General features: G+C 52.7%; 1 long non-coding RNA gene across 1 annotated transcript; it reads right to left on the bottom strand.

The window, feature by feature from the left end:
* Positions 1 to 48029: 48029 nt before the first annotated feature.
* LOC103679026 lies at positions 48030 to 57853 on the bottom strand. Its single transcript, XR_572803.2, has 3 exons — positions 57361 to 57853; positions 53091 to 53249; positions 48030 to 50952 (listed from the first exon to the last, which is right to left on the bottom strand). It is a non-coding gene; the product is annotated as an uncharacterized LOC103679026 (long non-coding RNA).
* Positions 57854 to 71201: the final 13348 nt, after the last annotated feature.

Raw genomic sequence — 71201 nt, 5'->3', positions numbered from 1 at the left:
TGGTGCTGCTGCCCTCACTGTGGGGAGGGGAGGGTGGAACAGGCCAAGGCCAGCCAAACCTCGAATGCAGGCTGCCCCAGCTGCCTCCCAGACCCGCGGTTAGGACACGGAACCAGAAAAGGCCAGGCTAAGAGAAGGGAAGGCTACAGCCTGCCAGTCCACTGCAGCCTAAACCATAGGGTGGCAAAGCCAGGAAAGGCTCTGTGAGACTCCCAGTTGGGGGCAGGGATGTGCAAGCAGGTTCTGGCTGGACCAGTATCTAGTCCTCTCTCGGGGATGGCAAACAGCCTGCAACTTACAGGTCGACACCAATCAGCTGGTAGTGGCTCCCCGGAGAATTCAATGATGATGGGGAAGTCACATCCTGGCCGAAGCAGGGAAGAGTTCTGTGATTGATTAGCAATGTCTGCTGCAGGTGCAGCAGCGGCATAGGTGACTACGTGATTATAGCTTGTAGCCATCCTTGTTAGCTCCATCGGATTTGCATTAAGCTCCCCCTCCCCGTAAGGCCACAGCCTCATCTCCCGCTCCCCTCCCCGTCCCGCTCACCTCGAGCCACTGCCCCACCCACGGTTAAGGTTCTCTGACCACATTTCTGAAGATAGTGCATTAACATATGCTTCAGGCAGCCTTCATAACATCGTGTTCCCACTGCTTCCAAAGCCCCTCCTTCCCCACTTGTCTGATGAACTCATTTTCCCCCTCCGAAACTCATCTACCTGTCATTGCCCCTGATCCCTACCTTGACGAGGTTCTCACTTTCTCCTCCGCACATTATAATCAACAGAAGTAACGTTGCTGAGTCATTCCCAGGCCCAACACGGGACCAAATTCATGGCATACATCACCCTCATACCTATTTAGACACTCTGCGTTATGTTCCAAAATGATCCCATTTTACAGGTAAGGACCTGACACCGAGCGATGGTAGGAACACAGCAGGGCTGTGATGGGACCGAGCTCTGATGCCACATCGTCATCATCATGCTGTGATCCGGCGATCACCTTCTCTCACTGTGACACACCGAGATGTCGTTTCTTACGACCTGTGCCTGCCTTTCTGGACAGTTACTTCCTCTAGGGGTGGCAGTGGCCATTTCTCGCCTATCCTCAGCGTGGAGTCCAGGGCTCAGCACGCAGGAGGCACTCAATAAATGTTGGCTGAACTGGATTTGATGCAGGGTGGAAAGATTACTTGTCCTGTCGCCTTGTCTCACATCTGTCCCAGGCCTCCCCTCCCAGGACTTCCCTCAGCCCTGCCGATCTGATCGGGGCTGTCCAAGTTTAATTGCCCTACGGGGGCAGAGCCTTTGTGGCCTCTCAGGCTCTGCAGGGGCAGGAGTTTTTTCTAGATGAGTGGTTCATCTCCCCAAAGGGGTTTTAAACTCACAGTGAAAGAAGACAAAGTATACATTTTCTATTTTATTTGAATTATATTATAGTTTTTATTTTATTTTATTTTATTTTATTTTATTTTATTTTATTTTATTTTATTTCACACCTTGCTTTTGCTTCTTATTTATTGAGGCTTGCATTGTATCAGGCATGGACTGGGTCCAAGGGAACAGGTCCCCCTCCTAACACAGTGTTATTATAGTGGGCTCTGTGGACAATCCACTGCTTTAAAACACAGATTCCTGGACTCCCTCAACCCTCCAGACTCCAATCCTATAGGACAGGGAAGGAGCTCCGGATTGCCCAACTTTAATGGGACACTTCTGATGCAAATCCATCCACAGTAACCATGCTGTGGAAGTCCCCAGGTTGGCATCCCAGCCATCAGCTATGCTGGAGGTCTGGCTGCATGGGGAAGGGGGCACATGGGGTTTTCTGACCCTCCTGTTGCCCACAAGGGCACCAAGGATCCTAATTCCAGCTGTTCCTCCTTCAGACTTAATTTAAATTCTCTTCCCCGGGAGGTGCTCTCTGCTTCCTCAGGCTGGGTTCAATGCACCCTCATTCATCCTACACATGCCCCACGGTGATGGCCTGGTTATTTGTCTCATACCCATCCCAGACTGTGAGCTCCTTGAGGGGAGAACCTCTGGCTAACTGGTATACCATGTCTAGCCTATGATACATTTTTGCTGAATTAAATAAAGCATGTTAGCCTGCTGAGTCCAGCCTGGCTTAAAAGCACAGGGGCTGCCTATCTATGGGTTCTAGAGGCAGACAGGTCAGGGTGGGGGTCAGAGAAGAGGAGGAGAGGCTGGTACCAGCCCCCCAGCAGGTGTGGACAGGGAAGCCTGGCAGAGCCCCTCCCATGGGACCACTGGATATGAGCGCAGACATGCTATGAGCCTCAAATGCTGCCTCAGAGAATCCTGAGCTGACAAGGACTAAAGGGACCTCTGGAAGTCCGCACCGTGAGCCCCTGTCATGCTCTTCTCCCGATGAACTCCAAGTGGTAGCTGCTTTTGTCCACCCAGAGGTGGCTGAATCACCGCTTGGCTCTCCCGTGCTCATGACTAAGAGATGCTGCTAACTGGTGGCTTCATTAGCGAGCGCATCTGGCACGAGCAGCCACGCGCAGGTCTCCCAGCAGCAGCGGCAGTAACAGAGGCTCGGGTCTCACTACTGGCGGTGTGACTTGGATGCTCAGTGCCTCTCTGGCCTTCATTTCTCTCCCTGCAAGAAGGAAGCAACTACAGCTGTGCCTCACAAGGCTGTATGCAGACAAATCAATGATAAAGCTCCCCAGAGGGCCTGGGATTCTCCTTCCCGGCCCAGCCGTGACCATGTCCCACCCCTTCCCCTGGGAGCTTCCCGGTACTGGCCGTCTGCCTGCCTCAATGTCCCCTTCCCGCAGCGTCTTCCTTGATCAAGCCAACCTGCCACTGCCAGGCCCCTGGGGAGAGCAGAGGTCTTCTGTCCGTGTTGCTTAGATGACTCATAATTTTTTCAGGGCTGAAACAGGCCTTTTCTAAGTTGCGGGAAGTATAAGATATGACTCCCCCCCTCCCTCCCCGGAGAAGTCCTGAGCTCCACAGGCATGCACTGGGCTCAGGGACACCTCTGCAACCTGGTCACATTCCCAGGGATGCCCCCCACACACCCCCAATGGGCCTCAGGAGAGGGGTGTCTTCTGTTCAGCATTTCTAGGGGAAGCTCAGAACCTTCAGGCCAGGGAAACCCCCAGGACAATTGCCACCACTGGGGGAAGAGGCACCTTCCGTTGCTGACTCACACACCTTTGATGAGTCGTGTGGGCTCCTCCCACACGTGGGCACAGCAAAGGCCCCATGGTGGCCAAGGGAGACGGTCCCTCCACCACCAGTACAGAGCTGCCATGGGCAGAGCAGACAACACGGCAAAGTGAGATGCAGAGAATTCAGAGTGCGGCTCTGGAAAGGATTTGTAGAGAGGACCTAATACGCTGTGAATGCCTCCCGTGGGCCAGGCACTGGGCGAAGGCTGTTTACAGACATCGTTGTCTCATTGACCCCCCTGTGCATCCTACGAGGTAAATGCTGCCTTTAGCCCCACGGCACAACCGAGAACACTGAGGCATAGAGAATGTAAGTTACTTGAACCTGGCATGTGTTAAGTTCGAGAACAGCCAAGATCCAAACCCCCCACGTTTGACCCCAAAACCTTCTCCCAAAGCACAGAGGAAGCACTGGGGACTTCTGGGCTGCAATGTGGTTCACCAGCTGCTTCCCTGACAAGCTCCATCCCACCTGCCCCTGACTAGGTCCCACCCAGATCCAAGTGAGGAGAGTCTGAGCCCCCAAGCGAGCAGGCCAGGAGCCCGCGTTTTCCAAACTTGACCTCATCACCCAGAGGCTGTCAGCAGTGCTGCCCCCTTAGGAAGCCACGTACGTGGTACTGACCTCAGCTCAGGTCTTCGTGGCTTACGAACTCACGTCTGAGACCCACGTCTGCCAGCCTCCAGCTGGGTGACTTTAAGCAAGTCACTTCACCTCTCTGAATATTGATTTCCCCACCTGTGAAATTAGGGGAATAAATCCTTAGCTCACAGGGTTATGGTGCAAATAAAATGAGATCCAGACTATATGCAGTGTCTGGCACGCAGTCCGTGTTCAATCAATGCTGATTAATCACGAGTTCCCCATAAGGTAACACGCCCCCAACAGAACGAATCATCCCGCCGTCAGCTGCTTCTGTTTTCCTCCAGTGCCTTATCTCTTGCCAGGAAGGAGATAACTAACTATCTCCGGGCAAGAGAGAGGAACTAACTAGGTAGGACCCGACTGCCTCTGCACATTCGTTTAAATTTTTATGAAATGAGGAAATTCTTTCTCCCACTTCAAGGTTCCTGGCCTTAATGAACCCAGTCCTTGAGGAAAACACTCACTGCTCCTCTCCAGCGAGCAGGGGCGGGGCGGGAAAAGCAGGTGGTTCCGGTGCCTACCACTTCCAGGCCAGCGGGAGAAGAGGGGGTCCCGTCTCCTCCCCCATGCCAGGGTAAGAGGTGAAAATATCTTGAATTTTCTTGCACGGGGGCGCACAACAGAACATACTTCTGGGCTGTAGGAACATCCAGGATTTGAAAAGCCAAACATACAGAGCAATTCTATGAGGAGACAGGGAGGTACCAGCCCACGAATAGAAGGAAGAGGAGCCAAGAGCATGCGTATAAATGCTTGGAGATCCCCCACACGTCAGAGGCAATGGCAGCCTGCTTTAAATCTCCTTGTGACCAGTCATCAGGCCAAACGTCCTGATAATGCGCATCGGAGTCTAGAATCTCACACACTCAGCCTATGCGGAGGGAGCTTTTGAGGTCAAAACAAACAGCTTTTTACAGGAACTTGCAAGACACAATACCTAGTCTGGGGTCAGCAGATGACTGAACGCACACGATGTCTTGAGCAGAGGGCAGGAGCAGGTGCTACATGGCAGACTCCCTTTGCCAAGATCCCGTTCCCTCCCCTGGACAGGCCATTCGGAGTCCTCATCATGACTCAGTGTGTCTAGGGTCGGGGGTGTAGGCAGGAGCAGGAGAAGGACCATCACCTGCGGATTCTCCAAATATCCAGGATCTCACACAGCCCAGCCCCACCAAACCCCTTCCCCAACGGGGTGCTTGGGCCTGGCTCTGGAGCCAGACTGGTTTGAGATCCCAGCTCTGCCACTGGCTGTGTGACTTCGAGCAAGTCACTTAACCTCTCTGACCCTCAGTTTCCTTTTCAGGCAAATGAGAGCAATAAAACGACCTCACTAGTTGTTGTTGGATGGAGTGAAGAATAACGAGTGTGCCTGAGATATTGTTTGAGATCCCTGTATGGAATCTATTCTTTATGTTAACCCTTCTGATCAAGGAGAAGGGCTTGGGCTGCCCTCCACTTCCTCCCTCAAGATCCACAGTTGCTGTCAGTGTACCTTCCCGGGGCTCCCTCCCCATCACAGCTGCCCTGACCCACCAGCCACTTCCCCTGGGTACCACCTGCATCCTCTGTCATTCCTCACATTCGGAAAGCACGTGCCATGTCACAGCACAAGCCTAGCGTGCAGGAGGAAAGACTCGGGTCTCGTGCAGAGACCAAGGGGGGCTCTAGGAGAAGTACAGCTAACCTGGAAGACACTCGGGGCACATGGCCCCCAGTCCCCACTCTGCCATCCACCCGCTGAGTGACCTTGGACAAACCCCTCTGCACTCGGGGCCTGGCTCTCTTTTGTTATGAAACAAGGGGGTTGGACCAGAGCTGTGGATTTCAAACTGCACTGTTCGGGGACCCCTCCCCACCCATCTATGGGCCCAAGGGGGCAAGGCTGAGATGGTGCAGCTCTCTCTGGCCTGTTTTATACCTTGGGGCTCCATGGGTATTTTCTTCCTTTTTTTTTTTTTTTTTTGAAGATTTTATTTATTTATTTGACAGAAAGAGAGAGAGAACATAAGCAGGGGGAGTGGGAGAGGGGGAAGCAGGCTCCCTGCTGAGCCGGGAGCCCAATGTGGGGCTTGATCCAAGGACCCTTAGATCATGACCTGAGCCAAAGGCAGATCCTTAACCGGCTGAGCCACCCAGGCGCCCCTCCATGAGTATTTTCACCTGAGAAAAACCATCTCTTGCAAACCATGCAACGGACCATCCTGGGCTAAGAAGGAGGAGGCCAGTTAAGTTACTGAATGAATGAAGGGGAAAAGAGAGCCCCAGAGACAGGAAGAGCCAGGCCTGACAGAAGGGCAGGGCAAAAGGGAAAAAAGAAAAAAGAAAAACTGGTAAGCAAGGGGCAGGGGAAGCATCTCTAAGAAGAGGAGGATTAAAGGCTGGGGTAGAGGTTTCCAGGCCCCCGCGCACTGGCACGCACATCAGCCTCAAGAAGGGCTGGCTCACCTGGAGGCCAGGAGGGGCTGCTCTCTCTTGCCTGGCAGCTCTACCATCTTCTGCTCTGAATATTTGATGGCCCCACAGGAAAGAGAGCGCTTCCCGGGTCGGGAGCAGGGAGCGGTGGAGGCAGAGCCAGTAATGAGCCCCCCTGGGTCCCCTTGTGCGGTAGTCATGCCTGCATCTGGAAACCAGGTGGGCCCTCCCTCCTCAACCCCACCCCCTCCACCCAAGCGCTGCTTGTTTATTCCAATTGAAGCCCAGTACAGGAGCCTCGGGCCTCACATGGCTAGTGGCCAGGGCTGGAGTGCCAGGCCGAGTGCCCCAATGGGCTGGCCTGGCCTTCATCCCACCTGTGCACCTGCTGGACCCTCAGGCCACGACCAAGTCTACCCAGCATCCTTCTCCAGGCAGAAGAACCAGAGGAGAGGTCTCAATGCTCAGCAGTGACAGGCGCTGGCCCCTGCCACTTCCATCACCTGGGAAAGAGCAGACCCATGTTACAGATGAGGAAAATAAGGCCCAGAGAGAGCGACTTGCCCACATCCACGCAGCGAGCTACTTGAGCCCTGGTCTTCAGATCCTCAAACCAGTGCTCCTTCCAGCTGCAGCCATACCTCCCTACCGGTCATGTCCTGTTCGTGTCTGTCGTTCATTTCCTCACAAGGTGAAAACGGAAGAAGCCCGAACAAGGGAAATACAGGAAGGCTTGAGATCATGGATTCTCAGTGTCAAGTCAGAGGAGAGCAGGGCCAGTTTATTTGTCACACTTTCTACCCTTTGGGGCAGGCCATTTAGATTCTTGGTTTACAGATGACCAACTTGAGGCTCAAGGAGGATAAAGAACTCGCCCCCGGATTTCATTGCAGAAGCCCCACCGGCGTCCAGCAGATGTGCTCATTCCCCTCCCCACTCGGCCTCCCAGGGCTTCCCAGGGCACCACTGGCGACCCTGCTAGGCTCTCTGCTAAAGAGACACCAGAGGCAGAGATCTCGAGGTTCCTGACCTCGAGTTGCTGACGGTATTAAAGAGGGGGTAGAAGAATGTCACCTCCAGCAGGAAGAGGCCCTGATTGGCCCAGCCTGGGCTAGGACTTAGTTCTACACTCTCCTGGTACCCTATGCTTTTCCTTCATGGCACGGGCCACAGGCGTCATTACATGCTGGTGGAATTATCCACTGGAAGACTCTCTCCCTTTTCTAGAGTGCAGAGACCGGATCTGCTTGGTCCAGAATGAAGCCTGGCACTTGGAGATGCTCACAAACACTTCTCCAGTGAGGGAGTGCATGGACGGACGGACAGATGGATGGACAGATGGACAAATGGGTATGGCAGCAAGCAGTTCTGTGGGAGGTCAGAGCATAGAGAAAGGAGTACAAACTCAAGCCCGAGAGAGCGTATAAAAGAAACTTTCCGTGTGTGTGTGGGTGGGGGAAAACAGAAAAGTGGCAACTGATATCTATAGCAGAGCTTTCTGGAGAGAGATGAACCCAGGGTCACATGGAAAGAATGGTCAGGAGACCAGGGTCGGTTTCCACCTTGTTCCCAACTTGCTGGTGACCTTGCTAGGGGCCCTGACCCCTCTGTGCCTCAGTCATTTTTGCTGTAAACCAAGGGCGTGGGGGGGGCTGACCAGAAGCCCCAACCTCTGGATCTCTGAACCCCTGGCAGGGCTGACCATGAAGTAGCCCTGTGGCTGCAGAAGTGTGTGCGACTTCCCCTAAATCACCCCAAGCCCACTTGGGGCTGCTGGGCCCAGCTGTCTTGCAGCCCTGCTCTGCTGCATCTGGAACAAGTCACCATCAGTCCCAGGGCTCCCATCTGTGACGCAGGAGAGGGGCTTAGCACTGCCCCCCGTCCCCCCAGCATGAAGTCCCTGGGAGCTCCAGGAGAATCCGGTTTGTGTAAGAACTTGGTATCAGTGAAGTTCTGCCTGCAAAGACGTCAGGATGGAGAAATTTCTAGCTGTCCTTCCCTCCCAGGCCCCCTCTGGCTCCCATAAATGTCCCACGTTCGTCCTCGGGTCCCTCCTCTTAAATGATCCTAGTGTCAGTGACACCAGCTTAGGTGTTACTGCTTTCCGGGGGGTGAAGGAGGGGTTCTTCTAAAGGCCAAATACAGGCTCTCTCGTGGGCAACTTTCCTGTCTGGAATGAGGAAGCTGGCAGGACAAGGAGCTGCCCACTTAACCTGCTCGTAAGGTCCTGCACCCAAGTGTCCCATGGGACCCCTAGGAGCTCCCGCCAAAATGCCACTGCCTGAACCCGGGTGGGACTGCGCTGTGGGGAAGGAGGGGCAGAGCTAAGATGTCAGGCTATACCCTCAGGGCACCCCTCACTGCACAGACAGGACCTCAAGAAGGGCCGAGAGCCGCCCAGCGTGACCTGGCGCGTCAGCCCCAGGCCCCCGCCTTCCCAAGGTGCTCAGGGGCCGCTCCGTGAGCCGTGGTGGTGTGGGATGTGAGTGTGGCGGGGCCTGACCCGGCGCTCCCCGCCCCAGGGGAGCTCAGGGGATCCCGTGCCTCTGTTAGGAAGGCTGGGATTTGGAAGCCAAATTCCAGCTTGGCTGCCAAAGAATTTCTGGCCAGAGGCGAACACCTCCATCCCTAACAGAGTGTCAGCCACTTCGCTTTCCAGCTCCCAGCCTCCCCCCAAACCCAGGAGCTGCCCTTCAGTTTGGCCCTCACGCCAAAACAGTGACCCCTGCCGGTGGCCAGGTGTTTGTGTCACCGGGCTGTGACCCTGACTTCTTCCGGCAGCCTGGACAGCAAGCTGGCCGGAGGCACGGCCCAGAGGGAGCCGAATGGCCATTTGTACTTCACCCAGGGAGCAAAGGCCCAGAGGAAGACCCCCTTGAGTTTCCAGTCTCCTGGGGCCTTCTGGAGGCGCCCAGACCTGCCCTTCCCAGAGCACGTCCATCTGCTCAAACGAGGCCTTCTGATGCCAAGGGCAGCTCTCTTCTCGCCCGTTATACTCTGCTCCTTGTGTGGATTGACACAGAGCTGGGAAGTCTGAAAGGCAGAGGGATTCAGGCACTGCCTCTACTTTGACCAAAAGCCCTTCCCTTGGGGGTGCTAATGGGGCCAGCGATCCGACTGAAGTAATTCACACACAGGTGTGGCTGACTAATAGCACTAAGGTGGGGAGTGGGGAGAGGTGGTGGGGATTACTTCTTGGGTGTCTGGCCAACCCCACATAGAGGGGGAAATCTCAGACAGCTGCCCAGTCCCCGAAACCAGCCCCAAAGGCAGTGAGAGTGAAGAGTCAAGGGGTCTGTCAGGGAGTTCCCTGACGTCCCTGCCTGGGGAAAGGCCTCCACAGTCCATTATGCATTTGAGAGACTGCATCGACCACAGAATCACAGCCCCAGAGTCAGAAGGGCCTTCCGGGCCAGCCGGACCCTAGGGGGATGCAAATTAACGTAGACTAACATGGCGGGGGAAGGACGCCTTCCCCCAGTGCGGTCACCGCTGAGGGAGTTCTGTGGAGCACAGCGCCCCTGATGGCCAGAGCCCAGAGTGCCATCCGATGATCTCCTACCGGAAATGCCCAAGGGGGCCTTGGAGAAACTCCAGAGAATACAGAGCGATTGGCCTGCCGAACCTGGCCTTGGTAGACCAGCAGTTCCACCTCAGCCAGCAGAGAAGCGCCAGGGAAAAGGAAGCACGGGAGAGAGGGGCCCAGGAGAGAGGTGCGTGAGCAGTGGCCTGTGGGGGCCAAGCCTGTGTGGTTTGTAAAAGTGAACCCAGAAGCCCATGTGAAGCCAACTACAGGGGAAGGGCCCCAACCCAAGTCTCCCGCCCTCTGCCCACCTGCTAATGGTCCTCGATCCCAACAGAGGCCACGCAGAGAGGCAAGTCAGGGGCGAAGGGCTGGCGCTCCCGCCACGCCCAAATGTCCCCTGCCATCATCCCCTCTGCCACGGCCACTCTGGCCAGGCTCCTGTGGCGAGCACCACAGGGCCCCCGGCTGTGACTGCAGCAGGGTGTTTCCCCCAGAAGAGGCTGGCGCAGCCACACGCACAACCCTGAGTCAGGTCAGAGCTCAGACTTGGGCCTTCAGATGCCAAGGACGGCACTCCGGACCGGGCTGTCCTCGATCGTTGGCGCAGACAGCCCAGCGCTGAGGATCAGTCCTGCCCGGCAGGGCCCGCCCACGGCGCGGCGCTCGCACTGAAGAACCCTGCCAGGCCAGGCTCTGAGAGGTGGATGTGAGCAGAGGGGTAGGAGGACTGATATTTATTTAGCCTGTGGTGGGGGTCAGGCATTCATTTATTCCCAGTGGCCTTACGAGGTAGGGATATAGCATCTCCAACGTTCCGTCGAAGATCTAAGGTTCAAAAAGGCTAAGTGACCCACCAAAGCCACACGGCTAGAAATTGGTAGGACCTCCAAGCCTTCAGAGAAGCCAAGGGAAGTGGAGGGGGCTGAGGTTAGAGTGGGTGGTTTCAGAGGTAGCACGCTACCGGCTGCCCCGCCCCCAGGGCCGTTCTGGCCACTCCCACTCCAGCTCCCACACTCCTCCCTCCCATCCCCCCAACGTGCACACACAAGTCATAGTGCAGAGCGAATCTGGCCCACGGGGGCGAGTGGCAGGTTTGAACACCCTGCCCCCGAGGGTTAGGGGAGGGGGAATCAGGTCCTTACAGACCCCCGCCACCCCTCCCTCCCCTCTCCAGGCAGAGGCAGCAGCTGCCTCCCCAGCGTCAGCATCAAAGATTCATCAAAGCTGAGGCCCTGCAAAGCGTGTGTTTCACATCTCTAAATGTGCTTCTTCCCAATGAAAAATTCAATGGAAAACGCAGGGAGTAAAAGGGGGGGGAAACAGGTTCAGGAAGGAAGGAGGGAGGGAAGGAAAAGAAAGGAAAGCTATCTCTGGGTTGTGGTTCTGCTGAGTCCACGCACATTTATTGAGCATCTGCCTCACTTAGGACCCTGAGTCAGGCACAAAAGCAAGGCCAAAGGATACAGTGGCACAGGTCGTGCACTGCACAACTCCAGAGGCTCCATTCCTAGAGACAACAGAGGTGGTTCTGCAAAGGGAGGAGGCTGGTTGCTGTCCACATGGTGTGGGAATCCAAGGCCTGGGTCTCCTCCCCCACTCCTTAGTCATCTAACATCCTTGAGTCTTAGATTGCTTATGTCCAAACAGTGTGGGGGAGGGAATGGGGCAGTTTACAGCATTCACCCTTCTCATCCCCAGAGGCCCAAGGAAGATGTGCACTTTGTAAACTTCGTGATAAAGAGAGAGAAAGCAGATAAGTGGTCCTATAGAAAAGCCCAAACAAAGGGTTCAGAGAAAAAGAGGAGGAAGGTGTGGCCACCTGGGTGGCTCAGTCAGTTAAGCATCTGCCTTTGGCTCAGGTCACGACGCCAGAGTCCTGGGATCCAGTCTCACATCGGACTCCCTGCTCAGCGGGGAGCCTGCTTCTCTGCCCCTCACCCTGCTCGTTCTCTCTCTCAAATAAATAAATAAAATCTTAAAAAACAAAACAAAACAGGAGGAAGGGACACTGCTGGGTAGTCTCCAGCTGGGGAGATGGGGGAGGCTTCCTGGAGGAGGTGATATTTGATCCAGGCTGTAAAGGATGCGGAGGAGTTCTTCTATAGGCAAGCCAGGGGGACAGACGAGCAGCCACTGCAGGGCCAGGCAAAGAGAGTGTCGGCAAAGGCCTGGCAGCAGGAATGAACAACCTGGTAGCCTCGGAGGAGGGGAGAAGGGAGGGGGATGGACTTAGTCTGTAATACGATGGGAAAAGACCCCAGGGTCATTGCTTAGGAAGGTCCTGTGGTATGATGAGGGCTCAGGAGCCAGTTCATCTCTGCCCCTCACTTTACATGAGTCACAGCTCCCCTCAAACCTCAGTTCCCTCATCCAAAATATGCAGATACCAGACAAAGTGATCTACAAGTTCCTCTTTGGGTTCGTTTCATCTGTACTCCTAGTTCTAAGACGTTGGTTCTGTTGGGCATGGGGCATCACAGGCAGCTGAGACTGACAAGACCCGCCCTGGTTTCCCCAGGCCCCTTCCTACCCCACAGCCCCATTTTGAAACAGTCGCCTGTTCCTGTGTCCCATGGATGGGAGCCTCGGGTCGATGGACATGGGCTTTCCTGGGGTGAATCTGTGACTTCCTCCTTGCTGGAGACATGACTCAGCATGACCCCCAGCCCACCCCAAAGATGAGTGGGGAGCACCCACGCCTGGAGTGATTCCTGAGCCAGCAACAGCCCTCACAGCCCTGGGGTCATGCCCAGGGTGAGCAGCCACACACCCCACCCCCATGAGATACCCTGCACCCCAGCATTGCCATCAGATCGAACCTGAAGATAAGCCTTTACTTCCTGGTCAGGCCCGAGGGCTATCTCCAGAAAGCAGAGTGACACCTGTCACAAGGCAGGGTCCTGAGCCACTGACCTATGGTGGGGCCAGCGGGGCCTCCTGCTGCTGTGCCCAGACCTTCCCCTCCCCTGTGAGAAGTGAGCTGCTCTCTCAGTCCAGCTCTGGGGCCACCCGGAGAAGTGGCTCCTGGCGTGGGCTTCGGGGTGAGTGGTGTGAGTTGGGTTTCTCAGCTCCTTTCCTTGCTGGCCGGATGATCTTGACCTTGAATGACTTCCTGATCCTTCCTAAGTCTCTGCTCCCTCCGCGAAATAGGAATTACGATACCTTTCTTATAGGGCTATTGCGAGGATTAAATACGATCAGCTTTTTAAGGTGCCCTACCCAGGTGCCTGAAGGCCTTGCACATCATAGGGGTTCAGTAATGTGGTGGAATTTGCTGGTGAGGCACCTTGGACCAAGCAGAGGATTGGCAACAAACCGGGTGGATCATCCAAGGTGAATCCTTCAAGGTGTGGTTGGGGGTGGGGCGCGGGCCGGGGGCGGGGCGGAGTTTCAAGGGCTTGGTGCTTGACTCCACAGCACCCTCTTCCGGCCAAGCCAGGCCACTACCACGGCTCCCGCCGCGCAGAGACCCCAGCGCCCCCGTGGCACGAGGGCAAGGGCAGCCACGGCAGAGGCCCCACAGCGGAGCTCTGAAGACTTTTCCTGGACACGGCAGCAGAGGGCCCTTTCTCAGGCCACATAAAGACAAAGCGGCTCCATAGCGATACCCAACAAGCTTCTGGAAGCTCACACTCTCCCAAATTAAAAGGGATCAAGTGTCTCCAGTGGGCATATATTCGTTAGGTGAGAAAACGAAGAAAGAAGATAAGTGTTGGGGCGCCTGGGTGGCACAGCGGTTAATCGTCTGCCTTCGGCTCAGGGCGTGATCCCGGCATTACAGGATCGAGTCCCACATCAGGCTCTTCCGCTATGAGCCTGCTTCTTCCTCTACGAGCCTGCTTCTCCCTCTCCCACTCCCCCTGCTTGGGGGCGTTGGGGTGGGAAAGAGAAAAAGTCGGCTTTCCGCCAGCCTCGCTGCAAGGGTGAAGTGAAATGGAGAATGAGGAAATTCAGGTGCCCAGAACCACTCCTGTATACCTTGCCTAAAAAATAAGGTTGGCAGAAGAAAGTCCAGCTGAGACAGAGAACTGCAAACCATGATGGGACAGCAGCCTGCGGGCTCTCATAGGAGCAGGTGGGACCCCAGGCAGAAAGCCCCCTTTCCAGCCCGTGCTCCTGGGATCTCGGTCACCTCTGTCTGCTGGCTGTATGGTTCAGGGCCCTCCCTTTGGCCATGGCAGAAAGTGTCTTCAAATTGAGGGTTTCGGCGCAACTCCCAAATGCCCAGGTGAGGAGGACTGAGCATCCACTGTGGAATGAGAACAGACAGGGGCACACTCAGCCCGAGGGCCATTACACGTAACCCCCATGCCTCCAGGTCACCTTTCCTTTAAGAACCCACTAACTGCTGTCCCAGCAAGCATCTCAAGTGCAGTGGGGGGCTGGTGTTTCCTGGGACTCCCCTTCAAGGATTTCTGACCATGTTCGTGGGATACTCTGGTTACTTCCGATGACTCAGCCCCCTCCCCCAGCTGTTTGGCTACTACATGGGGGATCCCTGCCTGCCTTCCCATAATCCAATTCTCCGGGCCGCTGCACCTGACACCCCCACATCCCCGTGAGTGTTGCCTCTCAACCCTGGACGCAAGCCGGTGTCTCCAACCTCAGACTCCGCGAAGACTGAGTTGGAGTTTCCACACGATTTTATTGAAGGTTGAGGAATAATGAATGTGCAACACGGAGATCAATTTACAGCTGCTGCTGGAAGTTGCTAGTCTTAAAATCCGTAGTCCAAAGCCTGGCCGCACCATGTCTGCCTACCTGTTAGCAGGACTCCATGTGGAGGGGAACGGCTTCGTTCCCAGGAGCCCCAGGAATCTTCAGGAGTCTCCCCGCCTCACACTCCACTCCTTGGGCCCCAGAGAGAGGAGAAAACCCTCCCCTCCCCAGTGGAAGGCCTGCATCCTTTCCTGCCCAAGACACCCCTTTCCTTCGGGACGGCTCCCAGGCCCCACGGGTGTGGTCTGAGCAGCAGGGCCCAGTCCCGACCATCAAAATGCTCCCGGGGTAGGGTGCTGTCCTATCCGGTGAGGGAAGTACCGGAGGCACGCATGCCCAGTTCCACGCACGGTCACCCCTGTTTGAAGGAAACAGGTGGGGCTCGCACACCTCATCCTGCATGGTTCAGGCTCAGCTCTGGGCGTGTCAGGAGATGAGAGGACACGAACAACCCGGCACAAGAGTTTTGTAAATCCAGATGTTGCCTGGGGGAGTAGGGTGCAAGTAGGACCCGGGACCGGGCTCTCCTGGCCCACCGGGTACATTCGGAACAAGACACCAGACATCTCGGGCTGCGGCCTCTGCCCTGGGGGCACCTCACGCATGTCTCAGAGATCCCTCAAGAAAAACCGGCAGGTGCTTGCAGCCCTGACCAAAGGCCTCAGCAAAGGGTTCACTGCCAGAACTTCCCAGAGGGGCATTCCAATCTCCTTCCTAGACTGCTTCAAATCTTCACCGCCCCCCAGAGGTGGTGTTTCACCTCCAGCTTTATTTTAAAACCCAGTCTCTACCAGACACCCCATTAAATACATGCGGGATTGAGAAACCCTTGGTCCCACGTAGGGAGAGGAGAAGTGTTCCAATCAAGATTCTTTTGTTCTTGATCATCTGGTTCTTTCCATCCAGGATGCTCCTCTGGATCCCGTTCTATCCATCTGTCTGTCTGTCCATCTGTCTATCTATCTATCTATCTATCTATCTATCTATCTATCCATCTATCCACCCATTATCCATGCCAACGTTTGCTGAAATAGTCACGTCGTACATTAAAGAGTCCGCAGACTCTGTCTGCAGCCGCCTGCGGGTTAGACTTGAACTTCGGAGTCTCCTGCAGTGGTTCCTATAGCACTAGCCACCTCTGTCCCTGTCACTCCACAGACTAAGTCAACATCCAGAACTGGGATGATTTGCTTTCTTTCAAAGTGTGCCTTCGGCAAAATACCTGTGTCTTTGGGGCGCCTGGGTGGCTCAGTCAGCTAAGCATCTGCCTTCGGCTCAGGTCATGATCTCAGGGTCCTGGGATCAAGCCCCGAGGTGGGCTCCCTGCTCAGAGGGGAGTCTGCTTCTCCCCTGCCACTACCCACCTCCCAGCTTGTGCTCATTCTCTCTCAAACAAATAAATAAAATCTTTAAAAAAAAAAATACCTGTGCCATCTTCTTTATTTGCATCACTTTATTGAATGTAGAATTTTTCATTTTGAAAAATTTGAGAAACACAGAAAAAAATACTAGCTAGAAAAGAAAGGCATCCTATTCCCAACACGCAGAATTGAAAACACTGTTAACTCCTTGGCATAATTATTTTCGGGGTTTTCTACTTTACCACGACTAACAGGGAAAAAAAATTTTTTTCAAAAAATCTATATGTTCGGGGCGCCTGGGTGGCTCAGTCATTAAGCATCTGCCTTCGGTTCAGGGCGTGTTCCTGGCGTTCTGGGATCGAGCCCCACGTCAGGCTCTTCCGCTGGGAGCCTGCTTCTTCCTCTCCCACTCCCCCTGCCTGTGTTCCCTCTCTCGCTGGCTGTCTCTCTCTCTGTCGAATGAATAAATAAAATCTTTAAAAAAAAATCTATATGTTCGTTATAAGGAATTTAAGCAATGCAGAAAACTATAAAATCAAAGTGAACTGTCACCCAGAAATAACTATTATTAACATTAGGTAAACACCACTGCAGGTAACTGTCTCTGCATTTATAAGAGGAGGAAGCCAAATAATCGGGTACTTATGTAGAGAGAAAGTCAGAAATACTTTAATAAAAATGGGATAATACCATATATGCTAGTTTCATAAAAAGTATTAAATTTACTTTTACATGAATTTATCAGAAGAAGATGGGGCGCCTGGGTGGCTCAGTCGTTAAGCGTCTGCCTTCGGCTCAGGGCGTGATCCCGGAGTCCTGGGATCAAGCCCCACATCGGGCTCCTCAGCTGGGAGCCTGCTTCTTCCTCTCCCAGTCCCCCTGCTTGTGTTCCCTCTCTCGCTGGCTGTCTCTCTCTCTGTCAAATAAATAAATAAAATCTTAAAAGGAAGAAGAAGAAGAAGAAGAAGAAGAAGAAGAAGAAGAAGAAGAAGAAGAAGAAGAAGAAGAAGAAGAAGAAGAAAGAAGCGAAACAGAAGGAACTGTTGAACTAGAAATATTTACTTACCCCCCCAACACACACACTCACTCACACAAGCAAATTTGTTAACAATTCCCGTCAAGTTAACCAAAGAGATGATGAAAAGCTTCATATCTTGTGATCACTATTTTCTGAAAGTACGTTTGTATTATACACAGTATCAATTGATGCCCCACTCCATGTGATGGCATCTTTTATTTTCTCGTTTTTTATTAGCTATTGTTTTAATAAGGTTTATAATGTTCATATTTGACCACCGTAACTCTCACAGTTGTATGCAATTCTATTTTTGAGTGGATTCTGTGATCCCCATCAGTTGTTCTGAATTCCTCAATTCTTTGCTTTTATCCATCACTTATTTGGCTCTCTGTCCCTACCTAAGGGCTCCTGGGTGATGCGCTCACAGGTTCTTTTAGGTTTGGAAATACACGTCCTCCTCTTGATATTCAAAGATATTGGGGTTTCTGGTTTTGTTTTTATCCTGGAAGCTCCATAGCCTACCTAGGCTACATTCAGCAATGAATATTTATAACCACCTTTTCTTGGAACACAGTATGCTCTTTTCATCTGCAGGATTCTTTCTTTCTTCGTTTCAGGGAAACTGTCTGCTACATCTTTGAGTACATCTTCTTTACCCTTCGTTGGGCTCTTGAGTTCAGGCAACACTACACCTATGATGCTCCTACTGGAGCACCTGTCTCCTTTGGATATCTTGTCCCCCCTGTCATCCCCTTGTCCTTTCGACGACCTCATCCGGACTTTTCTCCATGGCGCTAATTTCAGCATCATCTGTGCTCCTCTTTGTCAATTCCTTCTCGGCTCCTTCTAATTCATTTAGCATAGGTGAAAGTCTGGGCCCTCAGTTTACTTTTCTAGCCCTGCCATCTCTATCCCATTCTGTGATTTTTCTCCTGTAACTCAGAGCTAGGCTTTACGAGGTTGTTCTGTATATGAGGCGGTAGTGAAGGGTCTCCTTCTGTTCCGTGAGTATCTTTTCTTCTAGGTTGGGTCCTTCTTTCAGCTGTAGTGCATCTGGGTAGCTGCTCTGTGGTTTCTGTTTATTTTTCTTTTGTCTAAATAGTTCTGGACTTCCTGTTTGCACTGAGTTAGTGAGGGTGCCACTCGAATCTTTGGCCACACCTGAGACCAGTTTGTTGGAGTGCTGAGCTCCTGGCTGAGGCCTGGGAAAAGCATTTCTGCCCACTTTCCTTCAGCCTGAGGGATGGGGGAGGGTGCAGGGTGGGGAGGAGCTCAAAGAAGGTATTCGGAGCTCTTGGTTAGAGTAAATGGGCTGGCTCGACCTTTTCATCCAAAGCTTGTCAGATGGCCCGTGCCAAGGTTTATTCTACCTGCTTTGAGGATGTCATTTGTCACCATGGGGAATACCCTGAGCTAGGGATCTTTACCCTAATCAGGAGTGTAGCCCTGAAACCTTGCTTTCTGTTAGAGGGGATGGCTTCATGGTCCATCGTCTCTCCTTTCCATCTCCCCTGTAGCCTGCCCACTAGACCTAGAAAGAAGAGGAAGCAGGGACAGGAATCCAGTCATTTTGCATTTCTAAAGACTTAAGAGTCTTCCTGGGGCGCCTGGGTGGCTCAATCAGTTAAGCATCTGCCTTTGACTCAGGTACTGATCTTAGGGTCCTGGGATCAAGCCCGGCATCAGGCTCCTTGCTCAGCGGGGAGCCTGCTTCTCCCTCTGCCTGCCACTCTCCCGGCTTGTACTCTCTCTCTGTGTCAAATAAATAAATAAAATCTTAAAAAAAAAAAAAAAAGACTTAGGAGTCTTCTTGAAAAAAAGATGTTTTATCTACTTAAAAAGGATCCTTGCTGGGCTACATCTTTCCACCCCATTCCAGACCCTTCTATTTCTTCTCCTAGCCATCAATGTTAACACTTATGGGACCGGGGCAAGCCCCTCCTATTGGGGTTGCTGTCGATGATTGCTTGCTTATTGGAGTTTCCAATTTTTAAATTCATTTTCTTAAGTCTTGCGGGAGGGCAATTCTGAGATTGGGTTTCCACATCCCCTATTCCCGAATCCTTCGAACAGCTTTGGTAGCTGTATTAGCTTTAATAATAAGAATCAACATTTATCAAGTGTTTGTCATGTTCGAGGCACCATACTAAGCCCTTTGATAATTACTGCCTCAGCAAATTCTTCAAACAGGGCTTTAAGGAGGGTATTATTCATGAGTCCCATTTTAAAGATGAAAACACGAAAGCCTAGAAAGTTTAAATAATTTACTCAAAACCACCAGCTGGCCACAAGTGTGTGCCTTACTTCTCAGGTTTCTAACTGGACATCAGGGCCTTCAAGGTGCCGTGAGGGCACAACAGTGCCCCCAACAGTGACCTCCAGCTGCAGAGAGGTTGGAGCCCGGAAGCCTCTCCTTGGGGTTCAGATCCCGGTGGCCCCACATCTAACCCAGAGTTACCCAGACTTCTCCTGCCAAGCAAGTCTTAGATGGGCCACCACGTAACTGAAGGGCCCCTTCTCATTGTGAAAGACCTCCGGATTTTCGTTTGAAAAATTCATGGGAATTTTGCTTTCTGATATGTTTGATTTAATATTAAAATCTTCCAGCAGAGTGAGCCTTCCAGGAAGATCCACTACACTTATCCTGTGGGTCTGCTTCCCCAGCACGCCGCCTTTCGTGGGAGGGTGACAGTGAGTCTCCCCCTGCACAACTGTCTCAGTGACCATGGGTCGTTACCGCTTCTCAGTTCAGTATAGGAGAAGACAAATAAATGGTTCTTCAGCGACTCGTGGGCACAGGAGCGGGCCCCTGGCCTGGAAGGTTCTCCCTGGATCACCAGCCCCGGTTCATTGTCTGGACACACCAGCCAGGCCACATGCAGGGGAGGCCACTTTTCCTTTTTCTTTTCTTTTGTTTAAAAGATTTTATTTATTCATTTTAGAGGAAGAGAGAGCGCACTCAAGTGAGGGGTGTGGAGCAGAGGGAGAGAGAGAGAATCTCAAGCAATCTCCGTGCTGAGTTCAGAGCCCGACCTGGGGCTTGATCTCACTACCCTGAGATCATGACCTGAGCCAAAACCAAGAGTCAGGCACTCAACAGACTGAGCCACCCAGGCGCCCCTGAAGCTGCTTTTTCTAAATGCATCTCCAGGCCATCCCATCAGAGTAGACGGTTTTCACGGTGTAGCCCAGTCTCCTGAGACGTGTTCACCATGCCCAAAGGAGCCAGCAAAAGCCTGCTGCCAGGCAGGGTGCCAAGGACCCAGACACAGGGCTCCCCAAGGCCTCACCAGTTACTCATGGTCCCCTCCAAACCCTTCCAAACTCCAGAACCACACCCTCCCGCTCTAAGTCTTTAGATCATTCCAATTCACTGAGCAAGGACGCACTACGGGGTGTGAGGTGCTCTGAATTCATTGCCTTGAATCTTCTCAAACACCCTGCAAAATAGGTGTTTTTGTGCCCATTTTGCTGAGTCGAAAACTGAGATTAAGAAGCTTGCTTTCAGCCACACAGTCAGTCAGGGACACAGCAAGATTCTAAGGCAGGAGAGCAGCTTCCTGATAGTCTTATCTCCCCAGTGGGGATCCCCAACCCCGTGGGCCAGAGGCGTGGCTTTTCCTTCTCTCAGTCCGAGAAGTGGACAGTGGGAGGTACACTTAAAATCACCCCATTGGCTCTGAGCAGGGTCATACCTAAGCGCTTCCCTCCTCTTTCCCCTAGGGTGCGATCTTTGCCCTGAGGCCTTTTCAGTCTTCTCGCAGATAGACCTGCAACGGCCGGATACCTCGGCTCTGCAGGGCAACCCTCTTCATGTGGTCCTGCCCAGGATGGATGGGGACCCACCGGGCAGCAGGGTCCTTTTCCATCAGTGAGTCCTTACCTGTGCCCTATACAGGGTTCCACTTTCCTCTGCCGCCTGCAGTCACCCTGGACTCCTAACCACCCTTTTATACCACTAAATGCTGTGCTGGCTCTGCAAAATGACCCCTGAAGGAGGCAGCATTGGAGCCCACAGAACCTAGCTACAAAGCGCACACCCACACCCACACACACACACTGTGAGAAGTTGAACAACACTAGGGGTATCAATTGGCACTCTGTGCTCAGAGCCTTGTACATGATACAGGGAAAGAAACAGGCAAAAGATAACACTTACCTGGGGTGGGGCTAATCAGGGAAGGCTTCCAGGACGAGGTGAAATTAGAATGGAGCCTGAGTTTTCTCCGTCTTATAGCAAAAAAGTGAGAGGAGATCGTGGTAAGCAGCGGTACAGAGCAGTGAAGATGCTTGAAACTGCATCTTCTGGTTAGAGAAGAGGGCAAGGGGGTGATGCCAGGCAGGGGGAGGTCAGGCTTGCATCTAGGGCTGCTGCTCCCATTCTCTGCATGGTTCTCCTTACCCCCTGCCTCGCTCCAGACACTAGGGGGCAGCACAGTGGGCACCAGTGGGGTGACTGCTTCAGGACTCCCATTCTCCGTGATCAGCCTTTGATGGAAGCAAGAGTGGATTCCAGGGTCATGAGGATCTTCCAAGACCCTTCCCTGGGCAAGGAGGACAACCCCAACTCCCCCAGCTTGGCCAATCAGACTCTCTGCCCTAGATTTAAAAAGAAACTGGGAGGGGTGCCTGGGTGGCTCAGTTGGTTAAGGGTCTGCCTTCAGCTCAGGTCATGATCCCAGGGTTCTGGGATCAGGCTCCGAGTTGGGCTCTCTGCTCAAGGGGAGCCTGCTTCTCCCTCTCCTCCCCCTTGCTTGTGCTCTCTCTCTCTCTCTCTCAAATAAATAAGTAAAATCTTTAAGAAGAAGAAGAAGGGAAAGAAAAAGGAGAAAAAGAAGAAAAGAAACTGGGCGATACAAGGTGGTCAGGGGATGGTCAGGCAGAGCCAAGGCCTACCGTTCAGCAGCTACAGGGTCCAGGAACTGCCTGGCTCCTGCCCTGCTCAAGGCAGGAGTCTTCCAGCGAAATTTCTTATTTTGCGTGAACCCACTAAGATTGGTTTCTGTTGTCTGCAATAAAAATAAGCTGGGGCCACCTGGGTGGCTCAGTCAGTTGAGCTCTGACTCCTGATTTAGGCTCAAGTCATGATCTCAGGGTCATGAGATCAAGCCCTGTGTCAGGCTACATGCTCTCTGCTTGAGATTCTCTCCCTCTGCCCCTCCCCCCGCTCGCTCTCTCTCTCAAACAAATAAATAAACCTTTTTTAAATAATAGCCTTCGTCAATACAGAAAAGAAGGTGGGCGACTTTCCCATTGAGCTAGGAAAATTAACCCTGTCTTCTCTCTTCATCTTCCCCATAACCACATAGGGATAGGTATAATTATTCCTATTTTACTGATAAGGAAACTGAAGCTGGGCTCCTGAAGCCAGACCTGCCATGCCCAGTGCACCCAGGTCGGAAGGAGTGGAGCTGGCAAGCTCACTCTGGTCTGTCCAGTTGCAAAGGCTGTTGTCTTTCTACTCTTCCATCTTCCTCGAATCTTCCCACACCTACTGCTCTAGGCCTGATGTTGATATCATCTTGGAGTCAAACCTATTTCCCTTTGGAGAAACCAACATGGCTTTTTCATTATTCTTATTTTCAGGGTAAAATGGACATAATTGATCATTACTGACATCTAGCACATTCACCATGCTGCGTGTCACTCTGAGTGACCATCACCACTCTCTAGCCAACTACCCAAAACATTGTCATCACCCCAAAAGGAAACCCATACTCATTAAGCAGTCACTTCCCACTTCCCCCTTCTCCCAATGCAACCTGGCAACCACTAACCTACATTCAGTCTCTATGGGTTGGCTGACTCTGGACATTTCAAATAAATGGAGTCAATAATACAATACATGGCTTTCTGTGCCTGGCTTCTTTCACTTAGAACAATATTTTGGAGGTCTATCCATGTTGTAGCGTGTGTCAGTCCTTTGTCCCTTTTCATGGCTGAATAATATTCCACTGTATGGACATACCACTTTCTGTTTATCCATTGAACCGCGATGGATGTGTGGATCGCTTCCACCTTCAGGCTATTGTGGATGATGTTGCTCTAAACATTCCCATACAGATTTTTGTTTCAACACCTGTTTCCAATTCTTTGGGATCTATACCAGGAGCAGAATTGCTGAGGCATATAGGAATTCTATGCTTCACTTAATAAGGAAATGACATCCTTTCATGTCCTTCTTTTCTTGAACATTTCCCTAGCCTCCCCGACATCAAGACACGGTGGCCAAGGACAAAGAAAGACAATGTTCAGAGACAAGAAAGAAATCCCTTATAAAATTTTAAAAAATGAACAACTATTTCTACGAGGGGCTGAAGGTTTACCATGGACAGGCACAAGGTTGACCACCTTGCACCAACTTTCTCCAGTACCCAGAATGACAGGACCCAAAGAAACTGTGTTCCCCCAACCACCCTGGGACGAAGGGGGCTGCTGGGAGGGTGCCCCGGCCTGGGCGAGTGGCAGCTATATTAATCTGGCTCCCGCCACCCCAGCAGAGCATAAGGGGAGAGGGTTGTGTGTAATTGCAAATTTGCATTTCAATTCCCAAATACAAATTCAACCCAAAGTTGTCATCAAAGGCAAGATGAAGATGAGGATCAAAGCGAACCCACACTCCCGGAAAAGAAGAGATTAAAGAAAGTGAATCGAACACAATCTTAAAGAGGTTTAAAAGGTGTTAATGCAGGCTAATGCACTGAATGAAGGTTAGAAACACAAGTGACTCCTCAATTAGCATTTTCAGCTGGAAGAAGAGGAGCTTTTTGCACCTTCCCTCATATCAAAGCCTGGATTTTTCCTCTTCTGAAAAGACAGCCTCGATTATTTTAAAAGGAAGAAGAGATTAAAAATAGATTGATGATAATTGCTTCACCCATAATAGTAACAATTTATTTCTCTGCTCCCCAAACTAAGCCTCATAATATATGACGTATTTGGCTGCCCCCAAGCAGTCTTTGAACCAACATGGTGGGGGTGGGGTTGAGTTTTGTAAAACCAACAATTAAGACCAAGGGTCCGACGTCCTGCCAGGTGCTCCTGTTCTCCTGACACGGTAGAGAGAAAAGGAAGCCTAGGTGGACCCAGAAAGTCCTGAGTTTGGATCTTTTGTCCAGTTTCTATTCTGAATATCGATATCATGTAATAAACAAGAACCAAGCCATCCGCCCTCCAACGTGGCTGGTGGTCAGGATTCTGCATGACGGTTTCCAGGAGGAAGTAGGGGTGGGTAAGGGCAGGGATGGTCTCCCCACAGTTGCTCCCAAGACAAATCAACTCTAGGGGGTAAAAGGTGGCGGCATGCACCAGGTGGGTGATTTTTCTGGGAGGGAGAGGCGAGGTATGGAAGCATGGTCAACTGGTCAACCAGGAGTACCGGGCGCTTAGGGGTGGAACCAGATGTCGGTAACAAGGGGTGGTGGGCCGGGCAGGTGGAGCCCTAGGGCTATGTCACACACACAGTCGAGTCAGGTGCCAGGACAACATCAAATCGACAGGGACACGAGGCCATGAAGGACACTGGCCCTCAGAAGACAGCCTAGAGGAAGTACAAGAGCAGGTGGCGGGGCCCCAGGCAGAATGCCAGTCCCTGTGGGGAGGGTCCGAGAAGCCAGAGAGGCCTGGTTCAGAGGAACACAGAAACCATGCAGGGTGTGCACATGGAAGTGACAAAAGTCCTTTTCTTCATCATCTTCCTCATCGTCGTCATCATCCTAGCATCTAACGCTAACCAAACAGGACTTCTATGCCAGGCAGTATTCTGAGCACTTTACAGATGTCTCATTTAATCCTCACAGCAATCCTCTGAGGCTATTGTGCGGTCATTCCCATCTCACAGAGGAGAAACTGAGGCTCAGAGACGCGAGGTACTGGCCCTCAGCCACCCAGTGAGGAGCCAGGGGTACATTCTAGGTCATCGCTTTTCATCACTCCAAGTCCCAGACGCAGGGCAGGGCAGGCCCCAGTGACCACGGAGGGGTCCTTCGAGACCCCCTGCTTCCAGCCAGGGACAGGTGGGGTACTGGCCAGGGAGCCAGAGCCAGCAAGTGGGGCAAAGTCTCCCTGCGGGTATAGAGGAATCAGGAAGTTCTTGAGTTATAGAAGCAGTGCCCTCTTTAGGCTCCTGGGTCTCTGCCCTCACACGCAGGAGCCCCCTGTGGGCGCCCAGGAGGGAGAGAGCGATGCAGGCCAGGAAGCATAAGGAGGCGGTGCTGACACTTTAGCCGACTTTGCTCCATACAGGCTTATTGGGCATAATGTCAGATGGTTCCACATTCACTCAACGAACAGTCATCAAATGCCAAGAAAACACACTCCCTACCCTCAAAAACTCTCAGCTGAGTAGTGGGGAGGAGACTCTGATGCAGGGAAGGACAAAAATTATAAAACAATGGGGTAAATAAGAGAGTAGTGAGATGCACGGGCTCTTGCCAAATCACTGAAAGAGAGCACCAATCCCAACAGGGGAGGGGGTATTCAGGGAAGGCTTCCTGAGGGAGGTAGTGCTGGGTAACGGTCATGCTGGGGCTCACTGTGGGACCCTGGGCACCCAGGCTGCAGATCTAAATAGTTGCCAATACCCTTTCCAGTTTGTTAAGCGGAAAGGAGAGCTTTCAAGACCTGGGCTGCCCAGGAAGGACCCTGGAAGGAAACCATTGTAACTCTCACAACACAGTGCCTTGATTAGGCCTCCTCCGGCATCAGAGATGTGGCAAACGTGCAAACTCTGGCTGGGGCACCTGCCTCCACGGATTTATTCATTTCACTCGATAAAATGTCTTAAGCCCCAGAAAGACCATGGAGAACAGAGGACACCAGCTCATGCCTTCACGGGGCTTAGAACCCAAGAGACCCGGGCTACCTCTGGTTTATTCCAGAAAAGCTTGGGGGAGACTCAGGAACTTTGGTGAAAGATCTTACCTAGGAAAGAGGAAACATTTCAGAAGCGGCTGAATCCATGGTGCTGAATGGCCTTGGCCTCGCCCTGGGAACGGCCGCCTTTGAAAGCCAGCCAAGCCAGCGGGCAAAGGATGTTCAGAGTGCCGATTTCTGGACACACCTGGACAGGACCCTGGGGAGAATCTACCGCGTTAGTTCTCAAAGGGTAATCCTGAGGACTCATTAGCAATGCAGATTACTAATGGGGTGGGGCCAGCGATCCGTGGACTCCTATTGGTTCTGCCTCACACCCTCCGCTTGGGAAGCACAGAGCTGGAGAAAAGCACCGTTCCAGCTGCACCCGGTCGGTATCTGTGCTGGGGCGAGTCCAGGAGCTGCGGAGGCCCCAGACATCCTCCCCTCCAGCCCCGGGCTGCAGGAGTCAAGAGTAATGGTGGAGGTAATGGTGGTGGTCCAGGAGAAGGTGGGGCGGTACTCAGAGGCTGCTGCTCGTCACGGTTTACTGAGCACTTACTAGATGCGCTTCGCATTCCTTCCGTACCCACGAGATCAGCATGGATGTTATGTTCATTCTACAGATGAGAAAACTGAGGCATGAAGAGATTATGTTTCTGAATGCCCAAGTTCACACAGCTAGCCAGGCGCAGAGCCTTTTTTTTTTTTTTTAAATCAGGTCTGCTTCCCTCTGGGGTCCCTAGTATCATCCAAGTTATCCGGTTAAGTGTGTGCAAAGCAAAAGCAATTGCTCGACGCAACAGCGTCAGTATTTCCCAAGGTTTCACGATGTGTGAGAGTCTAGGGGCAAGAGCCAGATGAGAAGACAATCCTCCTCTCCTTCCCTCCCCCAAGTGCCTTACAGCTTGAGCACCGAGTCCCACAAGCAGAGGCAGCCTCAAGGTAATCCACCCTTGTCATTTGCAGATTTACTCTTCTTGAATTTCGTTGTTTGCTGGCAACCCTAAATCCCAAAGTCTGTAATCAGTTGCAGTTTCGTGGAGTCACACACAGAAATCCGAGGCCCGGCACGGCTGGTGTGGGGGAAGGAGACCACCAAGAGGGCATAAGCAAGAGCCTGGCTGGGGGCCCCTCTCCGCTCCCGTTCCCTGTGTTCTTCTCACCAGGTGCAAAGACTATTAGAGAGTGATGGAGAGTTTGCTTCCTTTTGGAAAACGACCCCGGAAAAAAGCCAGGATATTCATGACTCTGCGGCTTTGCACAGATCCCAGGATGCACGCCTCCTGTCGTTAGGGTCCGGTGCGTGCCGCTAGTCTGTGCTTATGACGATAATGATAGATTTGGATTTACGCTTCTCTTCAAATGCCCCCAGGCATGGAAAGCTCTGGTGCACCTCCTCCAGCTCCCTAGCCTCCACTCCCTGCCCTAACTTCTCCGAGTCCTTGCTCACTCCACTTTGGTGGCCATCACATCACACACCATCCTATTGGCACGCTGGCCTCCCAGAGGAAGCCACAAGCCACTCAAAGGCAAGCCAGGTCCCACCTGTCTGTTTCCCCAACACCTAACACAGCACCTGCCGTCAAGGTGCCATGGGAAAGTGTTCATTGGGTGGATACCTGAATCAGTTAGTTAGTTAACTGATTGATTAATTCATGTCACCGCAGCTTTGTGGAAGTGTAAGGGTCGGTATTATTTCAGTTTGGCTCTGAAGGAAACTGAAGACCAGAGAGGGTCAGTGACTTGTCCAAGGTCACACAGTCATGGCATCCCGGGCCTCCAGTCCAGAGTTGTTAGGCAGAGCCTGATGCCTGGAAAGCCGCATAAACTCAACATGTTCTAATCCCCCCACCTCCGCCCCTTTGCATGTGCGGTTTGGCAACAGAGCTGGGACTCGTTCCTTCTTTACCAGTTACTCCTCACATGAGGGATTTGAGTTAGGAACCTGCTTCTTTGGGTATCAAGCCCACCTGCAAAGAGAGCCAGTGCTTAGTGCCTCTGTTTTATTATCACAGATTGGTGTCCAGTCATGGCCTAGGGCGTCGAGGACGGTAAGTGGCTGAAGGAAAACCAGAGAACACACGAGTATATTCTGCCACACCTCCAATGATCGGAGACTCCAGTTCATCTTCAGATAACACCAACCCTGAGGAAATTTGCCCCAACTTGTACTGCTTATGCCCCCCCTTCGAGGTCCTAAGGAAGCCCCTGAGACCTCAGAGAACCAGCCCAATTCTTCTGCCCACGTGGCCACCCCCCATTGGAAGACAACCACTTTCATTGCGACCATATTCCTGCAGAATGCATGTTCTTCCTGTTCTTATCGGTCGTATGCTGGCTTGCAGTGCTTCCGATGGTAGAGGGAAGACGTGTTTATGTTCTTTATTCATCTCCCAGGTGGGACACAGACCCTTACTTTATGTCAAGGCCACGTCTCCTCTCAGTTTCAGGCTCCCCGGGGTCAAGGTCTCTGCCTTCCCCTTAATGAAGTCCATATAGCATCCGGGTCTCCGGGGGGCCCAGCACTGCACTGGCACCAGGCCCAGGGCACAGGCAGGGGAGCAGAAGATCATCCCTGGGGTGGAGGGGGGGCAGGCCGCCTCTCCCTGTGCCATCCAGACTTTGCAAATCACCCAAATAACTCTCTATCTAGGAGCCACGTCTTTGCTGGGGGAAGGGAGGTTTAAATTGGTAGCTTCCGAGCATAACAAGCTCAAGACGAGACAAAGGCTGCACAACAGCCCCCGTGGGAACCAGTGGTTTTATGAGCCCGTCATATTTACTATTATCCAATGAGTCATCGGCGGCGTGTTTTCATTTTGAGGCTGCGGGACGAATGGGCTCTCATTGGAGCCACTCTTGATCCATTATTTATGCCCACTCTTTGTCCTCTCAATGGTACCTTTGCAGACGGGAGCCTTGGTCGACATCCACCAGCAGCGTTTGCTGGGCTGACGCGCATCCTTCATTTCAAGCAAAGCCTGAGGTGCTTAAAAATAGCCAACTAGGCAAACACTCTGATTATGACATTTCTAGCTGATATTTCCCTTGCCTTTCATTAGGGAGAAAGCTAGCATTAGGCAAACCCGCAAGTCCAATGGGTGGAAATTAAGAACACCGTGTTTATGACTTCTGCTCAGACCCGTTTCCCAGGAAGCTCCTGTGGGCATTGTAACAACTGGGATCCACAATCTGAATATGTCCGTGGTGCCTAAAGACCATTTTGCTGATGCCGTGGAAGGAGGAACAATCAGCTAATTATAAATCGTCCTTAAGGCTGCACTTCCACCGTAAGAGCAAATCACTTGTGAGTGTTCAGAATTGTGCCTAGACATTTGGTGCCATGAGAAAATCTAAGGCTTGTGAAATTTAAAGTGACTCATCAAATCCAAATTTGCTTTATGTTATTGGCCACTAATGACCCGTCATCTTGGCTAAACCAGGAAATGGTTTCCTTTCTAAGACGATGGGTCACCAGGAGGACAATTCCCTTGATGGCGAATTGTCCTCCTGCTGCTCGTGCCACTGCTCGGAGGGCTGCCTGACACCCTGGGGAAGGCAGGTCTGGAAGCCTCTCTTGGGGCAGCTGATGCAGGCAGGGGTGGGTGCGGGGTGGGGAGGGGAGATGGGTGGAGCTGGGTGGGAGGCTCCGGTAGCCAGGACACAGCCAGGAGGCAGGGCAGGGGAGGCTAAACGGAAACGTGGTCTAGGTCCACTGGAGCCCTCTGTGGGGCTGCATGTGGGGCACAGCCACCGAAAGACTAGAAGTGGTTGCTGTTGACTTGTGTAGCCGTGGCAGCAACACACGGTCCCTTAAGGACTATCCTTTCATCACCAGCGCCTGTTTCTGAGACCCACACCCCACGCAGACGCTGTCCTGGCTCCAGTCGCCCGGAGCTGCCTCCCCAGCACTGCCTCTAATTCTATGAGCTCTGCCCCATTGTCCCAGTAAATGCCCTTAGGCTGACACTAGCCCCAAGGGTCTCCGTGGCCAGGGCGCAAAGCACTCTAGCAGATGAGAGCGGGAAAATGAAAGCAGGAGCGGGAGACACAGCAAGACCCAAGGCCCTGTGGTCCAGGGAGAGGGGTTGAATCAGAGAGAGAGACACGGAGCCAGGGCTCAGGGCCTGAGAAGTCAGACGGAGCACTGGAAAGCCAGGGTGACGCCTGCCTGGGAGCCCAGACACCATTCTCTCGGGCGGCGGAAACGGTTGCTAATATGTTCGACTCATGGACAGCCAACTGTGGGGTCACTCCCAACCTTGCGTCTTAGCAGTGCCAGAAACAATATGACAGCTCAGGGCTCAAGCCACAGAGTGCTTATTCTAATTTTGAGTCATGGTGGGAGGTAATGTTAGAAAGGGAAACACGCTTCCGGCCTGGAATGGTCAGAGTGTCACTGTAAGAAAGCAGGGCGTGGGAGTAGAATTATGTACTTATTCATTGAACAAACATTTATTGAGCTCCTATTCCCTGCAAATATTGTCTGTGGGCACTGGGGAGACCAAGGTGACCAAGTCACAGGCCCGGCTTGTGTGCTCGAAGCAAGACGGTGCCTGAGATGTGTCAAGAGACTGGAACAGAGCTCAGAAGCAGAGAAAGCCTTTGAGCTGAGAGGAGGAGGGAAGACGGCAGAGAGGAGTTGGCATCAGAGCTGCTTCTTGAAGGAGCCAGAAGGTCTCACTGACAGCAGTTCCAGACACAGGGGCAGACCACAAAAAGGCAAGTGGTCTCATCTGGCTGTTGTGCTTTCAGTCCCAGGCGGGATGGGGAAGGTAGGCTGACATCAGATCGTGAAAGGCCAGGATGGGAAGTTTGAATTTTATCTGCTCGATGGGGAACCAGCAAGGACTTGGAGCCGGAGAGGAACAGGATCAAAGCAGCGACCTGCAGAGAATTTCTTGGTGACAATGCGCAGGGCCAGTGGGAGATGGGGAGAGGCTGAGCAGAGTTCAACTACTGCAAGCAGGACCACTCATTCAAGGCTAATGGTGGGAATACAAAGGAAGACAGAGCCGAAAAACCTTGAGGGTGGAAGGGTTGAGAGGTGTGGCGTTGGTACGCAGGTAAGTATGGAGAGAGGGCAAGCCGAGGGGGCCTGCAGGGTTTGGGCCCAGATGGCTGCTCAGTTCTGTTTAAGTAACAAGCATTTCCTGAGCACCTGCTCTGTGCACAGCATGGGTGAGGGGTGGAGAGGCAGCAGGGGTGGGGAGGAAGCATTAGTGTGGTGAAGGAAAAGATGGGAAGGCGCAGGTCCTGGAGGGCCTTGGATACCACGTTGGGGAGCTGGGGCTGTTTCTTTAAGACTAGGCCTTATCAAATGTGCTCCATGCGCACGAATTTCCCCCTTAGCATCAGTGAGGGGACACCGTGCCTCCTAATTGCCCCATGGCTGGTTTCCTCGAGTGGAGGCTGGGGGTAAGAGAAAGGAGTTCCAACCCCTAGGAAAATGCACAGCTGTTACTAGAAGCAGTTACTCCTTAAGCCCAGTGGTGCCAACCCAGCCCCCAGCGACGGTCTTCTTTGGGGTCCCTCCTGGCCTGGCTTCTCGGCTGCCTCAGACTCCTCTCCCAGCATTCTCCTCATCCCAAGACAGTTACGCCAGCCCGTATTTGTTTTGGAGCGAAATGTATACGCTACGGACCAGACACTCATAGGAGAGCACAGCACCTTGTCCCAGATGGGCCTCCCGAGAGGCCAGAACCCAGTCAAGGCTCAGCTGTGTCCCACCAGGACTGCCCCCCACCCCCCATCACCATCTCCAGCACCCAGGGCCAGAGCTGGGCCGACACATCCTGTAGGATACAGTCTTCATTTCCCGCCCCCTTTGGAGCAAAAGCTCAGACACATGCGTGCGGGCCCACACTCCACATACAGAAATAGTCATTTACAGGCAGGGGACAGACTTCCTCCCAATGTAGAGAGGAGGTTTGCCCTCTCTCTGCGGGGAACAGCTCTGTCGATATGCCCAAGCAGAGTAGAAACCTGCACTGAAGAGCGGCTCGAAGCATCCTGGGGGAGGGCTTTCAGGAGAAGCTCGGGGCCTGTGTCCTGGGCCTCCAGCGCCCCAGCCCTCCTGCACCCCCAGGCTGCTTCCAGGCTCCAGAACGGTACTTCTTCCCGCCGAGAAAAGTCCCCACGCAGTCCCCACTGGACACCTTGTGACAGACAGAGAAGATACAGAGGCCCGGAAAACATTGATAAGAAGGAAACAGTCCAGCACGGAAAGCGGAACTGGGATTTGAACTCTGGTCTGCCAGTCCTCTCACCCAGGGGGCGTGTGGCCTCCCCCTCCAGGTAGCGACGGGCACATGGTGAGCTGTGGAAGGCGGAAGCTGAGCTTGACCTTTGGGGAGAAGTGTCTAGTGTGGGAAGCTCAGTCACTAGGAAGAGAAAACGGGTAGAAATGTGCTTCTATCTTGTACGTGGGACTTGGCATTTCAAGTCTTTCAGATTCAGCATGTAGTCCATGCTGGGCCTTGCAGCAGCTGCACCTGGCGGCTCCCTTGACCTTGAACGGTTTGGCCCAAACGAAATGGCCAACCTCATCCAGGCCTGCCTACCGACACCAGTGTGAGAACCGCTATCAGACACTTACATCTGCTCCCTCGTCTCAAGTGTTTGCCTTTTGTTGGAGGGAAGTTAGGAGTGAGATCTGGAGGAGAAATGTGATTCCCCTGCCCGCTCTCAAAAACAAAGGAGAAGTTGTGAGATAGGCAATTACTTTTGCTTTTGATTTCTCTGCTTAGGATGAAAGCGGGAAGGGTGGAGTCTAGGGGAGAGAGGCGGGTGAGTCTCAGGATGGTTTGGTTTTGCACGTGCACGCACACACACACACACACACACACACACACACACAACCCCTCAGAACCAATTAAGTAAACTCTGGGGCGACTTGTCATAGATGAGTCATGGCATTGCAGGTGGGGAGCTCTTGAAAGGTTGTTAGCAAACTGATGAATTCTGTGATAGCTGTCCCATAATTCCCGGCACTAAGGTAAGCTCCTGGGATCCATACTTCCGCTGGAAGAAGATGGAGTTAAAACCATGACAATCTGTGAGCGCTGCCCTGTTTCCTGAGAACATTTGCACCACGAAGAAACTGTGGAGGCAAAAGCCTAGGGCTACTGGGGAGGGAGACCTCTGGAAAACACTTGGCTCAGGGGACTAAAGGGTGGGAGCCATCTCCAACTCAGCGCCATGCCTCCCACCACCCGCAGGACCGCCATGGTGGTCACAGGCGTCGGGAGTGATCTCTGAGCCTCTAGGGTGTGCAGGGCTCAGTCGTGTGCACTGGGAAAGGAAACTAAATTAGAAATATGATTCCTGGACTCAAGAAGCTCCTGCTTTGGTCAGGAGACACGGTCCCTACTTTAAGAAAACTCCCAGGGAAGACAGCGTACCCTCCGTTTGGGAAGCTCTCCAGTTTGTTGAAGGCATAGGTCCTCCTGAAGTTTCTGGTTGGTGGAGAAGACATGGACTAGGCCCTTGGGAAAGGCCAAGCAGATGGAGGGAAGGGAGAAAGACAGTGCTTGCCTTCAGGGGCCCTCTGGACTGATGGGGAGGATAGAGGCCTGCTCTGATCAGGGGGGGCGGTGGGAAGGGCCCTGGGTCTCATGGGGATGTACCATCCCTCTAACAGGGACGTGGGGCCCAGAAAGTGGTGCCCATGCATTGTGCTTCTGCCTTGCAGTACCTTTCTGGAATCATCTCTTATACAGATGACATATCTTGATGATTTCCTTAAAAATGTATACCCCAGCGCAGAACATCACCTTTTGCCTGCGTGTCGCCACCTGCCCCGGCACCTGATTCAGCCCAGCCCCATGAAGACCCCATCCATGGATCCACAGAGAAGCCAGTCCCTGGAGGGCCTCTTCCTCACACCCTGCACAGCTCTGTCATCCCAGGCAAGTGGCCCCGGAGGCTGGCAAGTCCAAGAGAGGATGGGTCACGATGGGCCACCATCAGTTTCTCTAGGTTCAAGAGGCACAGAGCAGACAGGGAGAGACTTAAGGGGACAGATGAAATCTGCTTCTGCTTCTCCCCTCTTCTCGCCGGTTACGCAGCTCCTACTTCCCAGGCCCGACCAGCCTTGAGGACCAGTGGTGACTTGAGTGAGAATCACCAAGTTTTCTAGATTTGAGCCCTACCCAGTTAGCTGCCTGGGCACCAGGTCCCGGTCCTGCCCTCCCCGTGGTCCCCATGGTTGCTACCATGACATGACAGAACTTTCTGTTTCTCCAGCTCATGGCTCCTTCCAGTGCCTCTGCTACTACCCCTCATAGGCGGATGTGACACTTCCCACCATCCACGGACATGCTGCTTCTAGAAGTAACCACAGCTGATTTCCAGGGCCCGTGTTTGGCTTCCCAGTTCACTTTCCCTAGGAACTTCGAACGCGGACCTCAAGGGTGGCTCAAAGGGCTGTGTGAGAAATGTGCTCACGGGCCAGTAGGGATACCGAACCGGGCACCCACCAGGGAGCCATGGGCTTTGACTGTCTCCTATTAAAGTTCAAGTTCCACTTCAGGGAACCTGGTAATCTCCTCCTCCCCTCCCCCCACCCCTGCAGGACACAGTGGAACTTCCCTCTTTTGTTTGAAAATCTCCGTTCTGGTATAGATAGAGCTGCTCTTATGTTCCAGCATCTCCGAAAGGTGGTTTCCAGGTTATACCCCCACAATGACCACACTACTTTACTTTATGAAGAACTACTGCCTTGGAAAAAAGTCAATAAACAATTTAATAAGTCAGACAATGTAGTCCAAGCATCACGAGTTCCGTTTACTGGGGGAAGAAAGTCACTCTGACTTGTTTAATAATCTGTGCGGATTTGAGGCTTACGAGAACATCTTAGCCATCTCTGCAAGCACAGCAATGCACCAGGGGCTCTCATGGGAAGCAGGCAGTTGCGTGCTGCCCTTTGAACCCACGTGCACAGGGACCATGGATTTGAGCCAGGATTTCTGAACATTTTCAGAAAGGTGGAGGGGTGCCTGGGTGGCTCAGGGGGTTAAGCGTCTGCCTTCAGCTCAGTTCATGATCTCAGGGTCCTGGGCTCAAGCCCCGCGTTGTCAGGCTCCCTGCTAGGCAGGGAGTCTGCTTCTCCTTCTCCCTCTGGCCCTTCCCCCTGCTCCTGCTTCCTCTCTCTCAAATAAATAAAATCTTTTTTTAAAAAGGTGGAATAGCAACACGACGGAACTTAGAGTCAGAGGAGCTGACGTCAGGCTGTCCGTTACTCACTGGGAGCTCCAAGGAGACATTTAACCCCTCAGTTCCTTCACTCACAGAAAGAGGGAAATGGAACCTGTCTTGTGGGTTATTGTAACGATCTTGGAAGAGACACAAAAGGACCTAGCCATGAATGTAGCCGTGTGCTTCTCCTCGTGATACCTTTTCAAGAAGGAGGAGGTGGGGTGGGGGGGGGAGAGGAGGGAGGGAGAGGAAGTGGCGCTAACAGACCAGAAATGTTGAGGAATCCCTGGAAGCCAGGCAGCAGGGGGGTCTGAATCAACAGAGAAGCAAACGCAGAGAAAAATCACAATCCAAGACGTGAGGAGCCCCACGAGAAACTGGGGTGCCCCAGTGCAAATGTGAATATACAAGCGAGAACCGCCAACTGTGTGCGGAATACCGACGCTAGACAAGAGAAGCCCCGACCTCACGAAGAAGGACCAAGTCCTGAGCAAACAGCATCACTAGAAGGCAGTTTTAAAGCAATCACTAATGAGAGTCAAGTTGATGACACACTCACACGGAATCTTACATCGCAACGAAAAGCAACAACTTGACAATGAGTTCGTATCACCAAATATGATTATAAAACCTGAAGTCATCATCAGGGGCTGAATAAAGGGACGAACACCGTGAACATCTGATTAGCGAGCTGAGGGGTGGGCTCCAAGAGGTGCCGCTGGCCCGGAGAGAGCGGCTGGAGCTGGAGCGGGGGAGCGGCGTGCCCGTAGGAAGCTGGGGCTCAGCCGCTGCCCTTGGAATCTGAAGGGAACCCGGGGAGAGGCGGCCTGGTGTCGGGACAATGGTTTTCCCATCATGACACGGATCATATTGGTGAGTGAATCAAGCCCTTTTCTGTGTGAATTATGCAAGAGCAGGCTTCAGCCTCGTGGAAGTCAAAAAAATTATATATTCAGAATCAATAAGGTCTGAATTCGCCAATTTGAGTGCACCGAGCTGTCAGAGGGTATACACACACACACACACACACACACACACACTCACTCCTGAGCTGGCTGCATAGAAGGGTGTCCTCTGGAGGTCACATAACCCAACACGCTCTTTGCACAGCCAAGGACACTGAGGCTCCGAGGGCCAGCGCTGGGCCCCGCGGCCCCCAGCCTCAGTCCTACAAAACCCCGAGGTGTCGCGGGTGGCCGGGTCTACAGGCTTGTGCATGCGTTCATCCCCTGGTATAGCCTCTACCACCGCCCCTCTCTCCCACGGGCTCGGGGCAAGCCCTAGGGGCCTCAGGCAGCCATCTGTCCCAGGAGGCAGCTCCGGGGAAGCCAGGAAGGTGCTCGAGAGCCGCCTTTACACTTGTCTGTGTGGCAGAGGGCCAAGGAAGCAGCGGCTCCGTGTCTGCGGTGCGTCAGCCTCTCGCACGGGGCCCTGACAGAGGCTCTGTGTGTCTGCCGGGGGCCAGTGGGGATCCAGCTGGCTCTGCTCACCCCCACCCCCGCCTCCCATGTTTTCAGTAAATACACTTTGTCTTCAGGTCTTAGCGCAGTGGTCTATCTGCCCCTCACTTAGGAAGAAATCACACTTCTAAAACCCCTCTTCCTCTGTGCCAGACTCTCGCCGGGACAATGGACGTCCTTGGCTCGGTTTAACTCTTACAGCCACTGTGTCATACAAGCATCTTTCCCGCTTTGACGGACGGGAGCACTGAGTTCAGAGAGGTTAAGTAACTGGTGGAGGGCCACACAGCCAGCAGGTGGGGAAGTCAGGATTAAACTCGGACCTCTCCGACTCCTTGCTCCTCCCGTCCCCATGCCACCTTCCTGGGAGCTTTAAGAATCACCTGAGGCTTCTGGGAAAGGACAGTGTAATTGGAGGGACAAGCTTGGACTTATGATCTCACTCCAGGTAGGAGGTAAGTAAGCGCCCAATGAATGGGGGCCTTGCCACAAGATTGCGAGCCACGTGCCCCGGGGAAGCTTCATGGAGGAGACATTCCTCCTAAAAGAATTTGAAGAGCCAGGGAGAAGGAAGGAAGACATTCCAGGCTCAGCAGGCAAGATTTTAAATTGCTTTAAAAAGTGCAAGACGGTAACTCCATCTGCCTTTAAAGGGGGTCAGGGGTAGAGAATAATTTATATCAGGGAAAGATTACATCATGGTCTGGATCCCTTTACTGACCGAGTTGGGTGGGGGCAGGGAGCCCCATGGAAAGACTGCTCACAGTAAAGATGACAGATCAGTCCCTCTGCTGGGTCTTGCTCGTGTTTCTGATTTACGGAAATGGGTCCCAGCCCTCCTCTAATAAAGACGGGGGAGCAGGACGAGGCACAGCGGTGACAGGGCAGAGAAAGCCAGGAGAGGGAGAAAGGCAAGGAGGGTCGCGAGAGCATGTGGAGTCAGGGAAGCCAGGGGGAGAAGGCGGTGGGGAGCATCTCCCAGGAGGGATGACCTGGGACGTTCAGAGCAGCCGCGAGTGTCGTGCAAGTTGAACTTCACCAGACTACTCAGTGTGTGAACACACGGCCCATGACCGAAAGCAGAACACGCATCAGTCTAACGTTGTGGCTGCCCTAGGGCTTCAGTGGCAGAAGGGACCAGCCACGGGCTTTCTGTGACTCGGGACCAATTTTTATTTCCAATCACAAAGGGTGACCCCCACACATGGCGGAGTCTGGGGACAGCTAAAGGGCTGACAAGAGGTGACAAAGGCCAAGAGGAGAGTGGAGACCACACGTATGAAAGAAGTGGATGGCTTTCCTTCACAGGAAGAAGGCTTATCATCATCAATCCACACCAGCTCTGTGCATCTCATTTTATTTAATAGGGCTGTGGCACCGTTCCTGTGGCCTGGCAGCCACTTGAGTCGCTTTTCCATAGCAGCTGAAGCGAGTACATGGAGTGCCGACTGTCTGCCAGCCCGTTCTGAGCACTGCACCAGCACGCAGTCAACTCTCCTCACCGCCACCTCGTTATATCGGTTCCTCTGCTTATCCCCGCCGTGCGGACGAAGAAACTGAGGCCACCGACTCCACCCCAGGCGGGCTGGAGAGTCTCACCTTATTCATTACGTTGCCCCCTTGCAAAACCGCAGCGTCAGCCCCTGCCTCTCCCGGAGGCTAGATGGAGGGTCTCACCTCCAGCAGCATGGCAGTAGAAAACCTACAGACCGGGGCGCCTGGGTAGCACAGCGGTTAAGCGTCTACCTTCGGCTCAGGGCATGATCCCGGTGCTGTGGGATCGAGCCCCACATCAGGCTCCTCTGCTATGAGCCTGCTTCTTCCTCTCCCACTCCCCCTGCTTGTGTTCCCTCTCTCGCTGGCTGTCTCTATCTCTGTCGAATAAATAAATAAAATCTTTAAAAAAAAAAAAAAGAAAAGAAAACCTACAGACCCTCATGATTCCGTAAAGATTTAAGTTTGTCTTAGGTCGCTCCAAAGGATAAACTCAGAATCAGTGAGTGGAAGCAACAAGGAAAGAGATGCCAGGTCAGTAGATGAAAGACTTTGCTAACATGCTGAACCGTCTGCACAAATATGGGGCCTCAGGAGGTAGTGAGCTCCCTGTCATCAGAGGGATGCAAGCAGAGAGTTCCCAGCAACTTGGTAGGGACACACACTCAGCAATGGGAGCTTTTAAGGCTCTCTCCAACTTGACATTCTATGACTCTGCGAAACTGTCCTGATCCAGAAGGAACTACTCGAAAGAGTCAGACGATTAGGGATTGTGAGGATCCGTGGGCTTCCAGGTGCCCTAAGTCTGTTGTATTGGCCATTCCTGAAATCCCCTTCCTCTCTCTTTGTGCACTCGGTTAACTCCTACTCGTCCTTCAGAGCCCAATGAGAATGTCAACTCCTCTGGGAAGCCTTCCATCCTCACTGCATTCCTACCAGGCACAAGAGTCACCGATGTCCTCCCCACTCTCTTGCTTCTTTCAATTATCAATCTTTCTGATGGCACATGAAGTCTCCCCACTAGACAGTGAGCACCCAAGTGCAGAAACCAAGCGCTATTTATGTCTCCATAGCTCTCAGCATGGGGAAGAAGGTCAGGGGGATCAATTCAACTCAACAAATATGTCATTACCATCAGCCTATTATGTTCCATTCTGATTATCTGTTTCGAGACAAGCCAGCTCCCTAGCATCGGCTCACTTCCCACCCCCCTCCCCGCCCACCCCCTCCAGGAACACCACACTGCATCCTGACCTTCGCGCGCTCTGTAAATGATTCATGGAGGAACAAGGTCAGGACTCCCTCTCAGCTTAGCTCTCCAGGGTCTACGAGACGCCATGTGGCCTGATCGCCAGGGGCCGCATTTCCAACAGCTGAGCTCTCTGGCCCCAGCCACGGAGCGTGCTTTACTTGTCTCACGCCTGTGCCTGCGGCCGACACTGGGGTGCAGAAGCCTTCAGACGAAGGTCTTGCTGGGAGGGCCGTGGCAGGCAGCCTTCGGCGGTCAGACCCTTCAGGGACCGCCTTAGCTCAAGGCTACACCGCTTCCCCCGGAGCAGCGCATTCCAATGACTGATCGCGGTGGAGAAATGTGCAGAAAAATATCACCATAACCACGCGAGACTACTTTCCTTAGAAAGACCTGCGTGCAAGGCTGACCCTTGGCTGGCATCTGGGAACTGGGCTTCGGGGGAGCTTCCCTGATAAGAATGGTTCCCTGTGCCTGATGTGTCTGAACAATATGATTTATGCTGAACACTTGCTTTCCCCCTGGGATTCTGGAAGTTTGCTATGAGGCAGGCGGCGGATGCCTCCGTGGCCAGGCCTCCCGCATCTCCCAACAAAAACCGGGGGCTCAGAGTCTCTACGGAGCTTCCCTGACTGGCAAACGCTTCACACGTGTTGTCACGATTTGTGGCTGGAGGGATTAAGCTTGTCCTCTGTGACGCCTGGACGCTCGAGCCTGGTTTTCCAGACTTCTTCTGTACACCTTTCCCTCCTGGGTTGGCTTTGCTTCCTTGGACGTAATAACCCATCGCTCTGAGCTCGACTACGTGCGGAGTCCTGGGAGCCCTTCCCGCGGAATCGCCAAACCTGGTGACCTTCGGCACAGGGGGTAAAGGGCCCCAGAGCTCCTCGAGGGTTAGGCGATGCTGCAGGCGGGCCTCTCCCTCTGCCCGCATCCGCTCCTTTCCCTTCCTTTCTGTGGCTGCTGACCCCAAGAGCACTCCCTGATCAACATTCTGAGCGCTAAACTCTGTCTCGGGGTTTGATTCCCCGGAAACCCAACCTGCAACAGATTACCTACAAATGAGCGTTTCGGGACCCCCAGGTCATTGGGCACTTCGTGGTGTGTTAATCTCATGGTCACAGCAGCCCTCCAAGGGTTTCACAGAGGAGGACGGGCACCGAGAGGACCCAGGTGACTTGCCCAAGGTCCCACCTCAAGTGCATGTTGCAGCAGGGAATGGACCCCGGTCAGAACGTCTCTAAGTCTGTGATCTGTCTCCCGAACCAGGCCACCTTTACCCTGTGGTTCTGGAGGTCCAGGATTCTTCCAGGCCTGACAACGACTGGCCATGCAGCCCCCCACGAAGATGTTCCAGGAGGCATCTGGGGGCCAGATCTGGCCAGCCCTGAGTGGGAGAGAATTCCAGAACCAGGAAAGCAGGCAGAATGTTTTCTCTCTCCCTGAAGGGTGCCAAGGAGCGGATGAGTAAACACAAGTCCTGTAAAGCTCACACCCACCTGCGCGCTCTGGCTGGACCCTCTGGCCTGCCGGGTCTCAGCCCCGGGCCCCGGAGTCCGGGCGGAGGACGGGAGTTATCCGGGGTTATCTCATTAGCCCCAAGGCATTACAGCATGAACCTGGCTGCAGCTGCTGGAACTGGCCCAAGGAGTGAGGCCGCTGAGAGCCACTGGCCTCCAGGCCGGAGGGGGGCCGCCGCTCCGCAGAGGCAGCCAGGCCAGCTGTCAGCGCCGGAGAAGATGGGGCTGCCGGAAGATGTGACAGACAGAGTCCCAGGGAGCTCGTGAACCCCATCTGTCCGTGGGCGGCCGGGGGGAGAGACACCCGCCCCAAGGGAGGCCCTGGCTGTGAAGCTGACCCACACAGAGCCCCACGGGGGCCGGGGGTGTCCAGCTGCTCCCCAGAAGTCCGAGGTCCTGAGGAGGCGTGTCACGTGCTGTGTTGCATGAGGGGGCTGGTGGGCCGCACTCCCCCGTCCCCCTGCACACGGTCAGCTCCACTTCCGTGTGCTGGAAGCTGCTGGGAGCCAGCGGGGCCTGAGTCTCTCTCTGTCCACGACAGTTAAATGAGAGAGAGAACCAGGATAATCTCTAAAGTGCATTCACGGCTCGTCTCCAGCACTCGATCAACCCAGAAGGAAACCAATCTGCGTGGAGAAGGTTCTGAGACTGGTGCTTCCCTCCTCCCAGAAAGGTCCCAAGAGGCAGTCCAGGGCGGCCCAGGGTGCCCACCACGTCTGAGCTCGCTGCACCCCGCTGTTCCAGCTCCCTCGGGCTCTAGCTGCAAATTGGTTCACGTGACGAACACACCCGGCCCGAATCACTCATAGGATGGCTTGAGAAAAAGCAATTAAATGCTTTCTTAATTGTAGGATGGCAAGAGGTTAATGAGTTACTATAAAAACCAGTCCCTGCCATCTGGTGGCTGTCACCAAAGCCCGCATGCAGGGAGCGATCCCAATTTGTAAGACAAGATGACGGGATCACTCCAAGTCAGGAGAAGGGGTGGGGGCTCTCAGTGCTGAAGCTGGGAGCCCAGAGCTCCAGAGCCCAGCACACATCCCGGCTGGCCTCCAGACGTCCCAGGGCTACAAGGGAGGTTCAAGACCAAATGGAGGAAAATCAGATGGGGAGCCAAAATCACACATGGGTTCCAACGCTGTTTTTCTCTGGGATTCAGCTCCAGGGAGAGATGGCCCTGACAGCCACTTTGCTCAGCACGAGCCAAGAGGAGAAAAGAGAAAAGTGACAGACTGAGAACTTGGCCAAGGCGGCGGGAGGGACAGACAGAGGCAGGGACTGCAGACCCTGCAAAGGCGAAGAGAAGCAAAGCAGCCTGGACAGACAGAGGGACAAAAGAGAAAGGATGAGAACTGAAATGCCAGGAGATGAAAAACGGCTGTGACATCAGCAGGCTATGAATGTGACAAGCAGATGAAAGGGCCGGTAATTTTCTAGAATCAGAGACAGGAAAGAACCTTTGAGGGGTTTGCTTTGTTCTGGGCCAATGTGTCCTCTGCGATATGCCACAGCTCCCAGGAATCATCAAGAGAAATGGCCCTCCTCCCTCCTCCCGCGGTGGGCGTGAAGGGGAGGCAGCGGACAGGGCCAGCCTCTGCTCTTCCCCGACCGCCACATGCGTGCACACGCACACACACACATGCATACACACATGCACACATGCACACGTGGTCGCATATTCACACATACATGCACGTGTTCACACGTGTGTGCGTACATATGCACACTCACGTATGCACGCGCGTTCACATGTACACATTCATACACATGCACTGTTCGCACATGCATCCACATAGGCACATTCATACATGTACACACATGAACACATGTCCGCACATACATGTTTGTGCGTGCATGCGTGTTCTCATATGCTCACGTGCATGCACATGCATACACACATGTTCGACAATATATGCACATATACATACACATTCACATGCAAACACACAGTCACACACGCACACGCATGTGCATACACACACCCAAGTTCCCAGCCGCCAAGTGCCAGTTCTCCCCATGCAGAGCCCGCCACGGGTTCCAGCTGTGTCTCCTCCCAGCTCCCAGACGTCCTCTTGGCGGTTCTCGGCCTGGCAGAGGCAGGTCTGATTTTCTGATACAGAGAAAGGAGCCCAGAAAGTCCACATATTCCCAGGGCTGCACAGCCTGTGGTTTCTGTGAGACTGAACTCGCCACCAGCCCTCTCGGTCATCTCGTAAGAACTGGCTGGAAACGCAAAGGCCACCCTTCACCCGCTCTCCTAGGGTCCGACTTCCCTTCTGGGCTGAGCCCTTGAGACGCCCAGTTCCCCGGGCTCTGGAAGCCGCCCCTCCCAGAGCAGGCTCGCCCTGGCCGCCGCAGCCCACCTGCACAGAGACGGCGGCCTCCTCTTCCCGCTGGTGCCCACCCCACCGTCCCTGCTTCCCACCTCTCAGGACCACGAAAGCTGGCTCCTGGAGGTCCACGTCTCCGCTCTTGGAAACAATCCATGGCCCAAAGTAAACCAAGACCCAGGGATCTGCAGCTAGAACATTCCAGAATCTCCGTTTTCCCCATTCTCTTGAGTCCTGGCTTTCACTCCTCCTCTCTCCCCACTCCAGTGCCACGTGGCCAATTCACTTTCGAGGAGACGCTGCACCTGCAGACCCGGAGTGTCCGGGAGCTGTCCCACAGAGGCACCCACCTTACGAGGGGCCACAGCTGCCCCCAACACCTCTAGGGAATTTAGGGAAGGGACTGCTGGTGTTCCGGGGTAAAATTTGGGTTTGAAATTCCTCCTCTACCCTCTGTGCCCAGTGAGCACGGGAGTTGACCATAATCGTTCCTTCTATGTCCAGCAATAAACCGGAATCCCAAGGCCCTATCTAGCCGGCCCCACCCTAGCCAGCTGGGCTCTGTAGGGACTCCGATCACCTCTAAGACTCCCAGCAGAGCTGTGCCAGGTCTTTGAAAAGCTTCCCTGGTTCTGGTGTAGGCAGCAGCCAGGGCCCAGCAGCTCCACGGCCGCCATGACAACGGCATCAACAGAGGTGTCCCTCCTGGCCTGGTTCTGGGCCGTGACTTTGCCCTTGGCTCTTTCTTTTGTGCCTGGGCCTTTGGGAGGTCTGTGTTCCTTTTCCTGGGCGATTCTGTGAGCCACTCAACAGCTTTTCTGCTTCAAAAGAAAAAGAGTGTGAGAGAGAGGCAGAGACTGACAGACGGAAATAGACAAGCAAAGACAGAGAAAGAATGAAAATACTCTAGTCCTTGGAACTAAGTCGGGAAGTCATGGCCACTGGGCTCTGTGTCCCTTCTGCTTCCACCAGACTGAGCCTTCTGTCCCCCAGCCCCATCCTTGAGGACCCGTGAGTTCAGACCCCAAGTCTCGTCCCCTCGCTTTAAACCTTACTTCTCGGCCTGGAACAGAGATTCAGCCCCTGCTTATTATTAGCCACCCACCTTCTGCCCGCTGCCCCGCACCCCTTCCAACACAGGGAAACATACACGCACGTGTGCACACACTGCACCCACAACGACGTTCGCTCGTGTTCTGTTCTGCATTTTCCAGAAGTCATTGCGAGGAGTCGTCGCAGTCCGTCCTCCAGCTCCCGGGCTGGCAGGTGTCCTCCTCGCTCCAGGCAGCAGGTGTGGGAAGGGAGAGCCATGGGGCCGCAAGCAGGGGCAGGGGGAGGAGGTCGAGGTGAGCAGCGTTCGGGGTCTGAGCTAGGACAAATCAAAAGCCACAGAAATGTACTCCATGATTTTAAACTGTGTAAAATTAACACCCAAAACATTGGACCCAAGGGTTTTTCCTTAACTCCTTAGTGCTGAGGGGTGATTTTCTCCCGGGTGTGGTACGCACGGCCAGAGAGCGCTGCCACCCCATTTCAGGCTCCCGAGTTCCTTCCAAGCCACAACCTACCTTTCTTCTTCAGAGCGAGCTGGGTGCTGCTTTGTTGAGATGTCACCCCGAACGAATGAATCAGAGGAAGGCGTTCAGTTGAGAGGACAGATCGTGACCGTTTCAGGGAATTGTCATAAGCTCAGCCCTGTGAGGAAACACTGAGAACAAACCACCAGAGGATCACCCGAAAGCAAAATACGGGCAAAAGCAAGATGCGGGCAAAAGCAAGATGCGGGGAACATTCCATGCACACTCGGAACGTCAGGGAACGTGGGGTCAAGGACAGATCGCCGCTCAGAGGTGATGTTGAGACGTGTGTGTCCCCCAGTCCAACTGCCGCAGGGACCTGCCTAAGGGAGCTGCTGCCACCTCCCTCCCGTTGGTCCTGAGCCTGTGACAGCTGCCCCGTGCACCTTACCTTTGGTCAGACGTGCAGCACCGTCTGCAGTCGACGTGGCTCCCTCCCTGTGACAGTCTGGGGTGACGGATGAGAACGTGAGGTGTGAGTCCATGCTCTGCGGCTTGCTCTCACAGGGCTTCAGTTAAATTGGGGTCAATAGTAGTGACTCTCACAGTGCTTCTGGAGAGAATTAGGTAAGTTGATTCATATAAAGGTCTATGGGTCCAAGGTCAACTGTAGAAATAACACCAGCAGGGGGCATGTCTATTGCAAAGAATTGGCTCACACGCTTGTGTGGCTGGCTGGGTGAGTCTGAAGTTCCCGGGGCGGCCGTCAGAAGGGCAGACTGGATGCTCTGACACGAATGGAAGCTGCAGCCCACAGGTGGAATTTCTTCTCCTTCAGGGGAAGGTCAGCCCTTCTTCGACTGATTAGGTGAGGCCCACCCAGATTGTCTAGGATAATCCTTCTCCCTTAAAGTCACTGCTTTGGGACTTTAATGACATCTACCTTCATAGCAACACCCAGATTAGTGTTAGGTTGAACAGCTGGAGGCTAGCGCCATGGCCCAGTGACATAAAACTGCCCGTCTCAGCAAGGTTAGCACACTGGCTGGCTCGTGGTAACGGATCACTCAGTAATATTCGGCTATTACCGTTCGAGGACTCTAAAGCATCTACTGATAAAGTTGGCACAATGAGTCCAGCTTCTCCCCTTTCTAGGCTCCATCTCACATCGCCCAAAACATCCTCTTCCTCATTCCCAAATTTCCTTCCAGACAACGCTGAGGACTCACCCCAGGGAACCAAAAGGAAGGTTATCCTCTTGGATTCGTCCCCTCAGCAAAGACTCCCTGGGAGCACCCTGAGCCAGCCCAGGACAGGGCCGTGCATCTAGATGAGGCATGGCTGGACTCAGCACCCCACCCTCCTCAAGGCCTCTTCTCTGGCCACGAGCTCCCCGCCGGCCCACTGTGGAAGCCAGGGCCTCCCCTATACCTGTCCTCCATGGACACCTCGCTAAGAAGGCAGAAATCCAGCCCGTGCTCTGATCTAGGCACCACTCAGAGAGGCAACTCTCCCCACACCCCTTGCAGGAGCCAAGAAGCTACTGGCATCCTGGTAGGACATTTGACCATAGACCATCTGCCCATCAGCAGGGGGGTGAGGCCCCCCAGGAGTCACGTGCCATTTACCACGGAATGTCCCGCTTCACCAGTCACAGGACACACATGTGAGTCAGTGAAGAGACCCTCTCAGCCCCTCTGAGCTATGGCCACCCCCGTTCTGGTCTGCAGGTCCTTCCAGGCACCCACTCTGGCAGCCTCTGCCCCCTCTTGCCCGTTCCCAGTCCCCTCACCCTAGTTCCTCCAGTCCCCAGACAAGTGATGCTCTGTCCAGCGGCCACACTGATCCCCTCCTTCCTCCCGGCCTTAGGCCACCTTGCTCAGTGGGATGGCAGCAGAGCCCAGTTACCTAGGACTGCCGTGTCCTGGGCCCACAGCTCTCCTGCCAGTCTACCAACTACATTTGCCCTTGCCAAATCTCTGATGCCCCAGGAGGACCCCATAAGCAGCACTTTCAAGTTATATGAGCTTGGCCAAGGAAATTAACCTCTCTGAGCTTGAATTCTTCCGAGGAAAAATAGATACGATCATAACAACCCATTTCAAGGGGTTGTCATGAGAAGCAAGTGAAATAATGGGTGCAAAGTGCCTGACACATGGTAATTAGTCCATCTCCCCCATGTCCAGCCTCCCTGGCCAGCTCTTCCTGCCCACCCTCCTTCTCCAAGCTTCTATTTATCAGGACATGAAACCCACACTTAACCCATCTGATTTCACCGCATCCCAGCTCCAGCCAAGTTCATCAACCTCAGTCCGCCATGGCATTGGGAGAAAAGGTCTGTTTGCCTTGACATCTGCTGGGGAAAAGGCTCCCTCTCATAAGTGGAACCTGGCATAACTCACAGGGTTTGTATCATTGAGTTACGATCAAAGGGAGAACGTGAAGAGTCTTATGACAAAGAACGGATTTCATGGGAGAATGAGAAGCAGGTGTAGCCTTCCCCCTCTCCCCCCACCAGCCCATGACCTCAGCAATGGGGGGGGGAGTGCAGAGGACCCCAGCCTGTACTAAACTCAAGCACAGAGGAAGCACTTCGTCACCTGTCAAATGCTGTATCAACATTAGTCATTGTTATAACTTAATTCCTCCCAGCTCCTCGGAAATACAGCCCCTCAGGGAGGTGGGCGAGGGGAGGACGGGGCTTGGTCTCTCCACCTGGCCTTGGACTAGTCTGCTTCTCCTCTGGAATATGAGCACTCCAGCGAAGGAACTTCCAGATGTGGGGCCCTTAGGACCCCCACCCTTCCGGCAGCAAGGCTGACCAGAGGTATCTAAGTCCAGGCAGGTTTTGAAATTTCAGCACCATTGAGATTCAGGGCTGGGTAATTCTTTGGCTACCAGTATATACTGTAGGACGCTCAACAGCATCCCTCGCCTACCACTGCTAGTAGCACCCACTCCCCAGTTGTAACAATCACAAGTGCCTCCAGACATTGCCAAATGTCCCCTTGGGAGCAGAAGCAACCCCGGTTGAGCTCCACTGGTCTTCTCAAGGCTTAATGAGCCCACCACGCCCTGGCAACCCACTGCTCCTCAGCCTTGGCCCTCACCTGACCCAGACGGTCCACAGAGCCCAAGTGCCTACCAAGCCCAGAGCCCCTTCCGAGTCAAGCAGCTAGAGGTCTTGGGACCCTAGGACTCTGGCCACCAGCAAATGGACAGGGTCTCCGTCCTGGACTAGCCCCCATAATGTCACCTAGTTGGCCCAGGGCACTCTAAGCACATCGTGACTCCCAGCCCCTGACCAAGTTTGCTTTGGGTACCAGGGATTGGAGCAGGATGTCATGGAAACAGGATGCTGGGAAGAAAACAGAGAAGCAAGTACACGGACCACGGTACAGGAGGCACTGGCTTCCCAGAACCAACTAGATGACCACTCATTCCATCAGCTCTGTAATTTCCTGTTTTCTGCAAAGACGAGATGCTACCTTTGAAATCATTTTTAAAGCCTTTATTTAAAATAATTTATCTACCGCTAAATAGTAACTATTGAAAGCTCTATTTCCAAACTGGGATTGTTATTTCTGGCATGAATTAGATGTGTTATTTTTCAAGAATGTATTTTTGTTACCAGACGGGGCCGTTTTTATTTCATTCAAGTAAAGTAGGCATGGGTAATAAAATAAATAAATAAAAACAGAAGGGAACTGAGCAACTAGCCTTATTTTTTTTTAATCCCACCACTTTTTTAGGAAGAAAATAAATCAACCCACTCACTGTCCCTTCAGTTGCTCCCACCAAAATAATCTTCCTGTAATTACAGCAATGCAAACATACATATAAACAATATACATTTTATATATGTAGTTACACACATTTTAACCAAACTGCAATTATGCTATATCTTTTCGCTGCTGGATTTTTTTATCCCATAACACTTAACCTTTATTGGTGACCCCCTTCCTCGTCCGTGGCTCCGGAGCCTCACCGCCTCGTTCAAATACCAGCTCTGACCTCTCACAGCTGTGTGATCTTGTGAAGGTTCATAACCTCTCTGTGCCTCTGCTGGTACATATGGATAATTACAACACTGTCTACTTTATAAAATGTCGAGAGGGTTAAGTGAGGTCACATAGAGCACTCAGAAAAGTGCTTACCATGATAAATGCTCAGAAAAACATTAGTACTTATTACACAGATCTAGCTTCTTTCTCAACAGTGGGGTAGAATTCCATTACATAAATACACCATGCTCTGCGATGGGAATCTTTTACTACTGTTTGTTCTCATAAGCCACAGTACAAAGGATGTCCTTGTACGTATATCTTTACTCGTCCGTGCTACGATTTTTGGAGGATGAATTCTCAGAGGAGAGAGAGCTGTATTATTCAACAAGCACATTCTAAGTGTATACGTCTCTTGACAAATTCCCCTCAAAAAGGTCACAGGGATTTACATTCCTACCAACACTGGGTGTGTGCTCATTTCTTCAGTCTCCCCAATTCTGAAGGTTACCAATCTTTTTAATCAGATAGGCAAAAATAAAAACAATGCCACATTGTTGCTTACATTGAAATTTCCTTAGTTATTAATGAGATAGAATATCTTTTTACATTTGCTTCCTCTTTAATGGGCCATTTGCAGTGTGTGTGTGTGTGTGTGTGTGTGTGTGTGTGTGTGTGTGTGTACCTTTCCGGTTTACCTGTTTTTGTTGTTTCTGATTGATCTGGGGAATACGTTCTATAGCATAGGTATTCACAGCTTTCCTGCTAGTATATGTACCAAATACCATATAATGAATTTATATTTTGGTTTTTTTATGGCTTCTTCCATAGTACAGGTTTGGGGGGGTCTTTATGTTTTGCTTTTTAATTTTTAGGTGGTCCAACTTGCCAAGCGTTTTTCCTTTTGGCTTCTGCGTTTGGCGCCAGATTTAGACAGCCCTTCCTCACCCCAAGATATAGAGATAGAGATGAAGTAGGGACATGACATGTGTCCCTCTACCTGGCCTTGAGGGATGGATGGATAGATAGATACATACATACATACTTACATAGACAGACTAATTTACATGTAATCTTACATAAACATAGTCTTACACTCTTTTAATTTCTTAATATTTTATATCTAATGCACAAACCTTTAATCCATCTGGAATTTGTTATTATACACGGCATGAGGTAGGGACCCGATTTTATCCTCTTGCAAATGGATAGCCATTTGTGCCACGGTTCAAAGTGTCTTTGACCTCCAAGTGGCTCACCTGAGGGATAAGAATCTCTGGACTTGAGTCTGTCTAGCCTGGGAAGAAAAGTGGGCCGGGAAGGAAGCAGATCCCCCCCCACTCTCTGCCCCCTCCCCTTACATTTGTCATATCCAGCAACAGCAAGCATCAATGAGCCTCGTCTGCTCAGAGAGCAGGGCAAGGCGGGCAGGCTGCCGAGGGGCCATGAACACTACATCACATGAACACAGCATCACGGGAATGGTCAGAGCCTGAGCGACAGTTACCCTGGGACCACAGTAACTTACGTGCCCAGAGAAATCATTTTCCTGGAAGATGCATTTTAGGCAGCACGGAGGCTCAGGTGACCCTTATATCATCTGGTCCCAGGTTTCTGCGGATTTACACATGCTGGCTTCCCACAATAGAAAGAAATCTAATTACCAGTGGAATAACTTACAGGTAAGGGGACCTCCAGTGTGCACTCGAACTGGCTGTAAATCGCCCAAGCTAGATCCCGAGGAAAGTGAACTGGTGCTCAACCAAGACACCTCACAGCGCAGAGAGTAAGCATCCTTCCTAACCCAGGTGTGGCCAGGCGAGCAGGTGGGCTTTAGAGGACCCAGGCTATAGAGAGCCCAGAAAATGGAAAGACCATCAGACTGGGCATCAGGATGCCTGGGTCTTCATTCTCCTACTGGCCACCAGTGTGCCGTTAGCCTCCTGCGTGACACCCTTCCTCAGTTTCCCTGTTCAAAACCACTGGTTACCATGTATGAATCCGCATCCCAGGCACATGCTGTGTGTTTTAGATACAAATCTCCAATTTTCATCACTGAAAAGGGAGAATGAGTATTTCCATTTTGCATATGTGGAATCAACATCAAAAAGTTTAAGGCAATCAGTTCAGAGTGACATTGCCAGAAAGCAGCAGAGCTAAACATCAGCGGCCCCCCTCCTGCCAAGCACAAAATGTGAGCCTTTTCCCCAGCATCCGTGTTTCCAGAACTGTGTACAGAAGCTAAAGGGTGCATGGAGGAAGGCTTTCTGGGCCTCCCACTGAGGAGGGAGGCTCCCGGGTCTTTTCTCTCCCTTGGCCTTGGCGTGGCCTTGGCCCTGGTGACTCCTGCACACAGAGTCTGCGGTGGCCTGGTCCACGCAGCTGCCCAGCACTCCACACCAGGGGCTCCTGCCTCACCGGAAACCACGTCCCCCTGCAGTGAGGAAAGGGGGGAAGAAGACGCGCGTGAACACGGGCAGGGCCAGGGGTGAGCGGGGCCCGCACGCCGTGTGTCTACACACGCAAGTTCTCACACAGCCAACTGTTACATCAACTACAATGTCCTATGCACCACCTGGACCAAAAGATCTTCGTAACAATGTAAACTGAAAAAATTCGTATGGTTGTAGCCTTTAAATACCTGAAGGTCTTCCCTTAAAGACAACTCAGTTTAACTATTATTGTGCACGTCTGAGTGTTCTGTTAATGGGCTGGTCATATTTGAACAAGTATTAAAATAAATGGAGACATAGCTCATTTATTACTTTATATTTATTTCCTAACATTTTTGCCTTCACTTCAAAGAAATCTCCAAGTACATCCATTTTCACAAAACCTGACTCTATTGACAATAATCATGTAATAATTGAAATATAAAACGTGACTGTATTCAAAGAGAATAAACCATGAATGTACTTTCATTTTTAAAGTTCCTTAAACTATGTGTAAAAATTGGGAAAATTTTTTAAAAATCATATTTTGATATGATTCAGTAAAAGTTATTTCTCTTCTAAAATATTAAAAATGGCTAGAAAAATTAAAAGGCAAAATATAAATCAAAATACATATAAAATATTTTAATCAAAGGTTCTTAAATAAAGCTGAAACTTTTACATTTAATTTCTTAAAAATTTGGATATTAAATATTTTTATAAAAATAAAACAGTTTGCGACTGTTAAGAGTAATACGAATTGTTCGCTCTAGTAAAATACGCTCAGCATCCATTCGCAAGTGTTGGGAGCACGGCGTTCGTTCTTATCTCCAGAACCAGGGATGCGAGTATGAAGGGAAGCAAGAGAATGAGTGCTCGGCACTGCAGAGAAACAAGAATTTGTTCTACAAGAATCGACTGCATTCCAGCTGAGAGGAAGGATTTGACAAGGTAATTAATTTGCCTTTTCTCTTACGCAAGCCCTTCCCCAGCCCCGATCCGCCCTGCTCTCGAGGAGCCGTCCGCCTCCAACATTTCTAGAAGTGTCGGGCACACAACCTTCACAGTATCGGATCCAGTTATCCCGAGCATAGACAGAGATGTGCAGGAAGGTGTCCCCGGGGTCTGGATGGTGATTGTGACAGAGCCGGTCTTTAGGGTTACGATTGTGCTGGGCCCACCCTGAGCTCCAGATCCCAAGTGTCAGAGGCAAGTGTACTTGTGTGTGTGTGTATGTGAGTGTGTGCATGCGTGTATGTGAGTGTGTGAGTGTGTGCGTGTGTGTGAGTGTGTGTGCATGTGTGAGAGTGTGTGTGCATGTGTGTGTGAGAGAGTGTGTGTGTGTGCGTGTGTGAGAGAGTGTGTGTGCATGTGTGTGTATGTGTGTGTGAGAGAGAGTGTGTGCGTGTGCGTGTGTGTGTGAGAGAGAGAGTGTGCGTGTGTGTGTGTGTGTGTGTGAGATATTCGAGCCCTCCAAAGTATAAATCTCAGAGCAAAGGTTATTCCACGTACAGTCTCAATGTGGTGCAGGAAACAGAAGTTTGGAGGAGTCCGAGGCCCCCCAAGAGCACCCCCCGGCAGACTCCGAGGACTCAGCACACGGTCCTACTCATGGCTACGATTCATTACAGCAAAAAGATACAGAGCAAAGTCAGCAAAGAGAAAGGCGCATGGGGCCAAGTCTAGAGGAAACCAGGCACACGCTTCCAGGGTCCTCTCCCCCTTTGGAGTCACACAGGACAAGCTTAATTCCCCAGCAGGGAGTTGTGACAGCACGTGTGAAATGCTGTCTCCTGGGGAAGCTCATTAGGTGCCTGCCTGTGGCTTTTACTGGGAGAATGCGGAACGGTGTCCTGGTCACATAGGCGCCCTCTGCCTGCCACATACCAAAATTCCAGCCTCCCAGAAGGCAAGCAGGTGTTGAGTGTGAGTCACACTGTTTGGACAGGCACCGGGAGCCGCCCTTACTAGGGAATGGTGGGGACCTTGCCCACACCCACGTTGCTGGATGTCAGCGAAGGGCCAGTCTTGCAAGCAGGGCTTTCTGAGGAGAGCGGTCTCAGCAGCTAAAACTGGTCTCTATAGAAAGTAGCTGGGCTATGGAAGGCGGAGGAAGGGGAGCCCTTTTCATGCTACCCACCGTCGAATTTCATTGAAGGTGAAAGCTGGAACTGCCTGGGTAGAATAGGAGTCAGTGACCAGCTGACCGCCTTACGCGGATTAATCCGAGGGGTTGCGTGCAGTCTGAGTGGGCTCATTTCCCGTTGCATAGACGCACCGTAGCCAATTACCCCGTCTCCTAAAAGATGTTAACGAGACGACAGCATTTTATAAACCTCATATTCAAGCAAATCCAAACAATATACTGTTCAGGAAGGTCCTAGATGGTTAAACTATTTTTAAATGCAAAGGAAGTCAGGACAATTTTTACCGGAGGAGAGGAGGGGAGGAAGGCAGGGACTGGAGGCTCCCCTGGAGAGAAGCGGTCTATCAGCAATGCTCCTAAGATGGGGCTGGGTTCACAGGCTCATTGTATATATTTATGGTTCATAACTCCACATGAAGGAAGTTATGAAGCATCTGTTCTTTTACCTGGACCGAAAGATACGCAAACTAAAACACTTTAATTGTTTAACATTTGTCTCCCATCTGGGCCATGGGAAGGTACCCTTTCTGGCTATGAACACATGTGAGATGGGCTTCTCAGTGCTGGTTATCCCCAAAGCTAAAATACATTATCATTTCATTGACGTAGAAACCCGTGGTCATCTTAACTCAAAGGACACCAAGCTTACTATTCTTTTATTAGTGCCTGGTCCTGAGCCATCCCACCTTTCTCACTGAGGGTCTCATTTTTGTGAATCAATTAGATCCTGGGAATCAATTCGCTGTTTGTTACCCTGCATTTCATTGTGTATTTCAATTTGTAGGTGAATAATATTGTTTTGTTCTTAGTATACTTATTTATAGTTACATTCTATTTATGACAAGTGACCGTAAGGGAGGAAAACGTTTTCCCTTCTTCCCTTCTGCGTTCTTTGGCTGGTCTGATAACTGAATTGACATGAGGCAGATTAATAGGTGTACGTATGGGAGCCCCACAAAGACAGGAGACCCTCTCAGACAGTCAGTAACTGAGGCTTATACACCATCTAAGCTAAGCAGAAGGGGGTAGGGCTCTGGGGCTCGAAGGGGAGGACGACAAGTTACAGGAAAATGAGAAAAGCATAGCTCTCTTCCCGGTACAGGCCCTGCATCTAAAGTCTTTCGGGCCATGTAGGGGCAGGTAAAGGCTCTCCCTGACTCCGACGGGCCTTGGGCGTCTTTAGCTCGAAATAGTCCATAGGCCCGAATGGCACATTCTGGGGCAGCCTGCCCGGAATCCCATTGCAATGCTGGTTTTCTATTTATGGTACAGATGCAATGTTTCCTTTTAAAATAAGTTTATACGTGGGACGCCTGGGTGGCTCAGTCGGTGGAGTGTCTGCCTTCGGCTCAGGTCCTGATCCCCGGGTCCTGGGATGGAGCTCCGTGACCTAGGGGCTCTGTGCTCACCAGGGAGTCTTCTTCTCCCTCTGCCTCTGCCCCTGTGCTTGCTCATGTCTCTCTCGCTCTCTTTCCCTCACACGCACACGCTTGCTCGCTCGCTCGCGTGCTCTTGCTCTGTCTCAAATAAAGAAATAAAATCTTTAAAAAATAAAATAAGTGTCGACTTATCTAAGCTAGAATCGGAGAGAGGTTAAGCACAAATGTTAATCAAACGACAGCACAAATGGCGTAGGGATGTGGCCAAAGTCATCTGAGAAGTGAGTAAAAGCCTCAGCTCAGAAAGCACTGTCCAGCATCCAAACATCCACCAGCCAGGTTCACTTGGTGAGGCTCTGTGGGAGGCCACGGAGTGATGGGGGTGGGGGGTGCGACATGATCTTTCTCCCTGGGGAGTTTCCACCCGGAAAAGCGGCACACGCTGTTGGAGCAGATCGGGAAACAGTCACTGCTGAGCTCTCAATGCCAGTGCCCGCAGGGGGCACAGAGAAAACTGAAATACAGGACGGGCCCAGCTTGTAAGGCAAGTGTGACATTTCGAGTGGCACTGCCTTTTCAAAGCCCTTCCTAGACATTAGGCTACAACCAAGCCCAGCATTTCCAAGGGCCACGTACAGATCCAGGGGGTCCCAGTTGGCACCACTGGTTTACTGCACTGTATGTGCTTTCCTGAGGCAGGGTAACAGGTATCAGGTTTAAAAAATGATAAACCAAGAGCACAGGGCAGTAGGTGACGGGGCACTGTGTGCATCAGGACTTGCCAAGAAAGACCCTACCGAGAATACTCGTCCTATCTGCCTAGGGGAACGAAGCCCCAGTTTACTAGATCTGGACTGATGGTGTTGGCATAGCACCAGTGGGGCTATGGATGGGCCCTGCTAGAACAGCCCTCGTAAGCGTGACCCAGGAGTCGCCGCAGACAGCAATCCTCTGATGTCACAGCTGCTCCCCCCACTTTCACTCCCCCCAACGCCGACCGGCAATAGAAACGGACAAGGAAAAGCATTAAATCAAGACACTGTTGGGGACCAGGCAGAGCAGGGTGGCAGATGCCCTCTAGGGCATCCCCCCAGTCACCCAGGCCCAAGGAGATGAACACCAGGAAGGCCAGACCCTGAATGTTTATTTGGAGGCATAGAGTATTATTAGAGCCATCTCACTATTTAAGGAAATTATAGACATAGTAGGAAGAGTGAAGAAGGTCGCAATGAGAGACTTGTTCACTGAGTCCCGACTACGTGGCCCATCCAGCCCTAAGTACAGATAGGAGAGGTTACCTCAACCTTCAAGCGGCTCAGGGAGATGGAGGGGGACAGGCACATAACAGGTGACAATGCAGTAGAATGGGGCGATCGTGCTCTGTCCTAACACCATGCTCCAGGAAGGACAGAGCCCAGATAAGGGGTGGCTCACCCTGTAGATGACCTTAGGAAAAGTCTTTGTAAGTCTTAATGACTTCTGTTGCCCAGAACAGAGCCTAGCATAGAGTGGGTGCCCATCAGATATTTGCTGTAGTGCTGAATGGATAAGAAGCCAGTGACTGGCTGCATGATGGTCCCCAAAGATAGCCGTGTCCTCAAGCCTGGACCCTGTGACTATCACAGCTTTGCAGACTTGATGAAGTTCGGACTTGAGATGCAGAGATGATCCTGGACAATCCAGCTGCGCCCTAAATGCGATCCCAAGTCTCTTGTAAGACAGAGATTTGACGCACAGAGAGGAAGAGGCAATGTGACCACAGATGCGGAGAGACGGGCCACGGAGGCAAAGGAGTGACGCGACCACACGCCAAGAGGACCATCAGTCACCACCAGAAACTGGAAGAGACAGGAAAACTGTTCTCCCTGGAGGCTCCCAAGGAAGCACAGCCCTGCTGATGCCTTAGTTTGGGCCCCTAAGACTCAGTTCAGGTTTCTGGGCTCCGGAACTGTAAGAAAACAAGACTCTGTTGTTTTTTAAGCCACCGACTTTGTGTGTTGTAGGAGCCTCGGGTAATTAACACGGCCACCGCTCTGGGAAGAAATGATACAGCAGAGGGAGCGACAAAAGCTGTCTGGGAGATGCCACATAGTTTGGAGAGCCCAGGGATCCCGAGCTGAGGCCCCCTTGGATGCAAACGGCTTTGAGAAAGAGGAGTCGGGCTTGGTCGTGCGGGATGGATCGAAGATACAGAGGCCAGAGGCCGGGAACCCTGCCAAGAGGTTCTCGAGGCAGCCCGGGCATGCAAAGGGGGATGAGAGCCAGGCCTCGGGGATTAGCAGTGGGAACGAGAGAAGGGGCCGGTGCAAAGAAATTTCAAAGGCAAAATTGATGGAGCTTCGTGAAAGATTGAATATAGCAGATGAAGGAGAAATTTCTTCCAGCTGTTAGAGCTGAGACGGGCAGAGAGGGAGAGACTGGAGGAAAGGGGAGACATTTCTAAATGCTGCTAATGATAGCCAGTTGGCCGCAGAACCATCCCAGTGCCGTGATTTGAGCTGCTCGAAGCGCGCTCTCCATGGCTGGCCACCAGTGGCTGGAGGAAAATGCGATTGCCAGGAGGAAGAGTTCCTTCCAGCCTCCCTTCTGTTCTCCCCTCCGCTAAAGCCTCCCACGGCCTTGATTTTCAGAGTGGGGGTGGGCAGGAGAATGGGGTGGAGCAGACGGAGGGAAGAGAAGAGAAATGGGGGGAGAGGAGAGGAGACAACAGAGCACGGGTCAAGCACGCACAGACGTCTTCCAGCTGCCATCTCGCCAGGGGCCTGACCAGGATCCCACCCAGCCCATCGGAGTGAGATTGCAACCTTCACAGTTCCAGCCACCCTGCATCTCACTTGCGGCTACTTCCTTCCCCAAGGACCCCGGGGGCAAACAAACTTTCTCACCAGCAAAGCAAGCGGATTCTGATGCGTCTGGAGACTGCAGAGCACGGAGAAGTCAGTGGCCTGAGCAGGTCCTGGTCGTGAGGCAAACAGCTCATTGAGAATGTACTCTCCAACCCAGGACTGCCCGGAGCCTGGAGCAGGGCCCAGGAAAGACAGTGGTTGATCCCAGAAGCACATCGCAAGAGCTGTTGGCTATGGCTCGGGAGAGCATGAGTAATAAGCGAGCATTGCCCCGAGCATTCGGTCCCCACGTTCACCCCCTGGTCGCCCAGCGCCCCCTGGGGAATCCTGCAGATGGGTCAACTCACTGCACTGAGCAATTCTCCCTCCGAGAAAGCCACGGCTCTCACTCACGTCCCCCTTGGTACAGAAACTGCCAGGCCTCGGTGTCTGTCTTGGCTTGGGGGTGGGAAGCAGAGAACACCAAAATTCCTGCATTTACTTATTAGTTATTTATTGAGCCTGTCCTGTGTGTCAGGCACCTGTTAGATGCTTTGAGTCCTCAGTGAATAAGACAGGTCCAGGCCTGGTCCCCACGATGCTTATAAATATTACCAAAAATAGCTTTTAAAAAAGCCTGAGCAGAAGCTTGAATCAGAACCAAATCTCCACATTTTCCAAAAGCATTGACTGGCGAACGTGCAAATGTTCTCTGGACCAAAGCAAGGTCTCATTCCATTTGAGTCTGTCTACTTTTGGGGACTCCAACATCCTGCTGAGCAACAGGAAGGACATGGCCTGTCTCTTCGGACAAAGTCCCCAGAGAAGTGCTCCGTGATCACCGAGAAATCAATTTAATCATACCGCTTTCCAGCAGTTACCTGGCTCCTCCTGCAAGCCCCTTCCCATGTTCATCCACTCACTTGACAATGATTTATTGAGTGCCCAGCGTGTGCCAGGTGTGGACGAACGGTCCACAGCCCAGCAGGTGCACGCCATTCATCCGCTCTTCCTGTCAGCCTTGGCCAGTGGGCAGGGATCCACGGCAGCCCTGGTCAGACAGGCAGAAAGCTGAGCATCAGCCCGCACAAGGAACTGACCCCAAAACCAAGGGCTGGCAAGGGGCGGAGCCAGACAAAATGCCCAACACCCTCGTTCCTATTCTAACACCTTCCCTCTAGGCTCCGCCCAGTTCTGTCACTGAGAACCGTCTGCCCACAGAGCCATGGCCAGGCCTTTGGCATTATCCAGCCTATTCACATCCGTCACTTTACCTGAGCCCCCTGGCAACCCCGGACGGTAAGCTTTTTCACCCCCATTTTACAGACGAGGAAATGGAGGCACGAGAAATGTCGGAATGTCTCCCAACTCACACAGCTGGTAAGTTGCCACATGGAGGCAGGAGCCCAAATCTTGAGACTTCCGTGTCTTCTTTTCTCTTCACACTGAACTGTTCCTCTTTGTTCCTGGTCTCTTGTCCTCCCACCCTCCCCCCGCAAAAAAATCACAACCCAACCAAAAAAAAAAAATTAAGTTAAATTAAAAACAGACATGTCTTCTCCTCTCTAGAATCTGGCAGCAGGCAGCAGCCAAGCCTCCCGAGAACGCTTAGTGATTTCCAGGGGAAATCTGACCATCGCTAACGTCCAAAGATACTGTTTTCAATTAGGGAGCTGAGAGCTTTGGCTTCAGAGGCAAGGGAACAGTGGAGAATGCTCCGGCAGAGAAGGACTGACCTCTCTCAGAACCCCCTCTGTTCCCGGCTAATATGTCAAGAGCTTCTTAAATGGAACGTTATGTGTCTGGGATTTGACTGTCAGACTCATCCTTTTGGGGTAGGGTTTAGGGTTGTTGTTTTTTTTTAATCTAAAGTTGATTGCCTCTCTCATTATCAAAGCCACCATCCATCTGGTCCCACTTTCTTAAGGGCTGCAGCAAGGAATAGAGCTGGAAATGTGTTTTTACTTGAGGTTTGAGGATTCCCTCCTCCTGCCTTGCCGGGGGTTGTTCAAGGTTTAATGTTGTCACGGCAGTACGATCTTCCAGTAGTGGGTGGCCCGGCTGTGCCATTTGAAACTAATTTACAGCTTCATCTGGGACTATCGTCACTTTAAATTAATTAACCAAAAGCATCAAAAATTATTTGAGGGAGGGAGGATGCAAGGAAGGAGGTGGGGGGAGTGTTTTCAACAGTAAGAAAGGACGCCTCAAGCTTTGCTCGATACCGCCTTTGGGTCCAAAGGGCAATCTTTCCTATCTTTCCCACCCACCTTTTGAATCAAAGCACACACGTGCGCCATAAAAAATTCAGTGCGCTGTTTTCTGAAAGGTTTCTTTGGGAAGATAAGAACTCTGTGTTGGTTTCCACAAAGCCAAGCCAAAGCTGTTACTAGGGGGAAAAGGTGCATAGTGCAGGGTGATGGCAACTTCCTCCTGCAGCACGCAATGAGCTAGAGGGAGCCTTGGTGCAGGAACTGGTGGGGGTGGGGGGTGGTCTTTGGGGGGAGGGGGAAGGGGGGTTACCGCACTCCCATCGTCGGAAGCAGTTTCTTCCCAGGCTGTAGGAGATCATTTATTCCTCGCACATTCCGTAAGTATGTGATAACCCCTTCTATGGAGCACGCACCGTGGGGGAAAGAAGAGCCTCTAAGAGGCTTACAGCCCTCATCGAAATGACACCCAGCATTGTACCACTCTTGGAGGTCTCACACGTTCTCACTTCACCCTTGCCACAACCCCGGGAAGCACGCAGCATTATCAGTCCGTTAGACAAGGCTCAGAGAGGTCAAGAGCCTTGCCCCTGACCACACAGCTAAGAAGTGACAGAGCAAGTGCCCAGACCAAGGTCTGTCCCTGAAACCCATAGTTGGGGATTATAAACACAAAAGCAACGGGACAGAAGGGATAGTAAATCTTTGGGGACCTCCACATGAATAGGATTGGGAGTCAGCAGGCATCTTATTTTTCTGCAATGAACGGATCCTCCTCCCGCCCCCCACCGCCGTCATCTTGAGACTCGAGTCAGTGACGTGGCCCAGAGACCTAGCTTTTCGACTAGCTCTAGGGCGTTCTGTGCCCTCACTCATCGCCGCGTAAATCTGTCGGTGACAAAAACCAAGCACATCATCTCTGGCTCGACGAGCCGTTCTAAAGCTGAAACACGCAGATTATAATCTATCTGTTCTTATGTGCCAGCAAGTATCTGAAAGTAATTTGAGAGCCATTAACTGATGCTTGCATAATGTCTGGCTCGTACTAAATACTCCAAAAACACTGGCTATGATGTTACTCCCCAAATCCTCCCCCACCCCCTCAGAGCCGGAATCTCGGAGTTGGAAGGGAGAGACACAAAGGTCCTTGAGCCAACCCAAACTACGGATATCTGTGATGGAATTAGGTCCTCCATAGCAAGAGCTAACGCGGAACGCTTAGCATGTGGTAAGTTCTATTATACTACTTTAAGTACATTAATTCTTAGCACAACCCTGGGAAGTCTTTGCTTACCCTGACAGATGCAGAATCTGAAATAAGAATGAATGAAACATCTTCTTCTCCAACCAAGATTTGAGCCCAGGCAGCTTGCCTCCCAGCTAGGACACTAAGCCAGGATGCCATTTAACCTGTCCAAGTCTTCCTTACCATCCTGAACAACCAGTCGTCCAGCCTTAGCTCGGCCATCCCAGTGCAGAATGCTCACATCCTCCGGAGACAGCCTCCTGTTGCATTTGAGGGCAACTGGTTTTGGTAGAAAGTTCATCTCAACGTTGAGCTGAAATTCCACTTCCTGCCATTTCTACTCATTGCCCCCGATAATGCCTGGAGACTTCCAGAACAACTAAACTCTTTTCCCCAAACTTCGGCAGGCTCAGAGGACCTCCTGAAGTGCAGATCTGTTTCTACAGCTCTCGGGTGGGGTCTGAGGTCCCGCGTTTCTCGTAAGCCCCTGTGATGCTGACGCTCCCGGTCCACGGAACACACTTTGTGGGTTGAGGTTCTAGATCAAAAGAAGGGTCAAATCCAGCCTGCCACCTGTTTCCAGGAACATTTTATGGGAACCTATCCACGGCCCATCGGTTTATACACCATCCACAGCAACTTCTGTGCGACAGCAGAGCTGAGTAATTGTGATAGAAACCGCCAGGCCTAAAAGCCTAAAATAGTCGGCCCTTCACATGAAAGGTTTGCCAACCCCTGCTTTAGATGACTGCCCTTTCGTTTTCCAAAAGCACCATGTCCTCTGAGTATTCTCACCTCAGGCCTCACCACCTTCCCCATCGGGCTGAAACTCAAGTCCCCGCAGCATCCTGGGGTCTGACTCCCGAACACGCTCAGGTTTGCCAGAAGCCCTCGTAAAGGAGGGCCATTCCCTCCTGATTCTGAGGCTCTATTCTCTGCACGGGAGGGTCAGCACATGAATCTCTGCCCAGTGTCTCTGCTCCCCCATCCTTACCCCCCACCCTCACCCCCCCACCTTCCCCACCCCGCAGTGTCTCTGCCCCCCATCCTCACCCCCACCCCCACCTTCCCTATCCTGCATCCTCACCTCCTCCCCAGCGCTCTCGCTGTCTCCTCCACTCCTCCCATTCTCCACTGCCCCACAGACTCTCCTTGCGCTTTCTGCTTAATAATTGATATCGACTGCTGCAGAATGCTAATTGTCAGGAGCAGAAGGAATCCCACACCCAGGCTGCAGCTAACCTGCTTCCCCCTCCGGAGGCCGTGGGGAGCAGTTCCACCCTGTAAGCGGGCATCTCTGGCCATCTGGAGATGGCATCCCACAGCCAGACGGCAGCAACCCAGGCCTGGGAGATGCCCGGGGGCCTGTTCCTATCTCCAGGACCCCTGCTTCTGTCATCTCAAGGCCTGTGCTCGCTCAGGGACATCTTTCGTGGCTGGCTGTGGCTCCGTGAGGGAGCCTTAGACTTGGCTCTTCTCTTAGGTGAGGCAAGAACCTCTTCACTGAGATGATTCAATTCCGGATACGCCTCAGACCTGCTGTTTTAAAAATGCCTTTCCTTATCTCAGCAAGTCCAGTAGGGCTTTCTGTGATGATGGAAACAGGCTGTGCAGGCCAATAGGGTAGCCATTAGCCGCACAAGGCTACTGAGCATTTGAAATGTGGCTACCGTAACAGGGGAGCTATATTTTTCATTTTAATTCAATAGCCACACACGACTAGAGGCTACTGTATCAAACAGTAAACAGCCTCGCTCGTGTGTGAAACTTACTAGAACTTGATCTTCCCACTCTTCAGGACCTAGTCAAAACGTCCCTTGGGAGAAGTCACATTCAGGGCTATTTGAAGTCACTGGTTCCTCAGTATGCATCCAGTCACTGAGAATAGGGATTAATTTGGGGATGCCAGAGAAGGGGGTTCTGGAAGCTGGGACCCAGGGACGGATGAGAAAGGGCAAGATCAAGCCAGTCGGAGACCAACACAAACAAACAAAATAACAATTTTGCTAACCCGGGACCCAGAGGCGACCCAAGTCAGTATGGAAGAAAGTCCTATCCGTGTCTACTGAAAGACCTGACACTTGATAAATGGCAGGAAGGGAGGAAGAAAAGGAAAGAAGGGATCGTGGAGAGGAAACGGATTCATCCTGTCCTGACCCTCAAGGAATTTGTAAGCGAGTTTAAGAAACACAATTGCAACAGCTGAAACAACTGGACAGCAATGAGGTGCTGTGGTACGGCAGCGCTCCCGTATAAAAGAGAGATTCCAGGACTGGGACGTCAGTGGGAGCTGAAGAAATCCGGGAAGAAGTGGGAGTCGGCGCCGGCCAGGTACTGAGCAGGTTTCGTTTTGATTACAGAGAAAGAGGAAGCTCTCTGGGCAGAAGGAAGTCTTGACAGACGTGCAAAGGTGGGGACCAGGAGGCAGGCTGGCTAAGCAGGCAACGGACCCCATCCGCTGATGGGGGTGACAGGCCAGCGGGGAAGGGAGAACTAAAGTGGGACAGCCACCTTGCACTTGGGGATCAGGAGAGTGGCAAGGCGAGAGTTTAGACTTCAGTACTTTCCTCGTTGTCTCAGAAGGTGAGAAGTTGAACAGGGTTCCTGCAGAGGCGTTCTGGAGAAGCAATGCCCAAGGTCAAGGCTCAGGAGGGGCCAGGGGCTGAGCCTGGCACAGACGAGCACCCAGCGTGTGGGACACAGCCTCCTCCAACTGGTTAAGGGTTCTCAGAACTGCACTGTGGTCCGAGCACTCCCTGTCTGATGCTTCTCCTTCCCTCCCTCCTTTCCCCGGTGTCAGACTCCTGCCTGCTCCTTGCCCTTTATCCTTCACCAGAGATCCCCCCAATAACTGTTGTGCACACCTAATTCTATCTCAAGCTCTGCTTTTTGTAGGACCTGCAATAACACAGTAGGAGACAGAGAATTATTCTATTATGTCCTTGAAGGCTGGGGCAGGCCCCTGACCGAAGCAGTCCCTGACGGTGTCTCTGGAGCATAGCGAGTACTCCGGACGCCTGTCCGGTATGACTATGCTTCAGCCACAAGGAAGGAAGGGGTCAGGCCACCAGCCGCAGGGGCATGGGAAAGGCAAGTTTTCTAGTTTGCCTGGGCAAATCCTGACGATGGCCCCCAGCGGCCTCCCCCACCCCATTCTAACCCCCAGCTTCTGGCCGTGACCACCAGAGTTATGAGCTGTGTGAATGCTCCCACAGCCATGTGCCCTGAAGACAGTGAGCCAAGCCTGCTCACATCTGAGACCCCTCCACTCCACTTTTCTCAAATATGGGCACCAAATGTTTCAAACTTTTGATCCCACAGTGATAACAGAAGTGTGAGGGATTGTTGGGGGGGGGGCACAGAGATGCACTGAGTCCCTGGTAATGTGTTCCCGGTGGAGGAAGGAATGGGGAGTAGAGAGGGTGTCTGTCACTCCAGTCCCTCTCCTGTCACCGGCCTCACTGTTAAGGTAGGTCAAAGGCCATCAGAGGAAACAGTCACTGGGTCCACTCATTCCGTTGCTTAAATCGGACTTCTCAGCCTCTGAAGCACCAAGGGCATTTGGGGCCGGACAATGCTGTGTTGGGGTCGCGGGGAGGGGGGTCCCATGCGTTGTAGGATCTGGTCTCTACCCATCAGATGCTAGCAGCCCTTCCCACCCTCGGTGGTGACAACCAAACGTGTCTCCAGATATTGCCCAAGTCCCGTGGGGATCAAAAGCCTCCTAGCTGCGAACCAGTGATTTAAATCATAGGAGTAATCCCATTTTGGACAGAAGAAAATAAATTCGAGTCTTGTGGGTTGTTTCTCTCCCATCCGTCTCCCTACAGCAATACAGTTCTCAGGTCCTACCGGGGCTCTGGCTACACTGAAACTCCCAAGATGGCTTTTCCAGACCTGATCCTGAGGGCCCCTGGCCCCTCCCCAGACTCCAGAACCTTCTCTGTGTGTCCGGTCCCATCTCATCAAATCCCATCGGCCAGGCAGCCAGGCCAAGCCCAGCAAACAGCCAGCCACGTGGCTTGGGAGTCTTCAGATCGTCTTACTTACGTATGCCAGTGGTTTCTGGTGCGGATCAATAACGTAGCTCTGCTTTCCCTCACTGCATTTAAAAGGAACTAATCCAAGCAGGGATTACATTTGCTGCCCATCACCGAACATCTCTTGATTTATTTATTCATTCAACAAATAGTTATTGAGTTCCTTCTAGACAGCAGGCACTGTGTTAGGAGCTAGGGATATAATCGTGAATCAGACAGACACCACCCTGCCCTTCCCAGTGGGGGAAGGTGCGGGCTCCGAAGTCAGGCTGCTGCGGTTGGAACCCTGGATCCACCATCTACTAGCGACATGACTTGGTCAGTTTTGACCTCTGTACGGCTCCATTCCTCATCTGAAAGGTGGAGATGGTGGCGGCTCCCGCCTCACGGGGAGGTGGGAGTGAGATGATGGAGAGCGTACAGGATGCTTAGCGCAGTGCCTGGCACGTGTTACAATAACCAAGAGCTCAGCTGGCAGTGGGGGTTGTCATTGTTATTATTCAAGATGTTGCATTCACGACTTTATAGCCTGGTGGGAGAGACGGACACAATGAACATGCAATTATATAAAGTGTGATAAGTGACCCGAGAACAAGATGCACAGAAGTCATTTGGGCGCAGGTGTGGGAGGACAGGGCTCAGAGATGCTTCTGCCAAGAAGCAGTGCTGCCCGAAACCTGAAGCTGAAGTTGAAATTAGCCAGAAATAAATGAGGTGGTGGGGAGAATGTTGCAGGCAGAGGGAAGGGCATGTGTTAAGGCTCAGAGACCGGAGCATGGGACTGGGGGACCTGACGGTGTTCGGTGTGGCCAGAGCGGAAGCTGACTTGCCGCCAAAGCAATGGAAAGCCACAGAGAGTTTTCAGCAAAGGAGGGGTGTGATCAGATCTGGTTTAGAATGCTCTCTCTGAGAAACGACCAGAGGGATGCACCCAGAGGTCACAGTGGCCTGGCCTAAGGAGTGACAACAGGAACGGGAAGAGGCGGACGGGCTCCGAGTCCACAGAGCAGCAGACTCGGTAAATGACGCATAAATATCTGAAGAAAAAGCGAGTGAATGGGGTACAACAATCCAGGCTTTGGGGGATCATTTAGGCTCCTGGCAAATTCCTGTAGCGTCCAGCCCAGGGGCAGCTTCGGGAAGCTGATTCAAAACAAAATAGAAAATAGAAAATGCCTTCCTCCCGACATCGAGAGAGAGAGAGAGAGAGAGAGAAACGGGGGATGAAAACCAGGCAGTCCGAGAAGAACACCACAGTGTGCTGGGCTCCAGGGGCTGCCGTGTGTGGTGAGACCAAGGAAATCACGTCCAGAGTCTGGAAGGCCGGGAGCTTGGAGGGACCAGATCAAAGGCCCTGACGTCATGCCGCAGGCACTGCAGCCTGGCTGCTGACAAATGAGCTCACGCAGGTAAAGCGCCTGGTATGTAAGTTGTTCTGCACGTGTTCAAGGTCTCCATGAGGGTGGAGCAGGAGCGCGCTGCCCATCGCACAGAACACCAGCTTGGAGTTTAAAACAGGTAGTCTGGGGCAACCACGAGAAAGAGCAAACTTTTTTAAATATGAATTTTTAATCAGACAACTAATTCTTATAAAAAATTAAAACATTACAGATAAGCTAAAGTCCCCGAGCTCAGTGCCAGACCCTTCCCCCCCTCCCCCGGAGGCGAGCATTCCCCAGGTCCCTGAGAATGCCTCCTCGCCTTTTTCTATCTATTTACACGCACACAAGGTGCCCAAGGAAAGCCATTATATTGTTTTGTGGGGAGACTTGTTTGCTTGCTTATTGTTGTGGCTGTGAATAGCCCTGTTCTCCACCTGCAATTTGCTTTTGAAATTCACATCATGTCTAGAGATCTGCCCATGTGGGTCCACAGGGCTCTGGCTCACCTTTCCTGCCTGTAGCCCAGGTGTTATGCTCCCCCCCCCACCCCGGGGAACCCGGCCACTCCCCCACCTACACTTTATACAACAGGCAGAAAATCCAAAACACCTTCCCCTTTCAGGATCGTAGGGGCCAAAAAAGCAGAAGTATCTTCCAAAAGTTCAGGATAAGGTCCAGAATGGTTGAGTCTACAGGGCCCCCAAAGCTTAGATGGAGCTGGGGGACATCTCCAACCTCAACAGTGAGGGCCCCATTTGGGCAACAGTTCAAATGTAAGATCGAAAAGAGTTGCAGTGGGTGAGAAGCTGGGCAGAGAAATCGCTTCTAGCTTCGTCCATGTCTGGCTTAACCCAAACGACACGCGTGCTGAGGTGGTGAAAGGAGGTTCTCCTACCTTCCCCTGGGGTGGACGTCCAACCCTACACTGTAGCCCAAACTGATTTCTGAGCTGGAGCAGAGAGAGCTCCTTCTAATATTGTCGGCAGACGGGAAGAAGGAGGTAAGAGGAGCTCCTTGTTTCTGCAAATGCCTTCGTTGGCCATGGCGGCCTGTTTCCTGACCCATAAGCGCACATGCCCGCCCTTCTGGAGAGACAAGGGTCTCGTTTGATGGTTGTGGTTTCTATATTGGGTCCCTTAGGTCACACCTGAATTTGGATGACTCAGAGCAGGCTAGATTCTATCAGACATGTCAGGTCAGAGGGTAAAACCAAAGCAAGGCCAAGGATGCTGGGGAGTGGCTGCAGGGGCCCTTGACTGGCCCGATCTGTAGGTTGGGTGAGCGGTCACCCCTGGTGATGCCCGAAGTTCCACACTACAGTTCCAGTGCTTGCTCAAGGCCTTCTACTTCATCCTCTTTTCGAGACAAAACTACCCTCCAAGCCCACAAGTCTGAAATTCTACCACCGGGTAGGAATAGGCCACATAGCACCCAACCCCCACACGGAGGAGCTGGACATGACCAGGGTTACTGCAGGGGTGGGGCGGAGACCCACAGAGGAGACCCAAGGGGATGCTGAGTCTGGGCTACCTCTTTGTCTCCAGGTCAAGTCCTGGCTTTGATCCTTACAGGGTGTCACAAGCGAGTGACCTGGCCTCTCAGCGGCACCCTTTCCCAGTCACATAAATGGAAGCCACACGGGGCCCTGTCTACCTCCCAGGGCTCCTGGCAGCTCACATGAGCTCTGGGTGTGCTGTCCAGATGGGCATGGGGTAGGGGAGCCAGGAAGGGACTCTACACCAAGCCTCAGTTTTGTTATCCATAAGCTGGATAACAACAGCCCCTACCTCATTAATGGACTGTTAGGAACATTGACGTAGATACTGCTGGAAGCACCCAATGAAAGGGAGGTGCTAATAATCATCATTGAAATAATAATTATGGGGGTTCCTGGGCGGTTCAGTTGGTTAAGTGTCTGCCTTCGGCTCAGGTCATGATCTCAGCGTCCTGGGATGAAGCCCTGTGTTGGGGGGGGGGGTCCCTGCTCAGCAGGGAGCTTGCTTCTCCCTCTGCCCCTCCCCCCACTCATTCTCTCTCTCAAATAAATAAATAAAATCTTTTTAAAAAAGAAATAATAATTATGTATAATGAAGCTTCTAAACAGTAGTCTGGGATATGCCCCTCGGGCTCGGAGAGGACTTAGCCTCCAGCAGATGGAAGCTCCGGTAACCACCAAAGATTCCAGGTTCTTGAATCAGCTTTTCTGATACGAGCTGCACCCATGCCACTGCTGCCTCTCCAAGCTTCCACCTACCAGCTTTCTCAGTCCTCCCAAAGTCTGCCGCCCTTGTGTGACCTGGGTGCTGCCACCGCCACGCCCCAGCCATCCCTTAGTTCTCTGCGCCCTGGGCCTCAGCAGTTGCGCTGGGAACAGTGGCGCTGAGAGTGTGAGGGACAGGCGGGCTCATCTTACAGGTCATAGGGCAGGTTCCTGCCCAGCATTTGCTCCAACGATGGGGGCGGGGGCAGTGCAAGGTCTGGAGGTAGCCCAGCGGCTTGCAGCTGGGGCCTTCCAGAGAAAACTCAGGATGGTGGGCCAAGCAAGAGGGTAGAACCTTTGTGGCCCCTCCTTGGTTGTTTTGAATTCTGCTGGTCCTGAGCCAGCGGCCACTGCCCCTCCACGCTGCCCCTCCTCCTCCGTGAGGCCTCCTACCATAAGGATGTCTGAATTTTGCATGGCCCCCCACTAAAGCCTTCTCTACCTCCTTTCATCAGACTGGAATACCCCCCCACTCCACCACCCCGGGCAAGACTCAGCAGTCAGTGGTCCCAATCTCCTGAAAGAACTGGCCTGGGCTCAACAGTGTGGCCAGGGGGGTTGTGCCAAGTCACCCCCGGACTTTCAGAGGGTCAGAGCTCAAAGGTCCAGCCCTAATCCCATCCCTTGGCGCAACAGATGAGGAAACTGAGTCTCTATCGGGAAGCGATGCGCCCAAAGTCGCAAGCTAGGAAGGGAACCAGGGGCCTCTCTTGACTTTAGCACCCCCCCCCCGCAAAATAAATAAACCCCACCTGGAGCCCCGCGTCCTACTTTTCAGCAAAACATAAACCCCATTGCAATTCTTTCCTAAATGCAGTCCTTTGCGGCTGTGGCCTTTAATGAGAATCATCTGGGCAGATTCCGTGTGAAACTCGGGCTGGCTCGCGAGGACTTGGGGGGCAGCTCGGGTTAGAGGGAGGCGGCGCCTGGCAGAGCCCTGCGGCCCCACCGCACAGACCCGCGGAGAGCCAGGAACACGCCCCCGCAGGTGTGTGTGTGTGGGGGAATCTCCAGGCCGCAAGCCCCCCGCTGCCCCCCACTTCCTGCCGGGGCGCCCTAGGCTCGGCTCCTGCTGTGAAAGCACGCGCTCGCGGGTCCTCGCCGCTCTCGAAATTCTGGGAATGTCCTTTGAAGTCTGGAAGGCCTTTCATTCGGCCGCCTTCCCTTGGCATTCGGCGAGCGGGTCCCGGGCGGTCGAGAGAGCCCCACCCCTTGCCCTGCGGCCCGCGCCGAGCCTTTGCTCGGGTGCGCAGCGCCACCTGCGGACCGCTCGCGCGTCCCTTCCAGCGGAGGGGTCGGTCCCTCCGCCCGCAGGAGGGGCTGAACACGGCGACAGCGGCAGGGCCAAAGAGCCCGGGGTTCAGCCTCGAGAAACTGTGGGTTAGAGGCCGGCCGCAGCAACGTGAACGTGGGTCACCCGTGGGTGCCGCCGGTCCACAGATGGGGGACCCCCCCTTCCTGTGCTGCTGTGAGGATCACAAGAAGTTGAGGTAAAGTCCTTGGCAGTGCCTCGCCTCCCCTCCCCCAGTCTCTCCGTACCCCTCTTGGATGCTGGGCCTCCCTCCCCCTCGTCAGCCACCGCTGCGCCTCTCCCGGCGCCGTCCCCACCCCTTTATTTGTGCAACCAGTCTAGTCGCTGGTAAGCCTCAGAGACTCCCTCCACCAGGATCCTGAATGCTATTTCTTCTTTCTAAGGTGACAGTCAGCCAACACGACAGACAGGCACAAGCACCGATCTGGGACTCGGGAGACTAGGGGACTCCAGCCAGCTTAGCCAACAGTCCTATGACCTTGACCTTGGATGCATCATTTGCCCCTCTCAGGGCCATTTCCTCAACTTTGAAAAAGGAGAGAAACTGTTTAGATCTTCACTTCTTGACTCAAGTTCTCTTTCCAAAATCTGGACACAATGAGACGTGCTCATCTTGTCCTCCCCCACCCTATAATGGCCCATCCCACTCCCTGCCCCTCCTGGGTTGAATTAGGAAAGAGCACCACCCCAAACTCATCAGCCACCTACAGACCTGGGGAGGGGGCAGCATAGACTCTGCTCCTACAGCTAGAGTCTTCAGAGACAGCCTCCTCTCCATGCCTTCTCTCCAGCCTCCTGCCTCTCTGCCTCCCGCTAGAGCAAAGTTCCCCCGCGCCCACACACACACACACACACACACACACACACACACACACGCCCCCGGCTGCCAGAATGGCCACCCAAAACATGGTTCTGACCAAGTCACTTCCTTGCTTAACACTCTCCAGTGGCTCCCCAGAGCCTTTAGGCTGCAGACCAGGGTCCATACCCTAGCCGAGTGCACAAGGGCAGTCTGACCCTGCTGACATTTCCAACATCATGTCCTGTCCTTTCCCCTCCTAGACTTGAGAGCCCCGTATATGAACCTGCTTGTAATTACACACACACCATGGTGACTCACACTTCACTTACAGGGTCCCTTTTGCCCAGGAGGCCCCTCCTTCCCCTCACCCACAGACACGCTGTCATGGGACTTCTGCTCTGCTCAGGTGCCTCTCCCCTCCCCAGCCAGGCTGGCTGTCCTCTGGGCTGCAAAGCCCTCCATGCGTACGTCTATGGCCTCCCCTAACCACAATATATTCAAGTGTAAGTCAGTGTTCTTGTTGTTCCAATTAGGTGTCTGTCTTCCCCTCTAAATTGTGAACTCCTCGAGGGCTGTCTTATTCATCTCCAAATAACCCAGATGGCTCCTGGGACCTCCCAGCCCACTTAGCTCTAGTTCAGATGAGCTT

The sequence above is a fragment of the Ursus maritimus genome, unplaced genomic scaffold (genome assembly GCF_017311325.1).
Source record: "Ursus maritimus isolate PB19 unplaced genomic scaffold, ASM1731132v1 scaffold_27, whole genome shotgun sequence".
NCBI classification, from domain to species: Eukaryota; Metazoa; Chordata; class Mammalia; order Carnivora; family Ursidae; genus Ursus; species Ursus maritimus.
The sequence above is the reverse complement of the archived record's forward strand: the minus strand, read 5'-3'. Positions and strand labels throughout refer to the sequence as shown.